The sequence below is a fragment of the Dendrobium catenatum genome, unplaced genomic scaffold, assembly GCF_001605985.2.
Source record: "Dendrobium catenatum unplaced genomic scaffold, ASM160598v2 fragScaff_scaffold_1234, whole genome shotgun sequence".
Lineage (NCBI taxonomy): Eukaryota > Viridiplantae > Streptophyta > Magnoliopsida > Asparagales > Orchidaceae > Dendrobium > Dendrobium catenatum.
In genome coordinates, this window is record NW_021319696.1 from 44,099 (window position 1) to 108,114 (window position 64,016).

Here is a 64,016-nt window from a genome sequence, read left to right on the forward strand (position 1 = left end):
ATATATATATATCCCTGCCATTCATTCCCTCCCTCACTCTTGTGCCATTTGCTTGGCTTGGAAGAAAGAAAAAGATGGAGAAGAGAAGGGATAAGAGAAGAGGGAGAGAGAGAGAAAAAGAGAGAGGGAGAGAGAGAGAGAGAGAGAAAGCGACTTTGAATCATTTTAGTCCTCTATTCCTATTACAAATTTTGTTCCATTTAAAATAAGTGACTATACTCTTACTCATATTTTTATTGTTTTTATTTCTAAAGATTTTATAACTCCTAAATCCACCAAAAATGCATTATCTCTTAATTTCATAACCTTTCACAGTGTAACTTTTGATATGTTATATATTTCATAATTTTGAATAATTTGATATGATTTTATTGCATTTTTATTAGTTACATATGCTTATAGGAATTTCTATGTCAATTGAGTTGGGATATGTTATATTGAAAATGGTTTGAAAGTGATGTGTTATCACTTGATATGATAATTATGAATATAATATATGATAAAATAATTGATATGCATATGAATTTAATACTAATGCTGGTAAGAATATGATAAGATATAATAAAATATTTTATTATATGTGCATAATATTGGGAAGCCAAAAGATTGATATGAAACATTATTAAGTATGGTGAAATAACATACTAGTTAATATTAGATATATAATACGATAAACCTATGTTATACCCTCAAGATCCATATGATTTACTTATAGGAGTTATAAGGAGATGGAGAGTGGTATAGGAGTCATAATGAGCTGGAGATTAATTCATATGATTCATTAATTAAGAGTCATAAGGAGTTAAAGAATGATACAAGAGTCATAAGTGTAAGAGCGAGATTAAGATACCCTCGTAAAAAATATCTGATAAATGATAAGAGTACTAATACATGATAAAAGCACTAAAATGAATTCTTTACTAATATAACTTACTGATTGATAAGATAGAATGAATGATGAGATTGATTGATTGATTGAAACTAGTTAAATGATAAAGAAAGTTTGATTGGTTGCTTAACTAATAAAGATTAATGTATGATTGGGATTAATAATTGATATAACAAATATTATTGGTAGACCTAGATATGATTGTCATATATTGATAAATTGATATAGGTGATCAGTATATAATATATACATTGATTTATTAATTTCCTTACATGATTTACATCATAAAACTTCTTTTTTTATGTATTGATTCTAATTACTTTTGGGCTTTTATGCTCATTATGAGATTTTTACATAATTTCATATAAAGATATAGATTGTGCATTATGAGGCTAGATATTGTTGATTGTTTAGTTTTATTGTTAGGTTTTTGTTTTATGTGATCTTTTGTAGACTACTATGGTTATTGTCTATATGGTTTTGGACTTAAATTTTGTTATATTATATAAATATTGATAATAGAAATATAATTATTTTCTCTATTATTTATATTTTCTTGAATGTAAAAAGTCAACTCTAGTTATTAATAATCTGCTTGTAAATGAATATTGGTTGTTAACTAAAAATAAGAAAAAAATGAATTATAAGATTAAACTAAATATGACTAAAAGAAAAATAGGTGAAATTATTTCACGTTAGATTCTATGACATTATAAGAGTGGTATTAGAGCAATGATTGGTGGAAGAACTAGGTTATATCCAAACCTACATTACTTATTGTATTTTGAATTTATTTAAATATGTTTGTTGAAGATTTACCTTATTTTGCATGATTTTTTTTGTATTTGAGATTTGTTAGTGATCAATTTGTTAATCAGATAAATGGACCCAAAAGGAATGGAGCTTGAACTCGATGTTAAAGTGTTTTCAATGATATTTGAGCATATGGTAATGTTTACCGACATGATCACTCAGATAGTGAGTGATAAACTAGTAAAATAGTTTGAACATAGATATAAGAAAATATGAGAAAGTAGTAAGAAAAGGGTAGGTAATATTGTCAAAGCACTTGCCACTTTATAATGCATTTGGTTTGGGAGAAAATAGGCAAGACCCTGTTATAGTGATACGATAAGTTTTAGATGTGGTGATTTTGGGCATAGAATGGCAGAATGCCCCTTGCTTGGACTTGGGCAAGATATATTCAGATTGGAAGAAGACTTTCAGGACCAATAAAAGAGGTTCTTGAGGTGACTAATGATACAACTCATATGATTTTATGTAAATTTTTATATAAGATAAGTTTTCTGATGAAATTTCATTTGGATTTATTTTGACAAGATTTAATAGGATCAATGTAAATTTTTATATATTAATTTTCAAACCAATTTAAATTGGCAGTTTTTCTTTGAGTATGCTCTCTCTCTCTCTCTCTCTCTCTCTCTCTCTCTCTCTCTCACTTAGACTGATATATAAATACTAAGGATGATATTTTTTGAAGGTGGGTAGATTATAATAACCCAAAAGTTTAAAATAAACTTATTTAAACATGTGAAAAATTTGAAGTGGTGTGTTATGATGTCATACTTTTGGGTGCTCCATGCTGTACTTTTAGACACACAACAATATAAAGAGAAGACCACAAGCACTGATTTTGGTGTAGTAGCACCATTACATTCTCTTCTATAGTAACTATAAAATCATATGTAATGTAGTAGTGCTAGGTCATGGGAACTCCATGGAACTAGGTACTTAAATGTGTTTTTATATATTTTAATATAAATATCCCTACCATTTCTTCCATCCCTCACTCTTACACAGTTTGATTGGTTACAAAGAAAGAGAGAGATTGAGAATGGAAGAAAGAGAAGAGAGAGAAAGCTATTTTAGGTCATTATCATATATTATGTTTATTACAAATTTTATTATATTTGAAGTAAGCCACTATACTCTTACACCTTTTGTGTATGATTTTGATTTCTACATATTTTATCACCCCTAAATTTTTTAAAAATATATTATCTTCAGATATGGTAAGCTTTAGCTATGTTGTTGCGAATTTGTTTTCATGGTTTATGATTTTGATGATAGAAAACACTCTTATTTCTCTACGACAGCCTTATCTACTGACATTTTAGGTCCACACGATCAGACAGTAATTTGGAACCAGCTCAAGATTGGGTAGATTAGGTCTGAGTCAGTTTATACCCTTTTTTCTTTCTTGAGTCTATTGTATTTGGTGTGGCTCCTGTTGCTTTGTAACTTGGAAGATTTCTGACTGTTCCCTAGAGTTTACTGTTTTTGGTAACATCGTCCGGGACGATTTTATATCGTCTTGTACAATCAATTCAAAAGTTGAAACTCTAATTAGGGCAACCTCATTAAAGCAGCTGTCATTATGCAAAAAAAACATCATCCTGGACGATTTTGTATCGGCCAGGATAATAGGCTCAAAATAGAAAGAATCTGCCGCCAAATCTATTTAGGAATTACTTATTTTTGGACATCATCCAGAGGATCATCCAGGACTATTAAATATCGTCCAGGACAATTTTTCCAAAATTTCTCTGGAATTTAAGGAAAGCAATTATGATTTGATTGCACGATCAAATCGTCCTGGACGATCGCAAAATCATCCAGACCGATACGCTGGACGATTGGACATCAGACAGCTATTTTTTAGGGTGATGTTCAGGATGATATTTCACGATTTGTTCTGATCGTCCAGAATGATATTTTTAGACGATATGAACAAACTTCTTTTGATCGTCTCAAATTGTCCCGACTGATTGGGCTTAAATTATATTAATCGTACAGGAAGATAAAGTCAGCAACTTGCATTAATGAGCTCATTTTGTGATCTTCTATTTAAGCTTTAACAAGGCACTTTGTAAGTGTCTTTGGCAGCCATTGTAGCTTCATTCTTTGGGGGAAACTTGAAGAGAGTGCTTGAAAGGGAGTGAGGAAAGGGTGGAGTTTGAGAGAGGGAGAAGATCCCGTGAGGGGGGACTCAAGGGAGTGTGGAGGGGGTTCCACACGGTTTCTCCGTCAAGCTCGCACCTGAATACCATTGGATTCATGGCTTGTCTTGAGGGAAGTTCACCAAAGAAGAAGATCTCTTTGGTGTCAAAGGACCCGGCGACTCCGCCGCACCGGGGAAGGTGGAAGTGATTTTCTAAGGGCTTCTCCATCTAGCTGTGAGGGATAAAAGAGAGACATTTAGTTTAGTACAATACTTGGAGGGTGCCTCCAAGGAGTGGACATAGGTCAAGGTTTGACTGAACCACTATAAATCTGTTGTGTTCTTTACTTATTATTTTCGCATTTTAATTTCCACATCTTGGTTTTTATTGTGGTGATATTAGTTTTAGTTTATGTTATGATTTAAAGATTATTCTTTTCCAATTTACCTCTCTCTTAATTAGCTTTGGGCCAGTTCATAGGGCCTAACATCCTTATCGAACTTTTAAGTGGTATCAGAGCCATTTTTAAAAAATAAGTTTTTAAAAGCTTTTGAATTTTGATCAATGGCTAATTTTTCAAATCATAATATTACGAAAGGTTATTCAATCATCAGACCACCTTTATTTGAAAATATTACATTTGATTTTTGGAAAATTTGCATGTCTATTTTTTTGCAATCAATTGATTTTTGCATGTGGCATATGATTTTAACTAGTTATTCATTACCGTCACGTATTTTAGATGGAATTAAAACTGACATTCCTTTTAGTCAATGGAATAGAGATAAACGAATTGATTCTCAATTGAATGCAAAATCTTTAAATTATTTTTTTTTTGTGCTTTAAATTCTGAAGATTTTATGTTAGTATCCACATGCACTACTGGTATGGAAATTTGAGATAAACTACACACCATATACGAAGGCACTAGTGAAATCAAGCAATCCAAGTTGAATATGTTAATGCATGATTATGAACTATTTTCCATGAAACCTTATGAGATAATCTTAGAGATATATACAAGGTTTATCCAAATTATAACATCATTGCATGCTTTAGGAAAAGAATTTTCAAATTTTGAAAAAGTTAACAAAATTCTTCGTTGTCTACTAAATAAGTTTGATGCAAAAGTAATTTCTTTTTGTGAATCAAAATATTTGAATGAATATTCTATTGATAATTTAAATGGCTCACTCATTGCCTACGAGCAAAGTTTGAGTCAAAGACTTGTGGATGCAGGTGAAACGATTGTTCTAAAAGCTAAAGATACGAAAAAAGATAGCTTAGTTGGTGACGAATGCCATAACTTTTCAAGCAAATCAAAAAGCTCACCAAAGCATAAGCATCAACAAAAGAGGAATAATGGTAAAAAAGGCAAGGATTTTAATATTTCTTTTGACGTTAATTACTTTCGATGTTGGAAGCCTGTACATATAAAAAATCACTACCCTAATTTAAGAATTCTTCCTGTGAAAGAAGAGGGTAAAACGAAGCAAATTTTAAACTGGGGAAATAATGAAAAGCAAAAAATCTCCTAGGTAGACCTAGTTTCCAAAACATCAGACCAGGAGAAAGATAATGAATAAAAGCCTTATTTGTGTGTTTGTGTTATGTTTTGTTTTTAGTTATTTTCTTTTTTTGTTTATTTTTTTATTTCGATTTTTATTTTGTATTTTTTTATTTTTTTAATTCTTTGAATTTTTTTTGTTTTGTGAAATTTTTTCTCTGATCAACACATACATTCACTTTTCTAAAAATGAAAAATCTACTTCCTGTTTTTTTCTTGAAATCTTTGGTAAGTTGTGATTAACTTCTCTAAAACAGTCAGAGGAAGGGAACTCATGATTTTGTTTCTCTTTCTCTCTTCTTAAAGATCTTACTTTACTTTTAATTCAAAATCTTCATCATATTTTAAATTAGATTTTGAAACTTTTTTTCATCTCCCTACATTTTTTCTATCACATAGGAATCTTTTGTAAGATTGTTGAATCCACCTTAAAATTTTCATAATCAAGTTGTTCATGTTGTCAATAATTTGGGTTAACTTTAGTTTTAAAAATATAAGAAATAAAGTATATTTTTTAAAAAATAATAATAAAAAATTGGCCAATGATGCCAAACCAAAAGATACCGAATGACGCCAAATTTAAAAAAAAAATAATACACAAAGTGTATTAAAAATCAAAAGATGCTCAAAGAGCCATTCAAGTGATAAAGGGCATAAAATGAGCCCACAAAAAAATATGCTTATTTTTTCTTATACTACTAAAAGCTTAAGAAAATCCTTGATATGTTCAAAACTTGTGCTTGAAAATCTTGGTTCCTGATTCAGTAATTCATGCATTGATCTTCTATTAGATATGTTTTATGAAAGGAGTTTTGAAAAATTAATGTTTCTTTTTTCCGTTTATTCCTTGATTTGGATATTGGATTAAAAAGTTTTTTGAGCCTTTAAAAGAACTTGAGTTTGGATTATCAAATTATGAATTCCTAACATTTTCTGGGCTATGCGTTATCAACATAATTCTACTAAGTTTTTGATTAAAACCAAGAGGTAACTTTCTTATTTTAAGAATATTTGTTTTTCACTAGATCAGGGAACATTTTTGTCTTTTGGTCGTTTTGCTTTTTTGTTTGTGCCTTCTCTCTTTTTGATTATGTCAAAGGGGGAGAACGTATTGTTAAATTTTTGTTGTATTGTTGTATTTATGTCTTTTGTTCAAAAATTTAAAAAATAATAAAAATATTTTTATCTCCCCTATTTTTAAAGTGTTATTTTAGTGAGGGGAGATTAGAAGAAAATGTTTCTTTTTGAAAATTTAAATTGTAGTGTTTGCCATAATAAAAAAGGGGGAGATTATTGCGGATCTATTTTCATGGTTTATGATTTTGATGATAGAAACACTCTTATTTTTCTACGACTACCTTATCTAATGACATTTCAGGTCCACACGATCAGACTGCAATTTAGAACCAGCTCAAGATTGGGTAGACTATGTCTGAGTCTGTTTGTACCCTTTTTCCTTTCTTGTGTCTATTGTATTTGGTGTGGCTCCTGATGCTTTGTAACTTGGAATATTTATGACTATTCCCTAGAGTTTATTATTTTTGGTAACATCGTCCGGGATGATTTTATATCGTCCTGGACAATCAGTTCAAAAGCAGAAACCCAAATTAGGACAACCTCATTAAAGCAGCTGTCATTATGCAAAAAATGTCATTCTGGATGATTTTGTATCGGCCAGGATGATAGGCTCAAAACAGAAAGAATCTGCCACCAGATCTATTTAGGAATTACTTATTTTTGTACATCGTCCAAAGGATCCTCCAAGACTATTAAATATCGTCCAGGAAGATCCTGGACATTTTTTCTAAAATTTATCTAGAATTTAAGGAAAGCAATTATGACTTGATTGCATGATCAAATCATCCTGGACAATCGCAAAATCGTCCAGGCCGATACGTTGGACGATTGGGCATCAGACAGCTATTTTTCAGGGCGATGTTCAGGACGATATTCCACAATTTGTTATGATCGTCCAGGACGATATATTATCATCCTGGATGATATGAAAAAATTTCTTCTGATCGTCTCAAATCGTCCCGGCTGATCGGGCTTAAATTGTACTAATCGTACAGGACGATATTTATATCTTTCCGGACGATAAAGTCAGCAACTTACATTAATGAGCTCATTTTCAGATCTTCTATTTAAGCTTTAGCAAGGCACTTTGTAAGAGTCTTTGACAGCCATTATAGCTTCGTTTTTTGGGGGGAAACTTGAAGAGAGAGCTTGAAATGGAGTGAGGAAAGGGTGGAGTTTGAGAGAGGGAGAAGATCCTGTGAGGGGGGAATCAAGGGAGTGTGGAGGGGGTTCCACAAGGTTGCTCCGGCAAGCTTGCACCTGAATACCGTCGAATTCAAGGCTTATCTCGAGGGAAGTTCACCAAAGAAGAAGATCTCTTTGGTGTCAAAGGACCCGGCGACTCCGCCGCACCGGGGAAGGTGGAAGTGATTTTGTAAGGGCTTCTCCGCCTAGCTGTGAGGGCTAAAGGAGAGACACTTAGTTTAGTCCAATACTTGGAGGGTGCCTCCAAGGAGTGGACGTGGGTCAAGGTTTGATCGAACCACTATAAATCTGGTGTGTTCTTTCCTTATTATTTCCGCATTTTAATTTGAACACTTTGGTTTTTATTGTGGTGATATTGGTTTGGTTTGTGTTATGATTTAAATATTCTTCTTTTCCAATTTACCTCTCTCTTAATTAGCTTTGGGCCAGTTCATAGGGCCTAACATCCCTAACGAACTTTCATATGTAACTTTTGATATATTATAGATTTGATGATTATGAATAATTTGATATAATTTTATTACTTTTTTATAGGTTAAATATGTGTATAAGAAATTCGATGTAAAATTATTAGGGAAAATGGTATCTGGAAAATGATTTAAAAGTAATGTCTTATAATTTGAGATGATAATACTAAAATATTGTAAATGTTGAAGTAATTTATATGATGTATATATACTAGAATTGAATATTGATATAGGAATGAATATGATACTATATAATTGAATATTTAGTATGTGTATATATAATGGGGAGCCAAAAGGCAATTATGAAAAAACATAAGGTATGGTGAAATAATATATTGATTAATATTTGATTTATGATATAATAAGCTCACATGATACCCTCAAGATCCATATAATTTCCTAATGAGAGTTATAAGGAGCAGGAGATTGATACAAAAGTTTTAAGGACCTAGAGATTAATCTACAAAATTTATTGATTGGGAGTCATAAGGAGCAAAAGCTAATATAAGAGTCATAAGTGCATGAGCAATATTAAGATGCCCGCATCTAAATTGCTAATAAATAATAAGAGTAATAATATATGATAGATAGTATTAATATATGATAAGAATATTGATATGATTGCTTTACTAATATAACTTATTGACTAATAAAATAGAATAAATGATGAGATAGATTAATTGAATAAAAATGATAGTTTGACTGACTGATTAACTAATAAAGATCAATTTATGATCAGTACTGATAATGGGCATAACTAATATAATTAATAGACTTAGATATGATATGCAGAAGACTAATAAACTGATACAATTGACTGATACATAATATATGCATTAAATTATTGATTTCCTTACATGATTTGTAGCGTAATGTTTCTCTTTTTGTGTGTTAATTTTTGTTATAAGATTTGAGTTACTTACTGGGATTTTATGCTCATTACATGATATTTATATGATTTTGGGCAAATGTAAAGACACTATATTGTGATGCTAGACAATGATTTTCTTTATTTTTATTTTCAGCTTTTTATTATAAGTGTCCTTTTATAGCCTATGGTTGCTATTATTTACATGATTTATTACTTCAGATTTTATAACATAACTTAAATATTTATTATAAACAATTTTGTTTCTCTTTTGTTTATATTATTCTGAATGCAAATAGTCAACTCTAGTTATCAATAATGTAGTTATAAATGAATATTATCTATTAACTAGAAATAAAAAAGAAATAAATAACAAGAAGAATATTAATATTACTAAAGGGTAAATAGGTGAAATTCCTTCACTTTAGATCTCAGAGCATAATAGATGTGACTTTGGTCAGTGTCACATGATGATTAAAAATGTTTTTTGTGCGGTCAGACTTGACATGGAGTGGCTGAGTGTAAACACATAGGCTTTAACAGATGATCTGAGCCCTAATTTGAAAATTATGTCATGCCAAAAGAGATATTGAGGATAGAACCCTTTCATACTCTTATAAAGAGATCTAATAGTAGAGGCAGTAACTTTGGTTCTATGGTAGGGAGATCATCTAATAGTGGCCAGAAAGAGTTTGGTAGTTCTTTTATTCATGCTCTAATTAAGGCTTATGTGTATAGTTTTACTCTGCAAGAGCAAGAGGCTTGAGATGCTCTAAACATTATTATATGTATGAACTATATTTTAGATCTGTCATGTAATGTTTAATGTTATTTTAAAATAAGTCATTCATTTATTTTGATAGTATTATTTTGATTTATTGCACTTGCTTTCAATATTACAGCTTTTTTCTTTGTTTGCTACTTTATCAACTAGAGAGGATATGGTAGCTAGTAGGGTCAACTTTTTCAAAATTGAGATATCTGATAGAAAGTGAAGGTCTAATTTGGTTTTCTTACTTATTTCTTAGTTTGGTGTCATTTTGTATATGGACTAGTTGAGCCAATATGAAGCTTGGATTGTTTGTTTGAAGAATTGAGACACTTTATTTTTTGGTAGTGAAAGTTATTTATTTCTGGGTGTTAATGGAATACTCTTTTGTTTGATCTTTGTTGTTCAAGTATATTATATAAAAAAAAGATTACATAGTATTTTTGACATTTGTATGTTATATTAGGGTGGATTATGGTTCTTTTTTTATGTTCTGGTAGTGCAGGAGTTTCTTAATATTTTTCTTAAGGCGTTAGTCAATTTGCCTCTTGATAGATATATTTAAATTTGTATTAATGTATTTCTAGATAACCGTGGATAGTTTTGGAGCCTATAAGACAACGTCAATTACATGTTCATTTCTCTAAGTGTGGGCTCTTGTTATGGAGTATTTCATTTCTAAGGCACATGGTGAGCAAACTAGGCTTTTATGAAGATCCTCAAAAAGATCAGGTATCTGCAAATTGGCTAAGGCTAACTACCATATCTGAGATAAGCAATTTCATTGGCATGGATGGTTATTATAAGAAGTTTGTGAAATAATTTTCTCAAATTTTTGTTTCTTCGATGAGATTATCTGAGAAGTCAGTGGCTTTTAAAAGCTAAATGATTGTTTAACTTTGCTCCATCTATAACACTTTCATCTAGAATGGAAGAATTTTAAGTAATCAATGATGCTTCACTAAAAGGATTGGGATGAGTCCTGATATAGCACGAGAAGCTTATAGGTTATACATTTAAGAAGTTGAAACCACATGAAAGAAATTATCTGATACATGATCTAGAACATGTCATTGTTATGTTTGCTTTGACAATATAGAGATATTATTTGTACAGTGTCAGATGTGAGGTACATACTAATCATTAGAGCCTGATGTACATATTCACTCATAAGGATTTGAATTTGAAGCAAAGAAGATGGCTTGAGATGATTAAGCAATATAATCTAACAATTAAATATTAGTATGGTAAGGCTAATGTGGTGGAAGATGTTTTAAGTATGAAATCTTCTGTACCATCATATATTCAGCTCACTTTCGATGAATTTTTTATACGGGATATGAAAAAGCTTTAGTTGGAGGTGATTTCTTCTACTAATCAAGATTATGGTATTTTAGCTCAGATGATTATCTAACCATCTATTTAGGAGAGAATTCAAGAAATTTATAAATAAAATCTAGATTATTTGAAATTGATTGAATTGATTAAGTATGGTTAGAAATATGCAGTACAAGTATCTGATTATGGTATTATTATCTACAAGAATAGATTATGTGTATTGTTTTATGGAGATCTAAGGTAGGAGATTCTATATAAGGTTCATTATAAAGGTTATACAATTCACCTTGAAAGAAACAAAATTTATTATGATTTGAAAAGAATGTTCAAGTGGCTCTAATTTAAGAAGGATATAACAATGTTTATTTCAAAATTTGAAGCTTGTTAGATAGTAAAAGTGGAACTTCATCAAACGTGAGGTTTTCTACAACTGTTATCTATCCCTGAGTGGAAATGGGAAGAAGTGATGAAATAAATAAATACTTAAGGTTAAACTTCAACAAAAAAAAAAACAAAAACAAAATAGAAAGAGGAGCCATTCAGAAGAAGGTAACCAAAATAAGAATGTTATATCTTGATTTCTTTCTATGAATTGAATTTTAAGTTTTGAAATATCAAGGACTATATTTTTTTAGGACAAGAGAGTTATGACACCTCCATATTTAACATTTAGTTCAACCTATTTCAATTTAGATAAAAGGAGGTAATTGTATGAATCTCTTTATTTTGAACCCTTTTGTATATGTTTGAGAGTGTTTTGTATGCATGTGAGAGTTTGTATATGTTCTGGTGTGGGTCCCGAGAGACATTTTATAAGTATGTGAAATCTAAAAATTCTACCCCTTGGGTGCCACGGCGATTGGTTTTCCAGTGCCCCAGCATATTCAAGAAAATTTGCATTTAATTTGACACTCGAGCTTGTGGTAGGAGTGATGACACTATAGGTTCTTGAAGGGAGCACTGTAAACATCATCATGTGGCACCACAATACTAAAGCAAATTTCAATATTTTAAATAACTAAATCAAATATTCCAACCCAATGCAAGAGAGAGATATGAGAGTGTTTTAGAGAGAGAAAGGAAGATATAAGCCACTTTAGTCATTTTTTATTTCCAGCCCAATTCTAAAAGTTGTCCACATCAAGGTAGGTCACATTGTGCCTATCTTAATTTTCAAAAATACAATGTTTCCCCAAATTTTTTTATTAAATTTTTATTTTGGTTACAGAAAAAATAAGAATAACTTCACACTAGTAAAACTTTCTTCAAGTAACTTTTTATAAATTATAGAGAGTTAGATTATGAACATTTTAAATATTTTATTAGAAGTTTTTTACCAAGATTTTGATATTTTTGCTATTTTAATTGAATAAAAAATAATTCAATCTATAAGAAATAGTGTTGTAATATAATTAATATTTCAAAATAATCTATGGTAATTTGGTTATAATCTGAAACAAAACATTTTTTGTACAGTAGTTTATTTTGCTCTTAAAATTGAGGCACCTTTTGATTTAATAGTTGGAATTTTATTTAAGAAACACTATACTTTAGAATGCTCATCCCAGAGAAATTCTAGGATGAGTGACCTTCTAGAAAGTTACTCTAACAGGACAAAATCGTGAGGCCTTTTAGCCAAAAAGAATAATATCTCAATGATTAAGAATTTTGGCTATTATAAATGGTATCAGAGTAATACATCAGTCACAATATGGAAACTAAGTGTCATACAAGAAAAAGAGCTACGCCATGGGAGCCACCACTTAAACCCTATATAGGGAACATGCTACATGGAGTGAGTCAACAATTGAATTTGTAGAGTCCAGCTCTTGAATCCTATATGAGTTGAAGATGTTTTTGGGATAAAGATACCGATGATGATATCAGTTACTTAAGTGAGGGAGATTGTGAAATCCATTAAGTAAAAAATAGCTAAACTTTTAAACATCTAAACATATTTTGGTATAATAGTTGAAATTTCATTTAAGAAACTCCACAGTTAAGTATGTTCATCCCAAAGAAATCCTTGGATGAGTGACCTCCTAGGAAGTCACACCAGTAGGACAAAATCATGAGGCCCTTAAGCTCAAGTTTACAATATCTTTATAGCTAAGAGTTTGGGCTATTACAATTGCATACCATTATAGCAAGTTATGATATTCTATAATGAGTTCATTTATGTTTTAATTACTATAATGAAAGGAAATATGCATTTAAATGGTTGAATTATGTGATATTACATAATTATGATGTGATATATTTTTATTAGAAGTTATTAGAGGCCAAAGTCTTTTAGATTATGTTTGATGCAAGAAAACTAAAAAATACTCTTTGAAATCTTTCTTTCTTTTTTAAAGAAGAAAATTGCATTAATTCAAGAAACCAAATATAACCTAGAAAGAAATATTTACCAGTTCCTCCTTTAACAAAGTAAGAAAAGGAGGAACCTTATTAGAACTAATATCATCCCAAATAAAATAACTAAAAAGAATATAGTTAGCACACAAGTCTGCTAACCTATAGTCATTCCTATCTATACATTAAAAATAACATGGTTAAATCCTTGAGAAACTCCAAGTTCTCTAGGTATTGTTCATCCTTCCTTAAAGAATTTTGAAGAAGATTAATAAAATTGTAAATATCACCTTTGATGATAATCCCCATATAAACCAACATCCACTCCATAAAAACATCTCTTAGAGATAGAATAGTTGAAAGCTCTGGCTATGATACATCCTAATGAACACATTTTTTTCCCAAAATCATATAAAAACCCTCCTTTACTATCAAGAAATACTCCACCAATACCTTCCTTATATGAAGATAATAACAAAGCATCCACAATTACCTTTATCCAATCGGGTGGAGGAGGGTGCCAATGATTCAACAACCTGTTCAACTTATTAACACCGAGTTGCCTAAGCTAATAACACATAATGAAGAAGAAATTGAGGCATAACTCACAGCTTGAACAAAAATCACCATAGAACTCTCTTTAACTCCTTCATGAATAAACTTATTCCTAGCTTTCCATGATAGATAAACTAAGCTAAATATTAGGTTGACTAATAGCCTATTGATCGTAGGTATATTTCTTAACCACTGACAGTAGCATTTAAAAGTCTAAAAAGAAGGTATCCCAAATCCCTAACTCTTTAAGTGTTGAACAACCTCCATCACCTTCACACATTTTGTAGTAACATGATCTATATCTTCAAAATCATCAGAACCTCTTGGACAAGCAACACCATCTTACAATCTCCTAAAAGAAAGGAATTGGAATGTAGGAATAACATTACTAAATAATCATCACTAGAACACCTCCACTTGTGGCATTAACTTTGCCTTTTTGATCCACTTCTAGTAAAGATTGGTAGGCTGATTATGAATTAAAACTTCAGAAGCTAATGAAGTTATTGATCTCCCATAATTCTTATTAATCAACTCCACACCATCATCACACAAGTTTGGCATAATATGAATCTGATATATCACATCCACAAGATCTTTTTTTGAAAAATTTATTAAGCTCTCCTATATCCCAGCCTCCATCTACCCAGAGGTTTTCCATCACATCAAGGAATTACCACAAACATTGGCCACTTATTAATACATTTGTCCCAAATCCAAATGTCCTTGAATACATCTATAGAGTTGCCATTAGAAATTTTCCATCTAACAATAGAATTCAGACATCTACTGCCATCAATGATGATCTTCCAAGAAGATGAGCCTCCCTTGTTGGCACCAACCACACTATAACAAGATCCATATTTCGGTTCAAGAACTTTATGTAACAAAGATTATTTATCTTGAATATACTTCCACGCCAACTTTTCCCTAAAAGGACCCACTTTACTAAAACTACAGTGTAGACCACGTCCTCCCCACTCAATTGGTTTGCACAACAATTCACAACTCACATTGTGAAGCCTAAGCCTTCCATCCTACTTATTCAAAATAAAACTTATGCACATCTTATCAAGCTCCTTAAGAACACCTTTAGGGATAAAAGAGTGCATGCAATGGAAATTAGGATAAGATAACATAACCATTTTAACTAGAGTAAATTTCCTTGCTAAGGATATAGAACTTACTCCCCCAAACATTCAACATTCTTAAAACTTTGTCAATAATGAATTGGAAATCTACCCCAACCAACCTTCTCAATGCAATTTTAACTCCAATGTAACTAAACTCTTTAACTTCCTTAAACCCCATGATACATGTTATGTCTTTGTTTCTCATCCTCTTCACAAATTTTCCAAATAGAATAACTAATTTGTTAATATTTATCCTCTGCAATGTCCAACCACAAAAATTCAAAAGAATATTCTTTATTTCCTTGACCACCTTAATGTTGGCTTCCTAAAAATTAATAGTATCATCCATATATATATATATATATATATATATATAATGAGAAATCCTTAGTCCATTTGGACATATACGAACACCAATAGAAACATCTCTCTAAATAAAACCATTGGACAAAAGTTGAGAGAAAATGATAAAAAGAAAAGGAGATAAAGGACAACAATGATGGAAGCCACTTTCTTTGAAACCTATCTGTTTAGATTTATAAGGGGTCATAATTTATGAATTCTATTTAAAAGAAGAGGAAATTTTATTTATTAGAGTCATAAGGGGTAAAAATCTTTGAATTATGTCTGTGAAATGAGAAATATGTTACTTTATATTTAGAGATATAAAGTTGATATGAGGTTCAAATAAAATTCTTTTTTATTAAATTTTCCCTATATTATTATTTGAATCATAAATAGTTATAATTATTATTCTACTTAACATAGTGGTTTATTTCATAGCTTTTAAAATATAATTTTAATAAAATGACTAAGAAATTCAGATCGATTTAAATGAATCCTAAGTTGTGTAGCTCATAGATATTTTGCTTTTTATTTTTAGGGTCTAGGAAAGGGAAAGAATGAAGTGAGTGGCTATTTTTAGGATCTGATATGAGTTTATATAGTTATTTTTTATTTTGATTTTATACAATTATGACTAGTTTTTTATATACTCTATTTTATTTATACTATATAACCATGCACTATAGTGTAATCATTGTATATGCATTTTCAAGTGAGATGAACAAAAATTTTATGGATGACCTTATTTTCAATATTGCATGATATTAGTATCTATGTGTGATGGGCGTGCTGGAGTAACTTAAAGAATTATGAAAATAATTTATGGCCATATGAATCTTTAAACAATGCTTAGGTTTACTTTGATATAAAAATATGAAATTTCTACTTAATATACACAAGTATACGTGTAAAATCAAGTAATATAATGATATAGTAGTATTAATCCCATGAGGAAGAATGTTTACTTGCAAATTCCAGTATTGTCTGCTTAACCTACAATAATTATCCTACTCAATAACAATTAGTTTTGGTGGAGATTAAATCACTTAATTTAAAATAAAAATTAATTAATTGAAATACTATTTAGATAAATTATTTTTGATTGATCGAACATAAATATAATATGTTTCCTAATGATTCTATTTTATGTTGACATTATTCAGAGCATATGCATCACCATCTACTCAGTCAAGTTTGAAGAGATAAAGGACTGATTAAACCTTTCAACCTTAATACCATACTAAACTCCCATAATATGTCACCTTATATGAATCTTATAAGAGTAAGTTAAGCTTATACTATTAAAAACCCCTCATGATAATTCATCTCTATAAATTTGATACATGACAAGAATTATGTATGTTCTTGCATCATACTAATCAAACATACCTAGTTATGCATGCTTTCCTATTCCTTTGCTTTACATTACACTAATGTTAACTAAATATATATACACTATATGCATTAAATAAAGACCTGATATATTAAAAATAACATTAAATTATTAATGAAGAGAATTCATTAGTACTCCATATTTTATTTATACCGTTAATCTAAAACTAGAGAATTTAGTCAGACATGAAGAATAAGTGAAGCAAATTTATTTTCGTTAATTGCACAAAAGAAAGAAATTAAATAAGAAAAAAATATCATCATATGGATTCATTAATCTCCTCTACACTCCACCTTGAACTTAAAAATTACTTTCATAAACATAAGCTAAGCATTATGATATAATGTATCAAGTACTTCTCTGAATTCCCATAGTCATCACTCCTAAGGAAAAATCAGAGAAGCACTATAAACGTTAATTACACAAAAGAAAGAAATTAAAGAAGAAAAAAGATATCATCATATGGATTCATTAATCTCCTCTACACTCCACCTTGAACTTAAAAATTACTTTCATAAACATAAGCTAAGCATTATGATATAATGTATCAAGTACTTCTCTGAATTCCCATAGTCATCACTCCTAAGGAAAAATCAGAGAAGCACTATAAATATTGAAATTAATTAAGTGGCTAAGCTATTTACTTACATTTTAAAAAGAACTATTTATAAAAAAATAGATAAATGGAATTTTGGCACTGCAGCACTGAAACACTTATGACAGGATGCTCATAAGATGAACTAACTCCACAGTGTTGAAGGGTTTCCTTTATTGTGATGCTTGCTAACATGGAATCACTATTTGATGAATTGACACATTGCTTGGCTGGCTGATCATGGCCTGAACAGTTATAACTTTAGCTCCACAGCACTACTAATGATTGAGTTTAGTGATGTCTATGTGGCGCTCCCCTTGACTTATCAACACTGGAATTTAGCACCGCAATATTGTATGATAAATATTGGGCTTTAAAGAACTAATTCCTCCAATGCATCGATGCTGTCAAATAAAGATTGGGTGTCTCCATGACCATATTTGGGCACTCTAACAATGTCAATGATGGCACCATGGCAGAATAGTGTCTGACACCGCGACACTATAACATATTTAAACATTTTGTCCATTTCATGTATTTTCTTATACAAATATAACTAAAAAAATTAATTTTACTAAAAAAAATTAACACATAAAATATAACATTATTTACACTTATCAAATCCTCCCCAATTAAACTCTTTCTTCACCTCAAGCAAATAAAAGTTTATAATTCTTATTAAGTGAATAACTAAAATAAAAAGTGACAATCTAAAATTACTAAAATATCGGATAATACATCTCTCTAGAATTAGTAAAAATGAATCAAACCTATACTTCTAGTTTGAAAAAATACCAATAATTAAACTTAATCAATCATTCTTATTTTTACATAGTTTGAAATTATAGGTTATAGATTTAATCATTAGCTTATGAATGTTGAAGTAAATAATGTAGTTTTAATAATTGAATATGGTTTTAGTTAAAATTGTACCTTCATTAGTTCTCCATCCCTTGTATTAGCCCTTTCATCTTATCTTTTATAGTTTGTATAAAATTGTATTTCAAATCTTAAGTTTCACTGATACAATTTTTTGAATGTACTCATATTTTTCTTTTGATATTTTTTCATTTCATTTTCATTTTAAGAACTATTTGTAGTTCTTTTTAATTTTCTTTTATGGAGTACAAAATTAATAATTTTTAATATTAGCTTTTGCTTTAGGATTCTCATATAATCTTAATTGTTTTAATGTATGGACTTGATGAGATTAATAAGTCCATCTTCATGTTAGCTATGATTTCAAATTTTAATATACTCATATGTAATTTTAATACTAAATATTAATCTTACAATTTTTTAAGTTAAATTCATAAATGTATCTTATAAATTCAAATTAGGATAATAGTTTAAATGGTTCAATGAATTAAGTATTATTTTTCAAACCTATGAAGTATTAAAAGATTTAATTCAAACTAGATTTTAGGGTTTTATTGTTATCCAAATTTTTTAGAATTTTTTTATCATTTTAATAAGTGTTAATTAAATAATCAAAAAATAAAAGCTCTTAGAGGATAATAATAATTTAAGCATGAAGAGAATTTGCTAATATGTAAATAAACATAAACAAACACTACAAACACATGCTTTCATATGAGTGATAAAAGTGAATTAAATATGAGTTGAATACAAATATAACATAAAATTCATAACATAATGAGTACTAGCATAACACATACATGGTTTTCCTCCCAAAAGAGCTAAGTTTTATAGTCTTCAACCATATTGGATAACTGACTAGACCTAAAATGGGTTGTCTCCCAAACAACGCTAAGTTTATAGTCTTTAGCCAGACTTGCCTGAACTTCTCATTTGGCTATGAGAATTATTATTTTTCTTTAATTGGATGCCATTAGTATCTATTTACTTTTCTTTAGGAATAACTTCACTATTATTAGGAAGAGACCCAATGGTCTATTACTTACAGATATTGTATTCTGATTTAGTTGAGTTTCCAATTTTTTAATTATAGAAGGTTGGTTTTATAATTGAGTTTCCAAATGCATGGCCACATCTTCTAGCAGTGTCTTTCTAGTTCCATACTGATTACTTTGATTAAATCTAGGAGGATATTCTAGTTTTGGATTTTTATTAGCATGATTTTGATTATTCCAATTTGTGCCTTTGTTATTTTGACAAGAATTCTATTGATTTCCACCATTTTTTATTGACCAACTAAAATTTGGGTGATTGCTCCAAGTTGGATAATATATATTTCAATAAGGATTATTTTATCTTTCAATCAAATTTATATTTTTAATCCCTTGGAAATCATTTTCTTCCATTGAGTTTTTATCTTCCAAATGTAAAGATGAATCAAAATTTATTCCTAAAGTGCCCAACTTCTTTGATATTATTGTAACTTATGTAGTCAAAATAAATAAAGAATTATTTTCATAGGCTATTGACATTCTATTAGGATTCACCCTATCAACAGGCCATTGAAAATTATTTATTATCATTTCTTTAATTAATTCATAAGCATCTTCAAAAATCTTTGACATCAAAGAACCTCCAGCTGTAGAATCAATTATGGTTCTAAGAGAACCTACCAATCCATTATAAAATTTTTGAATTATCAACCAATTTGGTAAGGCATGGTGATAAAACTTTCTAAGCATCTCCTTGAATCTCTCCCTACTCTCATAAATAGAATATCCTTTTAACTAAGTAAAAGAATTAATATCATTTCTAAGCTCGATAGTCTTAAAAGGTGGGAAATACATTCCTACAAATCTATGGGACAACTCATTCTATGTGGTAATAGTGTCTGAGGGTAAGGAATTTAATCACATTTTTTCCTTATCTCTTAGAGAAAATAGGAACATCTAAGCCTAATGATATCATTACTAACACAATTATACTTACAGATTGAACAAGTTTTTTAAGAAACTTATTAAATATAGGTTAGTGTCTTCAATGGGAGTTCACTAAAATGAAGAATTTTATACCATCTAAATGATTGTATCTTGTAATTAAAATTTATTTGCTTGAACAATGGGTCTTTGTATGCTTTTGTAAATTCATTCTACTAAAGGGTTTGCAAAATCCTTAAGATGTCTAGAATGATCTAAGTTTTAAATAGGATTGGGCATTTTAAAAATCATTTTTGTTGTTTCAATTTTAGAAAAAAAAACATTAAATGTAACTCCTCACTATATTTAATAGACATACAACTAGAGATATGCAATCAATAAATTAAAATAAAAGACTAAAAAAATATAGTATGAATAATTATGCAATTAATTCAACAATATAGAAAATTTGGAAATAAAATTAATTCTTCTCCAGCAATGGCGTCAAAAACTTGAAGGGGGCAGTAGAGTAACCTAAAGAATTTTAAAAAAGATTTAGGGCTCTATCAATCCTTAAATAATGCTAAATTTTTCTTTAATATAAAAATTATAAAAACCCCACTTAATATATACAAGTATACATGTCGAATCAAGTAATATAATGATAATGTAGAATATTGATCCCATGAGAAAGAATTTTTACTTACAAATACTAGTATTGTCTACTTTAACTAAAATAATTATCCTACTGAATAAAAATAAGTTTTTGTTAGATATTCAATCACTTAATTTAAAATCAAAACATATTAAATGAAATGCTATTTGGATAAATTATTTTGGATTGATGGAATATAAATATAATATGTTTTACAATAATTCTTCTTTTTATTGATGTTATTCAGAGCATATGCATCACCGACTACTTTGCCAAGAGTGAAAAGATAAATGATAGATTAAACCTTTTAACCTCAATACCACTTTAAACTCCAGCATTTTGTCACCCTATAAGAATCTTAAAAGTGTAAGTAAAAAATATAACCCCCTCATGACAATTCATCTTTATAAATTTGATACTATTGACTCTTGATTAGGTTGTTAAGCCTAAGTTATTGTCCCAAGGTTAATCATGAGAGGGGGTAAATTGGTAATTTAAAAAACTCTTGGTGAATTTTAAAAAATCGATTTATAATTTTATCACAAAATATTTTTCAACCATAAAATATTAAAGTGCGTAAAATAAAAATGCAGAAAATAAAAGAAAATAGAAGAACACCAAGTTTTATAGTGGTTCAGTCAAACATGACCTACATCCACTCCTTGAAGACTCCCTCTTTAGGTATTATACTATTATCAAAGTGACTCTCCTTTTGCCCCCACAACAAGGCAGAGAAGCCTTCACAATTTTCCTCTTTTCCACTAATCTCCGGTGCTGCAAAGAATCATCATCTTTTCATACCCTCAAAGTGTAAGTAGAGAATCATCATCCTTTCATACCCTCCAAGTGTTAGTAGAGAACCGTCGTTCTTTCACACCGTTCAAGTGTCGGCAGAGAACCATCGTTCTTTCACACCCTCGAAGTGTCGACAGAGAACCAGCATCCTTTTTCACCCTCCTTGTGAAGATAGAGAATCCATGACCGATGTTGAAGAACTTCACTTAAGAGCTTCCAGAGGAGATGGGCAGATACTTGAAGGAGTCAAAGAGATCCTCGCTTTGGGCAACCTTGTGAATCCCTCATAACCCCCCTCACTTGATCTCTCACACTTCACTCTCACAATCTGTCCCAAACACTCACACTCAATGATCACAATCAAGAGAAATTCACAACATAAGCATTTTGTGACAATTTTTAGGACTCATAGAAAGGATATGAAAAAATTGTCTAAAAATTAAAAAATTGTAAGAAAATTGTCATACGATTGTACTATACAATCGCATATCATCCCATATGAATGAATAGTGTCTCTTATGAATTGCCCATATAAATGCATAGTGTTCCCGTACAAACACATAATGTCCCGTATGAATCGCTCATATAGATGCATAGTGTCCCCATATGAACATGTAGTGTCACGTACGAATCGATCATACGAATGCATACTGTCCCTTACGAATCGTCCGTATGAACCAAGTTCATCCAGGATGAACATAATGAAAATTTTCAAATTTAGTCTATATGAAACGTCGGGATGAAATGAGCGAAAACGGACCCAAGATGTTCATCTTTGTACAAATATGGGATCATCCCATACAATCCATACTTAGAAAAAAAAATTCATGCGAGAACAGGCCCGAGACATTCATCCTTGTACGAAATTGGGATCATCCTATACGATCCATACTTACAAAAAAAAAATTGTGCGAGAATAAACCCGAGATGTTCATCCTTGTACAAAATTGGGATCATCCCGTACGAAATGAATTCATATAGTACAATCAGTTTAAAAATTTTGCAAATTTTAAAAACTCCCTAGTGTATGTGTGCACAATTACTCAATTACAGTCACACTCTCTCAGACTCAACAAAATAAAAAATACATACTCTATTCATAATGAACCATAATCTATTTTGATCTAAAGTCTTCAATAATATAGAGTATGATTTTCCTAAAATATTATTATACACACAAAATAAGTATATAATGAAAAATACTATTAGACATAAAGATGAGAGTCATAGTATTTGTTATCATCAAAAATATAAATTTGTGAGTAATGAGTCGCAACAATCTCCCCCTTTTTTATTATGGCAAACATTACTGGTTGAATTTGCAAATTAAGTTTTATTTCTCTCATAATCTCCCCCTCATTAAGATAATTATTTTAAAAATAGGAAAAACTAAAATAATTTTTTTTAATAAAAAGAATTCTAAAATAAAAAATACTGGTACGAAGAAAATAATAGTACATTCTCCCTTTTTGACATTATCAAAAAGAAGAGGAGCACACAAAAAACAAAAAAAGACTAAAAATTAAACAAACTCTGACCAGGTGAAGGTGATGTTATATAAGAATCAGTTTGAAATTTTTGCAAATTTTCTTAGAATGAGAAAGTTACTTCTTGATTTTATTCAAAAATTTAGTAAGACATGAATTAATAATACATAATCCAGAAAGGTTAGATATTCAAAATTTTTTAATCCGAGCTCAGGTTCCTTCAAAGGCTCAAAAAGTTTTTAAGTCAATATCTAAATCAGGGAACAAATTAGAGAAAGAAACATTATTCTTTTCAAAACTCCTTCTATGAAATATATCTAATAGAAGATTCATGTAAAAATTATTGAATCTAGAATCATGATTTTCAAACTCAAGTATCAAAAATATCAATAGATATAAGTGTTTTCTTAATATTTAAGAAATACAGGAAAGGTAAGTAAACTTATTGTGGGCACATTTTGTGCCTCTTTATTAGTTTTTGGCACACTTTGCGCAACATTTAATTTTTGATACAATTTGTGTATCTTTTCAAATTTGACGTCATTTCGCATCTTTTTAGCTTTGGGCTCATTTTGTGTCTCTTTTATTTATAATATATATGATTCCTTTATGTAATTTTATAAACAAATGAAAACTCATTCTAATTATAAAAATGAACTGCTTAATTAAGAAAATAATAAGATGGATTCAACAACTTACAAAAGATAACAATGTGATACAAAAAATATTAGGAGATGAAAAATGTTTAATTTTAAATTTTAATTTATAATTTGATGAAGATTTTGAATTAAAAGTAAAATACCCTTATTAAAAAATGAGATAGAGAGACAAATCATGAGTTTCTTTTCTTTCACTATTTTTAGAGAAGTCAACCACAACTTATATAGCAATTCAAAAAAATATGAGGTAAAATTTTCATTTTTAGAAAAAGTGATTTGATTCTCTAAAGTGTATAAAAAATAAAATGTGAAATATGTGTGTGTTAATCAGAGTGACTTTACAAATGATAGAAAGAACTTAAATAAAATATCTAAAAAAATAACATAGAAAATTAAACACATTCATAAAAAATATCAAAATTCAAAAACATAAAACACAAACACACAAAAATAAAAACAAACACAAAAAAAAAACATACACAAACAAAATTTTAACCATCATCTTCTTTATGGTCTGATGATTCAAAAGCTAAGTCTACCTAGGATATTTTTTGCTTTTTATTGTTTGCCCTTATTACAATTTGCTTATTTTTACCTTTTTTCATTGCAGCAAAAATTTTTATGTTCGGGCTCTCATTTTTCATATGAACGTATTTTCTACACCCAGAGCAAATTTTTTTAGAGGAATTCTTAATATCCTTCCCATTTTTACCTCTTATTTCTCTTTTGTTAATGTCGATGCTTGTGCTTTAGTGGCTTTTCAAATTTTCTCATTATCGATGTTATCTTCTTACTTTCATCATCTACTAAGTTGCTTTTCTCTATGTCATCGGTTTTTAGCATTATCACTTCACTTGCATCTAAAAGCCTTTAACTCATAGTTTGCTCGTGAGCAATCAGTGAGCCAATCAAATTATCAATAGTATAATCATTCAAATCTTTTGATTTAATTATAGCAGTGAATTTAGCATTAAATTTTTTTTAGGTAGACATCATAAAATTTTATATACTTTTTCAAAGTTTGAAACTTCTCTACCTATAGCTTGCAATGATGTTACTGTTTATGAAAACCCTAGTAAACATGTCTAAGATGGTCTCATAAGATTTCATGCTAAAGAGTTCATAATCATGCATAAAAAATATTCAACTTAAATTGCTTGACTTCACTAGTACCTTGATATGTAGTACATAAACTATCCCAAATTTCCTTTCCGGTTGTACATATAGAGATTCTCATATAATCTTCAGAATTTAAAGCATCGAACAAACAATTCATTCAGAAAATTGGATATCAGTTTTGATTCCATCTATAATACGTGAAGATGCAAAATAACTAGTTTGAATTATATGCCACATTCGATAATATATTGATTGCAAGAAAGTAGACATTCAAATTTTCCAAAAGTTAAAAGAATAATTTCAAATAAAGGTAGTCTAGTGATCGAATATCCTTCTAATATATTATGGTTTCCAAAACAAGTCATGATCATTTTCAAAAAGTTGTCTAAAATTATAATTTTGAAATAAAGCTCTGATATCACTTATTGACTCTTGATTAGGTTGTTAAGTCTAAGCTATTGTCCCAAGGCTAACCAAGAGGGGAGTGAATTTGTAATTTAAAAAACTCTTGATGAATTTTAGAAAATCGATTTATAATTTTATCATAAAAGATTTTTCAACAATAAATATTAAAGTGCGTGAAATAAAAATGTAGAAAAGAAAAGAGAATAGAAGAACACCAATTTTTATAGTGATTTATTCAAACACGACCTACATCCACTCCTAGAAGACTCCCTCTTTAGGTATTGCACTATTACCAAAGTGACACACCTTTTGCCTCCACAGCAAGGCAGAGAAGCCTTCACAATTTTCCTCTCTTCCACCAATCCCTAGTGATGCAGAGAATCATCATTCTTTCACACCCTCCAAGTGTCGGAAGAGAACCGTCGTCTTTTCACACCTTCCAAGTGTCGGCAGAGAACCGGCGTCCTTTCACACCCGTCAAGTGTCGGCAGAGAACTGTCGTCCTTTCACACCCTTCAAGTGTCATCAGAGAACTGACATCTTTTATCACCCTCCTTGTGAAGGAAGAAAACCCATGATCGATGTTAAAGAACTTCACTTAAGAGCTTCCAAAGGAGATGGGCAGAAACTTAAAGGAGTCAAAGAGATCATTGCTTTGAGCAACCTTGTGAATCCCTCACAACCCCCTCACTTGATCTCTCACACTTCACTCTCGTAATCTCTCCCAAACACTCACACTCAATCACCTCTCTCAAGAGAAATTCACAAAAAAGGGATTTTGTGATAGTTTTTAGGACTCCTTATATAGAAAGGACATAAAAAATAATCTAAAATTTAAAAATTATAAGAAAATTGTCCTACGATAGTACTGAATGATCGCATATCATCCCGTATAAATGAGTAGTGTCCCGTACGAATGCATAGTGTTCCTGTATGAACATATAGTGTCTTGTACAAATCACTCATATGAATGCATAGTGTCCCCGTATGAATACGTAGTATCTCGTATGAATTGCTCGTATGAATGCAAAGTGTCTTGTATGAACCATGTTCATTCGGGATGAATAGTTTGAAAATTTTCAAATTTTGTTTGTACAAAATGTCAGGACGAAATGAGCTAGAATGGACCTGAGACTTTCATCCTTATACAAAATTGGTATCGTTCTGTTTGATCCATGCTTAGAAAAAAATTTTCATGCGAGAATAGACCCGAGACATTCGTCCTTATACGAAATTGGGATCGTCCTGTACAATCCATACTTTGAAAAAAAAATTCATGCGAGAACTGACATGAGATGTTTATCCTTGTACAAAATTGGGATCATCCAGTACAAAATGAATTCATATAGTACGATCAGTTTAAAATTTTTGCAAATTTTAAACACTCCTCTAGTGTGTGTGTTGACAATTACTCAATTACAATCACACTCTCTCAGACTCAATAATGAAAAATACATACTCCATTTACAATAAACCCTAATTTATTCTGATTTGAAGTCTTCAACAACCTGGAGTGATTTTTCTGAAATATTAGCATTCACATAAAACAAGTTTATAATGAAAAATACTATTAAACAAAAAGATGTGAGCCATAGTATTTATTATCATCAAAAATATATATAAACTCATGAGTAATGAGTCGCAATAGATACATGACAATCACTATGACTATGGTTGCATTATTACTAATCTAATATACATTGTTCTATCTACTTTCCCATTCTTAGGCTCCATATTGCACCTGTTATTAACTATATATATATATATATATACTAAAATCAAACACACCATAAAAAATGATATACCACTTTAAGTGGTAGAAATAAGATTTCTTAATGAGGTTTATATTTAAAATTATAAATTTCATCATGAATATTATGGTCAAATTTATAGTTGAACTACATATGAATATCATAGTCAAATTCATTATTTATTTTTATGTGTTTATATATTTTTGTGTTTTAAAAAATAAAAAAATAACAAATAAAATGAAAATTTTAATTACAAAATTGTACTCTTCATGGAAATTTCCTATATTCAAAATTGTTCATTCATTTAAGGGGAGCTAAAGAGAAATTTAGGATATAAAGATTAACTCAAATAATAATTCTTTTGCCATCATAAAAAATGGAGAGATTGTTGAGATTATTGTCATTTAGTTCTTTGATTATTGAGTTTCTTACAACATATATATTGTTTATGATTCCAAATATTATTATTTTAATTACAGTTTCTCAGTTTCTACTAACATAATTTGGATATATTATTTTTATTATTTGTGTGTACTAATATTTCAGGAAAATCTTACTCCATATTATTGAAGACTTCAAATTAGATTTGATTAGGTTTCATTATAAATAGAGTTTATACATTTTCTTTGTATTGAGTCTGAGAGAGTGTGATTTTAATTGAGTAACCGTGCACACACACACGCACTAGGGGAGTGTTTAAAATTTGTAAAAATTTTAAACTAATCATACTATATGAATTCAGTTTGTACGAGACAATTTATTCAGTTATTTCTTCCAGTGAGCAGTTAATCAAAACTTGGGCAAAATATTTTTCTAAGTACTATTTCTTCTGTACTATACGAAGTTGGCTTCGTCCAAACAACATCCAGAGTACAAAAAATTTGGGGAACATTTTCATCGAGACAAACATATAAAATTTTTGAACTATTCATCTGGGACGATATGATATTCATACAAACGACGTCAAGAGTACAAAAAAGTGGGGAACATTCATACAGATGAATATGTAAAATTTTTAAACTATTCATCCAAGATGATCTAGACTTCGTACAGACGATGACCAGAGTAAAAAATTATTGGGAACATTTTTATCCAAATGAATGAGGATTTTTTGATAACTATTCATATGGTACGATAGGCATATCATATTGTACGCTATCCTTATATAAAAATAATTCATATAGGATTATACCATATAATTTTGAACTGTTCGTCCGGGACAAACATCAATCGTATTGTATGATCATGGATGGTCAAAATTGAAAATTTTAGCTTTCTGAATGGTTTTTCATGTCTTTCATATAAAAGGTCCATAGAAACTGACATGAAAAGAGTTGTTCTTCGTGATTTTTCAAGAAGTGAAAAGAGTGTTTATGGGAGAGTGATTGAGATAGATTTCTTGCAGGTGGAGTGTGAAGGAATCACAAGGTTACTCAAAGGTAAGAATCTCTTTTAATTTTTAGTTATTACTCTTCCTTTCCTCTTTCTAGTTACTCGAGAGAAGATCTTTGAAGAAGATCTGATACTCTGCCAATACTTGGAGGGTATGAATAGATGATGGTACTCTGGCGACACTTGGAGGGCATGAATAGATGATGCTACTCTGTCGACACTTGAAAGGTGTGAACAAACAATGATACTCTACCGACACTTTGAGAGTATGAAAGGATAATGGTACTCTGTCGACACTTGGAGGGTGTGAACAGATGATGGTACTTTGCCAACACTTGGAGAGTTTGAAAAGAAGATAGTACTTTGCCGCTCCAGGGATAGGTGAAAGAGAGAAAAATTGTAAAGGCTTCTCTGCCTTACTGTGGGAGCTAAAGAAGAGTAAGTTTTGATAATAGTGCAATACCTGAAGAGGGAGTCTTCAGAGAGTAGACGTAAGTCTTGTTGGACCGAACCACTATAAATCTGCTTGTCCATTTTATTTTTTCTGCACTTTTATTTTGTGCAATTTTATTATTGTGGTTGAAAAATTGTTTTTACAAAAATATTTAAAAAATTGGTTTTCATTTAAAAATCCAATAAGTTTAAAATTATAAATTCACCCATCTCTTGGTTAGCCTTGGGACATTAGCATAGGTTTAACAACCTATCCGGACTTTACAATTATGAAATATGATATCATTCGATATAAGTGGAGAGCTAATGATGGATAAGTATTATATTTTATAAGATCTTTCATCCTAATATGATGAAGCTCATTATTTGGCCAAATAGTTATAGTTGAATTTGTGAGCTGAAAGGCGAAAGAGCATATTACTCGCTACATTAAATAATTTCTACTAATGAAACCATGTAAATCTATCAAAAAATATGCATGTCCGCTGAAATGGTTGTTGCTATCTGCTCCAATAACGAATCATTGGTTTCATTGAATAACTAAAGAAGATAGATAGACCTTTCTCTTCGTCTCAGGTCGATGGATCTCCTCAATTGGAAGATCTCCCATATGGATAATACACATTCCATTAAGATTTTGAATGCAATAGGACGAACCTACCTCTGTGGAATTCTTTGCTTCGGAATAAAGAAATTAGAACCTAAATTTAATAATCATTGAAATCTTAGGCTTCGTTTGGGACTGCTTTCTTAATGCTTCTTGAAGCAGTTTTAAGTTCAATAATTAAAAATTTTGTACTAGCTAGAAAGCTGCTTTAAGAAGCAATAAAAAAGTCGTCTCAAACGAAGCCTTAGTGCAATAATTGAGATTAAAAAAATAAGAAAGTAAGGATGAAGATAGAGTGAAATAAAGGGCCATGCAAATATTTGATCAATAAGCAACAATGTATTGTAATATGGATTTGGACTCATTGATCTATCTTTAGTATAAAGTGAAGCCATCAAGAAATTCATCAAAATTCTTAACTCTGAGAATTTTGAATTTTCAAATTGGATAATTATCAATAATGAATTGTACATAGATAGATGACAATTTGGACATTGACAAATTATTAAAAAAAATGTACACCTAATAGGAGTTAATATATTTTATAAATTAAAATAATAATATTTTATCTTTCAAAAAAATAAAAATAGACAAAAAGGAAGTGCCGTGCAGCTAAGAAATTTCGATCTCTCCCATCTTAACCGGTAGTTCCGGTAAGCCAACAGGTGGGTCCCACACATTAACACGTGACCTTTTGCAGGCCTTTAAAACGGCCTGCGGGTTCTGCCACTCGAGATAGCCGCTGTAAAGCGTGTCTAGGCGCCGCGTGCGGTTTCCTTCCAGTCTTTAAAATCTCCTGTAAACGGATTTCCCGGGCGCAGAGCTATAGAAAGAAAGAGAGAACATAGCCTGATCTTATTCTTTAGGGTTTACGATGGCTTCGAGAACCAGCAGCGGAACTCTTCTCTTGCCGCCGTCGCCATTCCGGGCTTGGCTTTCCTACTTTGCAATTGAGAGCGTTATTTTTGATCCTCTTTAGATCTGCTCTAGCGTTTCCAGTGGGAAAGAGAAATTAATGTGTTGACAGAGGCGAGTGTGTTTGCTCTGAAACAATAGGAGGTGGTGATTGCTTGGTGTTTATTAGGGTTTCAGCTGAATTTGGTGGAAGGAAGTGCTAGCAGAGTGGGGAGGATGAACTCGAGCGGGAAAATTAAGGTGGGGAGGTACGAATTGGGGAGAATGTTGGGGGAGGGGTCTTTCGCAAAGGTCAAGTTCGCGAAGAACGTGGAGACGGGTGAGAATGTGGCTATAAAGATTCTTGATAAGGAAAATGTCCTACGGCACAAAATGATCGGCCAGGTCTTTATAGTTGTTTAAATTTTAAATATCTCTGCTTTTGAAAACCCTTGCCTCTATTTCTTGATTAATGATGGATTTTAGTTGATAAAGATGAATGATTTATGGAATCTATTAAATACTTGTCGTGCAGATGGAAAGCATATTCATTTTACTTTATAACTTTATATTAGTTGTTAAGTTTTTTTGTAATTTCTAGGCAATTAGATTTGCCTTAGATGTGAACAAATGCATTTTTGTCTTTCACTTATAATTTCCTAGCCCACCAAGTGAAAGTCGGGAAAAAAAAATGTCACACTAATGCTGCGACGTGTTCCAGCACATGAAACAAAAGTTTAATTTTTCGTCAACCAAACAAAGAATGTTTATCGCCAAATTTCTCAATCAAATAACCTAAGAAAATAAGTTTCAATTCAATTTTCTATCATTTTCATGTCATTTCTTTTGTGTAATTCCTTCAGACCAAACAGAACTTTCATTTTTCTGCTCTTAGAAGTTTATGTTGTTGGAAGGATTCTCTTGGTATCTAACTGTTTTCTTTTGTTTATATGGAGCCTGTTGATTTATGTGACATATTGAAGTTAGGTATTCAATGACTCTGATTTGTATATTGTAATATTGGCCTCTCCTTTTAAACGATGGGGATGTTGATCATTGGCTCTTTGAAATTCATATTTGTACTTGATGTTTTATGACAAGTGCCACTTGTGGGGGAAAATTTTTGGGTCAGCATATTTTAATCAAAATTTAGTCATGATGGGATTTATACCCATTAAGTTTATTTTAAGATAGGCGCAATATATGAGAAATCAATGAATGTTTATATTATACTTATTTCAAAATTTAATCATGATATCCTCACCAAATTTTTTCCTTTGTGAAGTTTCTTTATCACTGAAGAATTCAATTATTTGTGTAGATACTTACTCATCACCAACCAACAAATATAATATAATTTATCACTTACTGAAATTTTCATGTGCACTCTTCTCAAGAAATTTAACTCCATGCATATGAGTCTAGTTAGAACATAATATAAAATACATCTGATTCTTTCTTTTGGAGACTGCTTTTTGTTTCTATGCTGAACGTACTCTTAAACTATCTGGTGTGCATGTATGAAATCATTTGGTTTTTTATGGTTAATCTATGGTCTGATCTCCTATTATGTTTATAACTTGTAGATCAAACGCGAGATTTCAACAATGAAGCTGATTAAGCACCCAAATGTTATACGCATGTTTGAGGTACCACATGAATTTTCATTTATGCTTTGTTTCCTTATGCTTTCTGGCCCATTTTTAAAGTTATGCAGAGTTAGCTGGTCTTGTAAGAGAGAGAGACGATCCATTCATTTTTCTTGTTTTAAAAGATTTCAATTCTGATAGTCTTAGTGTATGAACCTGCTATTAATTCTTTGTTTTTTTTTTCTGTTTTTTGTGACCACTGGCTTGTTGCTCTCAGAGCTTCAAAAACACAAACTAGGTTGTCTGACTGATATGAATCTTTTTCTCTTATACTAATTTCTGAAGTAATGTCATGTATAGGTGATGGCAAGCAAGACAAAGATATATATTGTATTGGAGTTTGTGACGGGTGGTGAACTTTTTGATAAAATTGTATGATGTCACCTTACATTTGATGATTCAATTTTTATTAAGTTTCACTATATTAATGAAGGCTTTAAATGTACCATTCTAACACATCTTATTATCTGGTTTTTCTGAACTCCACTAGGCAACCTGGGGAAGGATGAAGGAGGATGAAGCAAGGAAGTATTTTCAACAGCTAATCAATGCTGTGGATTATTGTCATAGCAGGGGTGTCTATCATAGAGACCTGAAGGTGACCTAATTATTTTAATGTTTAACAAATTTAGCTTATCTATCATCTATGTCCATTAATGTAATTATCAAATTTTAAATAAAATAAATATTTATGTAAACCTGTTTACTGTGGCAGCCAGAGAATCTGTTGTTGGATTCTAATGGGGTCCTCAAAGTCTCAGACTTTGGACTAAGTGCCCTACCTCAGCAAGTTCGAGTAAGCTGATCTAGTTTTGTAGAATATAAGAATGAGCCTTTTTGTTCATAACACGATATTGATAGCCTTGATTTTTATTTCAAATGATATATTGGGCTTTTGTAAGCTTATGTTGCCTGAGATACTGTTATCTTCTTTTTTGCCATTAGGATGATGGCCTGTTGCACACAACATGCGGAACACCAAACTATGTCGCTCCAGAGGTATCTTCTGCTCTAGATTTTATCCTTTTTGGTGTTGAATCATTTGGTTTTGTTCTACCCATACCCAATATTGGTTTTTTGAAATTTTAGGTGATTAACAACAAGGGTTATGATGGAGCCAAGGCAGATCTTTGGTCGTGTGGTGTGATTCTTTTTGTCCTCATGGCGGGTTATTTACCTTTTGAAGATTCCAACCTTATGTCCCTATACAAAAAGGTTTTTCTTTTTTTTTTGTTCATAAAAGCGATGTTTCAACTTTTGAATGTTGTGTAGCTTTTGTTATAATCTTATTAGTTTTCCAGTAGATGGATTGAAAGTGTAAACATCTCTAACTTCAAGCATTTTTTGCAGATCTTCAAAGCGGATTTCAGTTGTCCTTCTTGGTTCTCCACCAGTGCAAAGAAACTTATCAAAAGAATTTTGGATCCCAATCCTCAAACTGTAGGTCTTCTTAGAATTATCATTGGCCATGATTTCGTGTTAAACAAAAATTTGAAGTAGAAGATATTTATTTGCCTCTATTTTGTTATTTTACAGAGAATAACAATTGCAGAAGTCATAGAAAATGAATGGTTTAAGAAAGGATATCAAGCCCCAAGTTTTGAAACGGCAGATATTAGCCTCGATGATGTGAATGCCATTTTCAATGAATCAGGGGTTAGAGCAATCTTATTTTCTTCTTCTAGATTTTTGACATATGTTAGGTTGTACTTCTGATCCATTTTTCTTCAATGTGCAGGAGCCACAAAATCTTGTTGTTGAGCATAGGGAAGAAAGACCTGCTCTGATGAATGCATTTGAGCTTATTTCTACATCCCAGGGTTTGAATCTTGGCACCTTGTTTGAGAAGCAGATGGCAAGTTTATTTCTTGAATTTGCCGAATTTTCCTTAACTTGCTTTTGGTGTTTTGCATTTCTTCAAATGGCATATCTTTAGTTTTTGTTCTTCCATCTTATCTTTACACTACACGAAATTGCAATACTTAAAATTTTTCTTCAATGCGTTGAAGAAATATTGAAAATTTGAGTATGTCTATCATATTAGTTTTTAGGAGCTAAGTTTTACTGAATTAGTATTTTTTTACTAAAGCTGAATCCAAGACCACTTTGCTAACTTTGACAAGTTTTGAATCCTCGGTCTGTTTAGGGCACCGCTACTTAAGTCTGAATCCCCACAACAAGAAAAAAAATGTTTTCACTCAAAAATAATATGTAATTCCCTTGAAGAGATTTTGCATGCAAATATGGTGCTCCAACAGCATGAAGTATAGTGTAATACTTTTTTTTTTATTGAGTAAGCTTTTATTCTTTGGACAATATATCTTATTATTAGGGAAAGTTATTGTTTTGGTAAAATAATTTATTTATAAATGAGGGTTTATTTCGAATATATGGACGTAGAGGAATTTGAAGGGCTATACAATGAATTAGAGGTATTAATATATAGCTAATTTGAAAGGTATGATAAGTAGCGCATGTAGCATTTATTTAGATGTTGTTATACTCGGGAACTACAGCATTACCCCACATAAAATTCAAATTTTATGGAAATTTTATTTTAGTAATTCCATTATCTTTATCAGGGATTTGTTAAAAAGGAGACAAGATTTGCATCAAAAGCACCTGCGGCAGAAATACTTTCAAAAATTGAGGAAGCAGCCAAACCATTGGGATTTAACATTGAGAAGCGAAAATATAAGGTATGGTGCAAGCTGTTCTTTTGGTTATTTTGATTTTGAAACCTCACAATTAATGAAAGTTCTACGTTTTGCCATCAAATAAAGATAAGGAAAATATTTTTAATTTTTTTTTTTTTCACACTTCACATATTATTCCTCAATACAACTAAAATATTACACAATACATCTAAATCTAAAGGAACATATAACTAAATTATTAAATATTCACAATTATTATCATGGCAGAAAAAACTACAAGTTGAAATCTTTGTAGGAATTTTTTTTTTAATGCTTACAAGACTATTGCTTTCCTTATTGAATATGTACCAAGTTATGCTGTAATCCTGCTCCAATTTCTCTCATCTATGCGAATTCATTCTCAAAATTTTATCATGATTTCGTTTTTGTTATCACTTCAGTTGAAGTTGCAAGGTGAAAAATGTGGAAGAAAAGGTCCTTTAGCCATTGCAACAGAGGTATATCTTTCTACTTACAGGAAGATGTAAATGCGAATTTCAGGGATACTAAAGTCTTCTTTCATGATTTTAAAGGTTTTTGAAGTTGCACCATCTTTGAACATGGTGGAGCTCCGCAAGGCAAATGGTGACACTCTCGAATTTCACAAGGTTTGGAATCAATTGATTTGCATCATGATGCAATTGAATTCATTTCAGTAAATAATTAATTTTTGTGTCTTATATATTACTCTTGATTTCTTTCTTTCCAGTTCTACAATAACATTTCAGTAGGCCTCAAAGATATAGTCTGGCATACAGCGAGAGAAGAGGAGCAGGCTAAAGTCCATTAGATTAATGGATAAATTATGCAAATGCTTGAACATCTCTTGATTCAAATCTGGCACATATGTCAAGAAATAAAAAATATAGTTATGCAATAGCTATGTAGAAATCTTGATTTTCTCCACCACTTGGGAATTTTGTAGAATTTTCTTTCATGTAATGAGTTGTCTTCCCAATGTTATTCTCATTTCACGCCAAAGTGTTGTAATCATACTGTTGTGAGCTCAAAAAATTTACGCCCCGGCCTCCCTGTCCTATTATTTTCTCTTCTTTTTTTTTTTTGGCTTTTGGGGGGAGTTTTAGTCATGGATGTTCTCACTAGACATTTGCAAGATGATGTACCTTGGTGTATGCTTTTTGCTGATGATATTCTTCTTGTTGATAAGACTAGAGAGCAAGGGAAATTTTAGGAAGATAGACTGGGATTGAAAATAAGATACTACCCAAAGATTTCATCCTCATTTTGCAAGGACTTTACAATATGAGTTTTGGTTTCCTATAGGCGCAAGCCCTTATAGTTAATTACCCCTACCAATCATAAGAGAGAACTTTCTATTAATGTTAGTCGTCGAGTGAATACATCATATCCATAGATATGTGGTATAAGACATAATAGTATCATGGGTTTGGGAGTTTGAAAGTTTGATATTTAAAAAGTTGAAATTTCACTATATTGCACTTAAAGCGGATGGTGGGGGTGAGTGATGATGAGCTCAATCAAGATTCCATGGTTATGTCGTCTTGTGCCATCGTGTTCCTTGGTCTACTTAGTTAGAGGAGGTAGTTAACCCAACATAGCAAGAGGATTCTTATCAACAATCATGAGTTGCTTCGTTCAAGGGTATTTTGTAGATATGGGGTAGATGTTTATATAAGGGAACAAATTTGATTCCACCTTACCTGACAGAGAGTTGTGTGTCTTATCAATTATATTCTATTAGTTCATATCTCAATGATTTATCTCAATTGGGAGCATATGGGCGTTGACAATGAGTGTAATATAATCGTATCATTTCGAGGCGAACCACCCTGTTTAGAGGGTCATAATCATTTACCAGCGATGATATTTAGCAGCAAAATTCTAGGTGTGGTGCCATTTGATAGTGAAACCATCGGTTATAGGACACGTGTCACGTCCTTACTAGCAAAAGACATTGAAAATCAGTCCTAGTGATATTCTCGATTAGACATTAACTCTTTGTGACACGGAGTAATTTTTCAAATTTGTCTACCTTGGCAAACCTTTGCAAAGGGTGGATGGGTATTTACTTTTAAGTTTTTGATGATTTAATTTTAATTTTAAATATCTTATTTTTTGGATTTTAGATTTTATGAATGTTTGGTGGTTTTTGGCCATCATAGAGGTGTCTTTGAAATCATTTGAAAATAATTATATTTTAAGAAAGTTTGATGGTATTTGAAGAGAAATAATCACCTATGGTTGAGTTTATATCAAAACGATCAATATCGGGGAATTCATGGGTTGTTCCATTTTGTTGATTGGATATTGTTAACTCTATCTACTTACTGATAGAAGATCAATTTCAAATCTAAATTTATTTCTTAACCCACGCGGCATTCTATGGCATTACGTGTGTACCTACAACATGTTCGCCATGTCTTACGTGGGTGTATGCCATTGGATGTATTTCATACGATGCATTCATGTGTTTGTATGATATGATTTTTGAAATATAATTATAGTGTCGAATGACACACTAGAGTAAAACCCTCTACTTATGCAGGAGGATGATTTTGAAGTACAATTACAGTGTCAAATGACATACTAGAATAATACTCTATTTATTACAGATGCATGCGGGAAATATTCTTGAAATGCATGTGTAGAGGTTGTTAGATATAAACATATGATGCATCTTTAAGTTAATGTAGGATGATATGCTTATATAACCTATCATGTCTATTGCAATGCATGTATGTGAGGACATTTTAAGATGTTTGCATGTAATGCAAAGGAGTGTCCGTCTGCATAGGTGACTATTGTTGCTGAATGTGCAGGGCTTTATTTTTGACTTTGTTTACGACTTGAATTTGCTCGTATGAGGGTTGTAGATCCGGTGGCATGGTGTCGCGCTTTAGTAGCCATTGGTTCTTACTATCAATTCTCTGTTTTTGCTCACAGGTGAATCGCAGTGTTGTCACCTGACTGCCACGAGATACCTCATTGTTCTGATGTAGACTCCCTTTTCTCATTCATTAGGAGATTGAATTTATGAATCAATTGACCCTTATTTTGATTGGTTAAAGATATCTAAACGACATGAGGTTGTTTTGTGATTGATGATGTATCACAAGTTGATGAAAACATACACTCGATTAGTGCATTGTTATACTGCTTTGTTTCCAATTTGTCATGAGCATGCAACACTTAATTGACCGCCTACTAGCAAATATCTCTACACTACTAAGGTTGCACTTCATGATATTATAGGACTCCCCCATGAATTTAATTAGGTTGTGCTAATTTGAGAACATTGGAGAATTCCTTTACATGATTTTAAATTAGTGTTCCTAAAAGTGCTATCTTCTCAGGTATCTTAATTCTTAAAAGTGAATGCATAATAGTAGTGTTGTTATTTCTTTGATTATGACATTCATCTAGAATTAGAAGGCTTTGAACCATTAGTATTATTTCCCAACATAAAACATCAATCTTTTCACATATTGGTGAACTGTTTATGACTTAAAATAAAATGCCATCCCAATATAGCTTTGACTCTTCGATCAATTAGAAGGATTTCATGGATTAGAACTACTGAAACTTGTCGAGTCAAATATGCTTTTATACTTCTTGTAATCCCTATCGAAGGGTTGAGAAATGAGGGTTCCGTTACTATGGCCTTTCTTATAGATTTTGTGGACTATAACTACTATAGCAATTTCACCAGTGTCTTCTTCAAGGCTTCCACCAAGCCATTTACTCTAGGATTGTATATTGACGAATATCACAATTCAATTTTATGCCGGCCGACGAACTTAAAGATTTTAGTACTTTTAAAGGCTGTGCCATTATACAAGATTATGCGGCATATTATACCAAATCTATACATAATATTATGGGAAAATAAATTATTGCATGATCATATGTGACTTTCTTGAATGGGGTCGCTTCTGTCCACTTAGAGAATTAGTCAGTTGCTGTCAAAATAATTTGATGTCCTACTGATGATGACGGATCTATCAGCAATATTACATCAGTTCCCCAATATTAGAATGGCCAGGATGCTATTGTAGGGTGTAGTGAATTGGGTTGTTGATGTATAAAATCATCATGAATCTGCCACTCGTGGCACCTCTTAGCGTGATCGATACAGTCTTTTGCCATTCTTGGATAATAGTACCTCATTCTCTTGATTTTAACTATTATATTGGGACTTAATTGGTGTGCTCCACAAAGTCCTTTATGAACTTCTACCACTATCATATTAGCTTCTTTGGTCCCTAGGCACCTTGGCCATTATTTATTTAAAGCTCGTTGATGCAACATACTGTTGGCAAACATGTATCACAATGCTCTCTTTCTAATTTAAATGATTAATGACTTGTATATCGATAGTTTACTTTCTTTAAAATGGTCAATGAATGATTGCCTCCATTCATCTTCTTTTTCGACTTCTAAATAATTCCATCATGATTCTAAAACTTGGCTAGACTTGCGTCTTCACTTAAGAATTTGGTGTTCTTTAAGTTAATCTTTAAGATCTACTGGTTGAGGAGGTTGAGGATCAACCGGAGTTGTATCCTGCTCACTTGAGCTTGGTATTTCCTCTTCTTGTGAGAGTTGTAATAGTGCTGGTTGTAGGACCCTATGAGTGTAGACTACAATTAGTATAGGCCACTCGTCATCTATATTTACCATTTTTTGGTTAATTTGTCCAAACAAATGAATTAACTATTTTTGGCTCGGGGAACTTGAGCAAATTTGATGATTAGAAATAGCTTCAAAAGCTCATGTATTCACCGATGATAATAAACCAACTCGAACTTTATATTTTTGTAAACTTATAGTACTTGATTTATAACAAGTTGAGAATTACTGAATAAATTAAGATTTTAGATTCTGACATCGATTGCAATCTTCTGTCCTGCTATTAGAGCTTCGTATTCGACTTCATTATTAGTTTGTAGTTTAGTCAAGCTTAATAAGAATCTCATTATATCTTGATAATAAAACTAGGTGTTATAGACATTCATTCTTAATTCAAGGTAAATAAAAAAAAATTTAAATCATTCATTCACATGTGTTACTTTTTATGTATTTTTTATTGTTCATGTTTATGTGTTATTGCTTGTTATTTGTGTTAAAAAAATTTTGTTTTAAGATGTTTTCTTATCATCACACACACACACACACACCTCATTGAATCATATAATTTTTCAAAATTCTATTATTATCATGTTGTACGATACACGTTCATACTGTATAATATGCACAGATGTACATATCCTAATCCTTAGTTTAAGCAACCGCCTAGATTAGAATAATGATATGAGCATAGTACTATATAAACCTTTACTCGTACTGTATGATCCATAAGTCACAAACTATTGAGTAATTCAATTTGTTTGGTAAGAAATTATTGCTATTCGTATGGTATGATACCTTTCTTCGTACTGTGCAATACATATATTAAACTGGATTGCGATGAATTTAATTCAACTGGTAGAATAATAATTACATTTCATACCATACGAACACCTATTCATACAATATGATACTTTTTATCAAACGCCATATCAATGACCCGTTAGGATGAACATAATTCCTTATGATCGTCTAGTATAATACATGATCTTACTGTATGATTTGACCACTTTTTCTGAAAAGTCGTCCAGATGAATTAACCTTTATGATCGTACTATATGAATCTTGATCGTATTGTACAATCAGTCTAAAATCTATAAATTTGAAGGCTTTGAATAGTTTAATTCACTCAACTTACTACTTCCTCAAACTCATACCCTCTAAACCTTCCTTTCTAATGGTCAGTCGAAGTAAATATAGAAGAGTAACTCAGGAGAGCTCCTCCTCCTCTCATTATTTTGACGATCCTTTCCTCTCCATAAGAGATGGAGACTCCTACCTTAAGTACAAAGAGGCAAAAATCACTCCTCTTAAACTAACCCTCCCTTAACTTCAAGATGATGAACCTCTTCGCCTCCACTAAACTTCAATTTCTCCTTATACTAGCTTTTCCCTACAACTCTAAACTTCTTTATGAATTCTTAGCCAACCTTAGGCTAAATCAAGAAACCTCTACCATGACTTCTTTTCTTTGCCATCAAAATGTTGAAATCACCAAAGCTAATTTAGCATGATATATATGCATGACTTTTTACCTAAGGACCTCATCCATAATCAATTCTCTCAAATGAATTTGACTGGAGTTCTGTCAACTTAATCCTTAGAAATGTGCCCCTAAACCAAAACCAACAACTAGTCCAACTTTAACTCAAAATACCTGGGTCATCCAGCATGTCCTTAGATCTTTGATTATACCCAAAGTGAGGGATTCGGTTAACATAGCCCCACTCCTTTCTATAGTCACCTAACTCATAATATCGAATACCCAATTTGATTAAGCCTAAATGATTACTGATTACATCCAAAATATGACTAATATTTGACATCCCAGCCCGTAGAAAATAAAATGTTTTCTTAAGACACATCATATGACATATCCTACACAATAAATACCAACTCCCAATTCCTTTTCCACCTGATAATGTTCCTATTTTACATATGGATGCCTTCTTCCATATACTTTTCCATCATGGGCAAGAGCACGCTGAGCCAGAATTTGTGTTTGTGTTACATTATTTTCTATGTTTTATTTATTATTATCTTTTTTCAAAAAAATAAAAAAAAATAAAAATTAAAAGTTTGAAATTTATAACCCTTAATTGTTTAAATCCATAACCTAGTAAGGGGGAACTTAAGAAAAAAGAATATTATTCTTTTCTATCAGCCAATATTAATTGACATCATCAAAAAGTGGGAGATTATTTAAATCTAGGAGCCCTAATAAGTGATTTTGATGACGATAAATACTATTGATTGAATTATTACTTTTCTCATTAAATATTTTAGACATTTCTTTTGTCGATGAGCATTAACATTTTATGTAGGATATATACCACTTAGTACTGCTAAAGACTCAAGATTGGGTAGAAGAGGATGTAAGAGTCTGTAATTTTATTTTCTACTTCTTGAGTCTAGCCACATAAGAGTGTATGCAAATTGGGTGACCATGTATACTTACACATAAGGGGAGAGAAAAATATATTTAAACTTCAAAAAAAAATTCAACTAATCGTACTATATGATTTTTAATCATACTGTATGATTTGTTATCTAAAAATAGGCTTAAAAACTAATTAGAAAATTAGTTTATGTGAATTAATTGTACTGTATGATCTTGATCATAATGTACGATTCATTAGGATCTAAAAATGTAAGCAACCAGATTAACTTAAGTAAGATTTTAAAATTTCATTATTGAACTAATTGTACTATACGATGTGAATCTTACTATACAAATATTTGAAATCTTACTAAACTTAATCACTATAATTAGTTAATCAAATCATGATTTAATTAATAATAGTTGATCATACTATACGATACAGATTGTACCAAATAATTAGCAGAGTTGAAATTTTGTCATCCCAAAGATCGTACCAAATGAAATCATAATTTTTGAACTAATCGTACTGTACGATATTCATATCGTAATGGAAAACCAACTTGAAATTAACTAATCGTATTGTATGAAGAGAGCAATATGGTATGATGATTTTTAATCATCCCACGAATCATCCTGTATGAATATAAGAAATAAAATAGAATATACTAGATGATATATTGATTGTACTGTATGATGTTCTCATAAAATTTAAATAGTTCATCTTAATGATTGTTTACATCATACTGGATGGGACTAGTTTTGAACTAATCGTATTGTACAAACCATGTTTGTACTATACAAATAATGATGGTTAACTTGAATATTTAGGTTTTCATATAGCCTAATACTTAAGCTATGTTTTAAGGTTTTCTTGAAAAGAAAGAGAGGAAAGTTTGACTGAAGGAGGAAGTATTAGAGAAGATCTTGAGAACAAAATAAGGGTTTAAGAGAGGAAGGAGAAGGTGAGCTTGAGGGTGAGAGAGAAGTAGTGTGAGGGGATTACACAGTTACTTCAGGCTAGCTACACCTTTACTTCTGTTGTGGCCTTAGTGAGTCTTTTGGAAGCTCTCTAGGGAAAGGGGCTTCCTAGTCTAGTCCTTGAGGTTCTTTTCCTTCTATAGGAGGGAGAAAAAGTATATGAGATTCTCTACCTTCTCCAAGAGGGAGAAAAACAAGTCAAGGACTATCACCATCACCGAGAGGGTAACATAGAATCCGACACTCTACCGCATCAAATGTTTAGTGAAAGTAAGTATGTAAAGGTTTCTCCAACATACTGTAGGAGTAAAAGGAGAGTCACTTTTATTTAGTACAAATTTTAGGAGTGGAGTACTCTAGGGAGTGGACGTAGGTCAAGGTTGATCGGACCACTATAAAAATCTATGATGTATTTTTTTCTTTTTGTTCACTTTTATAATTTCTCCATTTCATTTCTGTTAATAACTACTTGGCAAAAACATTTATTATTGTTCTATCACGTAGATCAAAATTTCATCATAGTAAAACTTAATATTTTTGATAAAATCTCTCGCTTCCAAAATTAATTAGGATTTTATATTTTCAATTTCTGAAAAGTTTTTTTCAAAAATATTTATATTATTATTTTGAAATTAAGAAAACTTTTTAAAGCTCCAATTCACCACCCTCCCCCTTGGAGAGCCTCGGGCTAGTTCCATTATATTTAACAACCTTCATGAACTTTCATATATATCGTCTGGCTCAATTAGAGATTGCGACATATATGAATTATATTTTAACTACACCTTATCATGTTTTATTTTAATTCAATTCCAGATATTATTTATTTATGAGAGATACTTTCATCAGTTGCATTTACCTTTTGTATTGTTATTTCATGCCCTATCATTTCTTCTACGAATTAGAGATACAATAATTGCTAATAAATTTTATCTTTGTGAGTTACAATTTTTTGATTGGAAGTGCAAGTCTAGCTTACTAGTTTTACCAATTTCGATGTTTAATATCAATTTGGGCATGAATTTTGAATAATCCTAGCATTTATACTTTTTCTATTTAGAGTTTGTTTGTCGCTAGGGACTATTATAGCAAGAATATGTAATGTATACTTTTATGGATAAATAGAAAGAAAGGAAATTTTATGGATGAGTAAATTTAAGTATAGAGAAAAATAATTAGAGGCATTGTTATCTATTATATAAAAACAAATCTAATATTTGTCCAAATAAAAGATATTGGTATATTTAGTTTCACTTATGTTCTGTCACCATCAAATACGATGCGACCTTTATTTGTTAGTTGTATCTGGTTAGGTTGTGATAGCTTCATCCATCTCAGTTGAGCTCAATCAAACATTATAAAGTTGATATTAAGTTAAAGTAGAATGTGAAATAACCAAATTACTCTATTCATTTTTGAGGTAAGTGTAAAGTTTGTAATACACATGATCAAAATAGGAACATATATATGAGTGTGTACAGTGTCATACAAGAACTTTGTCTATGAGCATTCCATACTAAATCAAATCAAAATTTGATTTGAAAATTTTACGTTTAGATTTACATTGTAATGAAATTTTAAGAGATCAAGCTTAAATGGGAGGTTGAAGTTAAAGATAAAGTCAAATCTTATTTCCTTAATTATAAAAGTAATAAAGGAAACAAATAAAATAACTAGAAAACTTTAGAATTGTTGCTTCTAGGAATATTCATGTCAATAGAGAAATATATAGTTTAACATCTTAGATTTATACGAATATTCAGCATATAATCAGATATGAGAGAAAATGTAGTATTCATAAGAGACACTAAGATTTTTACATGGAAAACCTTAAAAAGGGGAAAAACCATGAGGCCTGCCCAGTTTGAATGAATCTACTATTATCTGTAGTTGATTACAATTAAAGGCCTTCATTGGGGGAAGGCCTTGGCTCGATATAATAAATATACATTACATAAAGTGCATTACATTATGGGACTTGAAAGAATCACTATTGATATGTTTGTTTGGTAGGCATAAACATAGTCAGGGGGCAACGAAGGTTGAAAAGATCATTGTCTGGTGATGATGGTCAGAAGGATCATAGTCAGTGGGCTATAATGGTAAGAAAAAAACCATTGTCTAGCAACGGAGGTTAGAAGGACCATAATCTAGCTATGGAGATCAAAAGGATAATAATAAGTGGGTGACATTGGCTATCTGGTGACGGATGTCATAAGAACAGTAGTTGATTGTTGAAAGTGGCTAGAAAGATAGTTATCTAACGATAGAGATTGGAAGGACCATAGTCACTGGGCGATAGTGGTCAGAAAGACTATTTTCTGGTGAAGGATATTGGAAGGACTGTAGTTGGTTAGCACCAGAGATCGAAAGTCTATCGATGGATAGAAGTCTAGTGTTAGGTAGAAGTTCAATGATGGACAGAAGTCTGGCATCAGAAAGAAGTCTGACGAAAGTCCAACGACTGGTAGAATTATAACGAAGGGTGGAAGTCTGGCAATAGAAATAAATCCGAAGGCACGCAAAAGTTTGGCATTGGGTAGAAGTCCGATGAAAGTTCAGTGTTGAGTAGAAATCTAACGATTGGAAGAAGTTTGGTGTCGGGTAGAAGTCTGATAAAAGTCCGACAGTGGGCAGAAGTCCAGCGACAGGTAGAAGTTCGGTGTCGGGTAGATGACTGAAGAAAGTCTGGCAACGGGTGAAAGTTTGACGTGGGTAAAAATCTGGGGATGGGCTGAAGTCCGGGGTCAGTAGGTGGTCGGGAGGTGGTCGAGGAAGAGTTTGGTGGCATGCCCTCTCCTCTCATCTTTCCCTCCATACTTGGGCTATTACAGTATATGACCCCTAGCCTGAGATTTTGATAATGAAAAATAATTTTAATTAAATTATATCATTCTTTATTGAATATTACTCTTATCTATGAGTACTAACATTTCAGGGAAATCACATATTGTTTAAGAAAACAGAAGACTCGAGACTGGGTAGAACAGGATGCGAAGTCTGTAACTTTATATTTTTTTCTTCTTTTATTTTTCTTTTTTTATTTCTTTAGTCTGGCCACAAAAAGTGTATGCAAAATAGCAATCATGTACACACATAGGGGGAGAGTATTTTTTAAGTGAATATTTTTATTCTCTTTAGATTGTACTGTACGATTTTAAATCGTAATCTACGAACTACTGTGGCTCAAAGGCTATTCTTTTGTGAACTAATCATACTATACAATACAAATCGTGCTATACAATTTATTTTTAATTTGAAACCCTAGCCACCAGAATAATTTAAGTATGTTTTTAAATCTTAAGTTTTGAACTGATCGTACTGTATGAATATTTAAATACTTACTTAAAATAACCCCTATAAATAGTTAATTAAATCAAAGCTTAATTACTGATTGGTGATCGTACTATACAACATGGTTCGTATCGTTTGATTAATCAAGGATATTTTTGGTCGTCCCGAATATCATACCGGATGATTTTGAACTAATCGTACTATAAGATACATACATCATACCAGATAACCTGGAGCTTTTCTCATATCGTATCATACAAATTAGATCGTACCAGACGATTAAGAGAGATAAATTTTGGTCATCCTAGCATTCATCTTGTACAAATAGAAGAAATATATCATATCATACTGGATGATATTTGTATCATACTGTACGATATAATTAAAAAATGTTGCATGTTCGTACTCCTTTGTCCCAGGACAAAGGCTATTTTGTACTGATTGTACTGTATGATCTTGGATCATACTGTACAAACAAAAACGGGTAAATAAAAAATTTAGGGTTTCTTAAAGCCTATTTTTTTAAGTATTGTTTTTAACTTTTTGAGAAGAGAGGGGGAAAACGGAAGGGAGATCTCTTGAGAGGGAGCCACTTGATGAGATTTTTTGGTTTGTGAGAGGAAGGAGAAGGTGAGTTTGTGAGGGAGAAGGAGTGTGAGGGGATCACATGGTTGCTCTAAGCCTGCTGCACTCTTGCTCGTCCTGTGGCCCGAGAAAATCTTGTGGGAGCTCTCTAAGGGGGAGAACTTTCAAGGTTCGTGTCCTCTAAGGTGATCTACCTTCTGTAGAAGGGAAAAAAATGAGAGGTTCGCTACCGTCACCGGCAGGGTGAAATAGCATTTGGTACTCCGCCACATTGGGGAAGGTGAAAGTGAGGTTTCGTAAAGGTTTATCTGCCTTGCTGTGAGGGCAAAAGGAGAATTACTTTTGATTAGTGAAATTCCTAGAGTGGTGGACTCCGGGGAGTGGACGTAGGTCAAGTGATCGAACCACTATAACTATTATGGTGTGCTCTTTCCATTTACTGCACTTAACTTATGTTTAACATCTTACATTTTCTAAAACTGCTTGGTAAAAATTCTATTCTAGATATTTGTTCTATGACTTAAAATTTCACCGCTTATGTTGTAATCATGATTTAATCATTCTCTTCCGCATCAAGTTAAGTTTTATTTAAAAATTAAAAAAAAAATTAGAACTCCTGATTAGAATTGTTTCTTTATTTCAAAATTTTTTAATTCACCCCCCACTTGGCGCCACTCATACTTTCATGGGCCCCTTCTTCCTCCTTGCTTCACCCCCTTCTCAAGAGAAATGTGAGGTATATTTATAGTTTTATGTGAGTGGCATGGCCAGTAAATAGGAGGAAGATCAAGGGTAAATTGGGAGTAATTTGAAAAGTTGGCCGATATTGAATCCCTTGATTGGGGATCATTTACTGAGCATTTAAATTTCTTAACAATATTAGAATTTGGCGATCTTTAGGTCGATGGATTCATCTTGTCGAGCCGCTCGATTTGACTATTAACATGCCATGTTTGAAAATCGTTTGATAATCCAAATTATTATTTGAATTTTCCAAATACGCTTCATGTCATTGATTTGGACCTATTTGACATCGGATTGGGTCAAATTTGGTGTCATTGGGTTTGCATTTTTGAGACAATCTGTTCAGCTATAAGTTTTATGTAATCAAGATTAATGGCTAATCCATGTAATCAAGATTGATGGTCCTAATTTTAATATAATTTTGAAAGTTTCCAACTTGATTTTGCCTCAAGATTCATGCCCGATTAAGATTTTTTTTTTTATGATATATCAAGATTAATGGCTAATCCATGTTTAAAAATATGCTAACTTAAATTTCAAACATCTCTAATTATTATGAAATGCATTATCAAATATTAAAGATATTTTTAGGAATTAATTAATATTTTCATAACTATCACATAAATAGTGAAAATTATCAAAAAATATCTAATAATTTTAAGGGATATGAAACAACCGCCCTCTGACACAGTCAAATTTTAATTAATCATCAATTTATTTAAATTAATAAATTTATGTATGTTTCGTAATTTAAAATGTGGGATCTTAAGTAATGAAAATACATAACATTCTATGTGTAAATCCTATGCAAATAAAATTTTGGTCAAAGAGATTATGCATATGAAATTAATATTCTCAAATATTTTCATATTTTTAGAAAATTATTTGTTATATTATATAGTTATGATAAAACTATTAAATAAATAAATTATTTAAATAATTTGGAATATGTTCAAACATACTGAAACTGGTGCTTGAGCTTGAAAAGTACATTGATTGAGTAAAAAAATGTTTAAGATATAATTTTCCCTTCATTTGTTAACATTCAAAAACTAAAAAAGTAAGATTTCTTAATTTGAAAATTTGATTTTGGCGTCAATGCTTTGAGAAATTTATATGAATCCATTCAAAGATTACAAATGACATATTGAAGCAACTACTAACCTCTTTAAAGCATTTAATATATTTTTCATATTTATATAATTACAAATAATATTTTCACCTATTTAAAACAAAAAGAAAACACCTTAAATAAATCCTATAAAACTAGAATACATAACAATGGGACACAAGGGGCGAACTTGTACTTTTATGAATTCTGATTTCTCCCTTAAAAATATAAATATCAAACAAATGACTAAACAAATTCTTGTAGAAATTTAAGAATATGTATTTTGATTTTAAGAACATCCCCAAATGTATTGGCAATTTTTGAAATTATTTAAATATGAATGAAAAATAAAATGGTAATTTCAATTTTTTTTATTAATCTTAAGTAAGGATTGTCTCAAAAAATCTCAGAAAATGTTAGAGGGTTATAATTATGCATGGAACAGTCCTTAAATATTCTATAACTTTCTTATCAACACCAAATTACTATATATTTTTTGATATAAAATAACTCTTTGAAAATCGTAACATGCATGAAATGATTCATCTAACCATGTAAAAATTATGAGGGGCCGTATTATCCAACTTGCTATATGAGTTAGAAAAATTTTCAAATTCATTTAATACATTAAGTTCTAAAAGTAGGGAATAAATGCTTTTTTACAATTAGAAATTAATAGAATTTTCATAGGTCAATATTCTTTCTAAAACCTACACTGCCAAATGCACTTATGCCTAAAATTTTGTTTCATTTGGCTAAGAAACTAAATCATAGAAAAAAAAAATATTTTGTTTCAACATAAATTAACTACTACTTAGAATATATGATTCATAGGGTCAGGGCTTACGATTCTCTTTTATAATGGATACGATGTCTTTTAGGGATATGCTAATCTTCTTATTCAGATGTGGTGAGGTGGAAGCTGAAATGATGCAATAAGGGTGCTTAAAATTGTGGGAGTTAGATTAGGGCCCTCATGTAATATAAATGTCATGTTCATTCTCTATTTAAAATGTTCAAATAGTTGGGATGTAAATTTTCATAAATATTTTCACTGTAGAAATTTTATATTATAGAGATTAAATTTTGTGTCATATTTTGCATAACTATCTCATATGCATAGATATAAAGAAAGAATAATAAATATATGAGCAAAGGTTTTTAGTTAAATCCTGAAAGAAAAGTTTATGGGGCCTAAACTTGCTAAAATAGCATCTTTAATATGTTTGAGTGATTATAATATTTTTTCCTCATCATGATTAGAGAAGGTGAGTTATATTAATAATATTTTTATTGAAAAGGGATATCTTCAATAGTGATAGTTGATGAACAAAGTCATTCTCTCATTTTAGAGAGTGACCCATTGATATAAGGTTTGAGAATGACCACATATAATATAAATGGTATGTTCGTTCTCTATTTAAAATGTTCAAATAGTTGGGATGTAAATTTTCATAAATATTTTCACTGTAGAAATTTATATTATAGATATTAAATTTTGTGTCATATTTTGCATAAATATCTCATATGCATAGATATAAAGAAAGAATAATAAATATATGAGCAAAGGTTTTTAGTTAAATCCTAAAAGAAAAGTTTATGGGGCCTAAACTTGCTAAAATAGCATCTTTAATATGTTTCAGTGATTATAATATTTTTTCCTCATCATGATTAGAGAAGGTGAGTTATATTAATAATATTTTTTTATTGAAAAGGGATATCTTCAATAGTGATAGTTGGTGATCAATGACATTTTTCCATGATGAACAAAGTCATTCTCTCATTTTAGAAAGTGACCCAATGATATAAGGTTTGAGAATGACCACATATGAAGATTTTGCCAATTACCAAAGGGAGCTGACAATTTTGATGCTATTTACTCAATTAGCCTTATGGAGTTTATGGATAAAAATTGAATGGTTAGATCATCTAAAATAATTTTATGAGGATATGATTTTATTTTATGTTATCCAAAAATTTAAACATTGGCATGGCTTTTGTTTTTGATGAGATAAATTCAATGCCGCGGACATATCACAAATTTGGAACATACAGTGGTTGCGTTAATGCCTAAAAGTTTCTAACACAAGAAACAATACGCTCGAAATCAATCAGATAATTTCACCATTTTCTTTCGTGAAATGCTATCCTTTTATAAATAAATCTAATAATACAACTGGCTTAGAATTTCATCTTAGGTAGAGGTCACAATAAGTTAGACTAATTTTTTTCCTTCAAAATTTAGTAAACATGCTACAAGCAATATGAAGCACCTTACTAAGATCCGAAGGTGGATCTTAACTCCCTTGATTAGAAGATTTCATAGAGGTCATGGTCAACCTATAAGCCAATTAGCAAGAGTGTTTTTGACACGTTTGACTATGTAGGTTATCCCAAGAAAGGATAGAGATCAATCAACACCCATAGACATTTCCAAATAAATTTATTCTGTGTTTGAGCATGCTCAAAATAAATTGACTTCTATGATTTTAAAATTGGAGTCCATATCATTTCTAACATATTTTTTTGAAATTTTTAATTCAAATTTATATAACTTTTTAGCCTTAAAAAATACACGGAAATTAATTCATGATCAAATTCATATCAAATTCATGTCAAGTTACATATTAAAATACTCAACTCAATTGACCAAATCATCAAATTATTACCCATTATAACTGAGTTAAGGGTGATAACTGAATTGATTATTTTTTAAAGTGTATTAGTATAGTCCCAACAAATTTAATAAAAAATATATATTTGGAATTCAATTTCATAAATATGACCCGTATGAGCGTATCACTTAATCAAAGGATGAAACGATAGTGTAAATTTTTCTCTTAAAATATAATATATCTTTTGGTTCATTCCATATATCATGCGAGTTTATTATTTATTTATTTATATGCCAGTCTTTTATTGGTCAGTGAACAACCACAATATAAAAAATATTAATTAGTTCAAGCCTACCATATATCCATTTAATAAAAAAGATTTGGCGACCATGTTGAATTTAAGGAGAATAATATATACAGCTCACTTTCTAAAATATCAAGGTGGGATGTTGCCAAATTTTATTTGAATTATGTGTATGATTAAGCAGGAGGTAGACCACTATGGGGTATAATCAAATCCTCATCATTCTCTCCTTGATAACTTTCCAACTAAATACTCTTGATCTTGTTAGAGAAATTGTGCTCTTCTTTAACAAAGAGAAATACTTGTGCTATACCAAATGGATAAGCTATGAAAAAAGAAAATAAAAGACCAAAAACATAAACATCGATGACATTGCTCAGAAAGTCAGATCAAAAGAGCTTAAAAATGGATTGGTAACCATGAATTGCATTATGTTGCTTGGAATGAGCTTTGCAAACCATTAAGTGCTTGAGGGAGGTCGAGGAATTCATTCTATTGTTTCTATTGGCGGACCATTGAGAACTAAGTTTATTTGGAATTTTTTGAATAAACCTGACTCTTTACTTAACAAGTCTTTAATTGCTAAATATGGATATGAGATTTCGCAAACAAGTTCCAATAGGAATTATTCTATCACTTGGACCGTTCAATGTAATGGTGCTTTATATCTTCGGCCAATAATTAGGAGGAACATTGTTTCAGGTTCATCTATTAACACCTTAAGTGATATTTGGGTGTTTGATAAGTCAGTTGATTAATGGCCTACTTTTATTGCTAGTTTGGACGACGAATTTCCATTTTTGGATAATTTTATTGAGAACGGCAATTGGAACATATTTGAGCTTATTAAGGATTTTGGAAAGGCTTTGATCGATAATATTATTCAAATTAAAATTTCTCCAGAGTTATTGAATGACCGATTGGAGCTTCTTAAGTAGTTTTCTGGTAAGTCTATTGCAGCCATGTCACTGGATTCCGTTGTAGAGGAGCTTCCGGAGGCTGATTATTGGAATTGGATGAAAAGTTTGAAATTGTCACCTTTTTTGGAGCTTTTTGGTGGAGGCTACGAAAAAATACAATTCCTACTACGGATTTTCTAAATGTCAGAAGGATTTTGGATCATAACTTTTGTCAAAGAGGGTGCTTATGTTCAAGAGAATATTTTGAACATGTCGTGGTTATCTGTTCTAAACTGATTCTAGCTATTTATTTGGTAAATAAATGGGGATTCGCTGTTCCTATTTTCTCTTCAATTTTAGATTGTAAGAATAAGTTAAAGGTGCTTTCTACGGATAATACATTTATTTCTTATCTCTATTGTTCTTTGGTATTTTTCTCTTGGAAAAGTAGGAACAATGTTGTTCATAGTGGTAAGGAAAGTGGATTGTTCTTTATAGACTCTAATGCAATTTGTTTTGAATCTATTTCTTCTAAACTTAATCATTATTCAAACCACTTGGGTGTTAACCAACGTTCAGTTGTCTTCCAATTATTGGCACCCTCCTCCACCTGAATGGATTAAGGTCAATATTGATGCCTCTGTTTTGTGTTAAAATTTTGCTACATTGGGAGGAATTTTTAGAGATCACAAGGGAAGAACTCCTTCTAGCTTTAGATTTTAAACTCATTTATTGAGATAGTGGCTATTTGGAACTATTGGCATTTCGTTCCTTGAAGATGGTAATCCAAAAATGGATGTTTGAAGCAAGAAGCTTAATTATTAAAGGAGATAACTTCAATATCAACAAGTATCTGCAAGGCTCGTGTGGAAAGATGGTTTCGAATGCACATTGTGATGAGAGAGAAGACCTGACTTTTCTTGAGTCTGATAATCTTTTTTTTTTTTTAATTTTTTCAATAGAAATTGTAATAAGTTAGCTAATTTTTTTGCTTACTATGCTTGAGATGGTGATTTTTTTGTGATGATTTAAATTGTAAGAAGGTATCTCCTTTATTTCTTTCCTTGTTAAAGGAGGAGTGTGATAGATTTTCTATCACTTAGTAGATTGTATTAGGGTTCTTTTTATTTTAATGTCAAATGCAGTTTATCTATATAGAAACTGAAGAATGTTCCCAATTGTTAGAACGATCTCTTAAAATTGAATTGAAGAATTGTGAACAAATTATTAGTTAAATTTTTGTTTTTTTAACTAAATCATTTACAAAAGTACTTATGCAAGAACCTTCTTGGGAGAGAGATGAAAATAATATAGGTAAATCATAATCATTCGTCATTTTTACCTTGAAATTCATAATTACATGACTTAGATTTTAAACTTCTTAGGAGAGAAATAAATTTCCAACCACATCAACATATCAAACATAAACAACTTCAAGCATATGCTTAATATTGTTTTACCAAGTTTTTGTTTTCATTCAAATATCAAAAATATATGTTGCATACATACTCAAATCAAACCTTAATAATACAAAAAACTTCAACCAACTAAATTAATTTGAGAAAGGTGGCAGTCCAACCTTAGCTAACTTCTTCAAGACTATCTTCAACTCTCAAATCTCCCCCTCCAACCATTCTCCACTTATCTCCTTCATCCTATTCATCTTTCCGAGCACCCCCTCCAGCTCCTCCCTCGCCCTCTCATTCTCCCCCCTGGCCTGCCTCAACCTCATCCTCACATTGTATACTGATCCAAAGCCTTCAAAGGTTTCTCTGAGAACTCCATATTCTTCTCCTTTAGTTCCTCTACCTCCATTCCACCACCAGTCCCCCCAACTTTGCACCATTCATATACTTTCTCAAACAACTTATTATTATCAGCTCTCAAGTCATTCACAAGCTCCTCCATGTAAACTCAGTAGTAATTGGACTTTATGAGCCAACTCAGTAGTAATCATCTCATTCTCATGCCCAAGACTAGATAACATCTTTTCAAGGCTTATGTTGGTGGTTACTAGCTAGAGCTCGTGGAGGAGCTTTTGGTTTACTTCATAAAGATGTGATTTTGGACTGGGGGAGCGAGGATGTCATCAAGGAAGTTGAGAATGCTAGAGAGGCGGTTGGTTGTATAACTGATATCCTCTTGTTTTGAATCTTTAAGCTCTTGGAGGAGTTTGAGAATTTGCTTCATGTTCCTAATAATGACTGAAAAATTTAATTTTATATTAGGATTGAGTTAATTTTATTACATGTGTATTTAATTTCATATGATGTTATATGCTATTTCTAAAGATAATAAATTTGAAAATTTAAAAATAAATTTATTACAATTTTTAAAAGCATATTCATGTCAAAAACAATTTATTTTTAACAAAAACACAATTTTATTCAATAGATAAAATGAGTACAATATCGAAAGGCCAACTGCCATCGGGATAAAATAATAAAATCCAATAAAAACAAATAGAGCAAGATAAGCATTGAAAACAGACTCAGGAATGGAGGCCCCCTGCACCAACCCCACAGTTAGGCACAGACCATCCGTAGGTGACAGCTATACTAACACAACCTTGAATCCACCAAGCAAAAAACTGAAACACCCAGGTTGCCAGCCAGCCGAGCCAACAAGGGGAAGATGGGGGCCTCCTCATCGTCATCCACAAAAACATCAAATACCACCGTCGAAATAGCAAAAGAAAATACTTACTTTTCTACCTTTTTCCACCAGCATTGAGCAAACCTTTATCAACAGAACCTCCTACCATTTACTCCTTAAACTCATCAAAATCCACTTCCTCCCACCCAGAAGGAGAAGAAAGGGAGTCCTCCAAAACTAGCCAATCAGTTTGAACCAAAATATAATTTTTCACAGACTGAGCCACAAGAGCTTTCAATTCCACGTTAGACATAACTGAAATAGTAATATTAACAAAAGTGACATTTCCATCGAAGGCATCATTAGGAGATAAATTCGATTGAACATTTCTAGGCACATTCAAAACCAAGTTAACAGAAGAAGAAGCAATATCCCGTTTCACATAATCTAGCAGGGAGGATCACCACAACCAACCAAATCCCGAATAGGAGAAACAGGGAGGCTAGAAGGCACAACATCCATAGACAAATCTCTCGGAACAATCACAGTATCCGCACAAGACAAACCAGCTTTAAGATTAATACCACAGTTCAATTCACCTTCATTGGCACATAACTGTGATACTGGGGCACCAGGTTCCACCCCGGCCATAACAAAATCCACATAAACTAAATTAGAATTAATAATAATAGGATTATCCCCCAATAAAACATCAGCATTTCCTGCCAATTTCTCAGCAGAGCCCAACTCTAAAGGGACATCAACAGAAACAATCACATTCAAGACATGTTTAATATAAACCTTATTAGTATTAGGCAGATCAGCCACAGGATGAAGAAGAAAATTTCCAACCACATGACCAATACATTTACATGAAGTACAAAATGGTGGAAACTCTTCCATAACCAATTGCTGCACATAGCCCAACTTCTCAGGACCTAACCAAACCTTGTCCAGGTAGATTTTAGTGATATTAAGCTCCACCAACAAGGAGCTCAGTGAGTTGGGAATTGCTAAAGAATTATTTATAACCGGCAAATAAATAACCCTAACAATGACTCAAAAATTATAAATAAACAACCACGTTCAAATAGATATTATCATCATGATTAGCTTTATTGTAGTAGTTTATGATCATTACTAAGAAACTTCATTTTTTTATGGAATATTTTAAAATTATTTTCAACCACTTATATTAAAATTATTAAGCCATTTGGCCAATTATAATTATTTAAATCGCATGTAAATAAAAAAATCATCTTCAAGTCTATTAGAATCGTCGCTCCAAACCAATTCCTGCCTTGAATTACGAGTTAACAACACAAGCAAAGAAATAGCGCGAGGCTATTCTTTTTTCTCTCTCCTTTATGCTCATTCGGAGGGCAAGATTGAGGCATTACCGAGGAAGAAGAAGAAGAAAATTGATTGCTCTGACATGGAGTTTTGTTTAGTTGGAATGGCTTAATGGAAGACATAATTGTAGAGTTAGAGAGAGCAGAGATTAAAGGATGTAAAAGCATAAGAGGAAGAATAGGGAGAGGAGGGATCTCTCCTCCTCTCTTTTCTCTTCTCTTTCGTTCAATGTACCTCTCTTCTCAATATATAACGAAATCAAATTGTATGGATGCCCAAATATTTTGGCCTAAAATTAACAAAAAAACTCTTCACTTCAAACTCATCGAGTTTCAATTGATACAATTTTTTTTTCCTTTTCTTTTCTTTATTATTTATTTATTTTTAAAATAAAAAAGCTCTTATTTAAGTTGGCTATGCTCAAATAAGACTTGGTTTGGGACGGCTTTGATACATCTTCTTAAAGCTGCTTTTTAATACAAAAAATAATTTTTTTTTCTACTAAAAAGTTGCTTTAAGAAGCAATAAGAAAATCATCCCTAAGTTTTTTTGGCACAAATTGTGAACCCTAAATCAAAAATAAACGGTGAACTAATATGTATAAAGCCCAATTATTTGTATAATTAAATTCATAGTTTGTCAGATCTAATTAGCAATTGAAGAGGCCTACAGTTAATTAGGGATGTACATTCAGTTAGTTTCCATGAATTAGCTAACACGTTAGTTTTAAATTTTATGAATATTAAAAATTTCAACATTTTATTCATAAAAATTGTTAAACTCTCAATTGAAAAGAGAATTATATTTTTCTTAATTGAAGTTAGAATTTTAATATAGGTTCATATTTCTATTTCATTATAGAAATAAATAAATATGATTTATTTTAAAAAAATTTAAGATAAAAAATAATATTTTTTTTGTTTTATGCATTTATATCATTTTATTAGAAATAACAATTTAATTTGGATGGATACATAATATCACTACTAAAAATAGGCTCTTTCACAGCATTTGCTAACGACCATTTGAAAATCATTGTTATAGAACTTTTTAACAAACAGTTTAAAGTGCCACTATTATAGTTTAAGCGGTATTTCTTAGTAGCGGTTTAAACTATCTCTATATTATCTTTTATTTTTCTTTTCTTACAAAATGAGTAAGAAGTTTAAAATTTGATGGTTATTAGTATTAGCCATGAGTGGGATCCAATTCTTCTTATACCTAAAATGATTATTTTGAGTTTGTAAGAAATTGTTTTTAGTGATTATCTTATTTATTTTTTATTTGCTATTTTTTTAATGAAATTAAATTCACTACTTATATAGACTAAATAGACTTTGTTCACACATCATACTATATGACAAATCGTATATTAGTTTAAGCTGATGAGAATTACATTTTGTTCACACACAAATTCATTGAATGAAAGATGTCAAATACCATATTATCTTTAATATTTTTTTACAAGATAAAATATTTGTAATCGACATGGGCAAGATCATCATGTTGTCTTTGGAACTGCAAGAAATGAAGCTACTGGTAGTGCCTCTGATTTTATATCATAGATTATTCAAAATTAACAACCAAATATAAATGCATTGAAGAATTATTGAGAGGGATATTTGCTCCAACCAGTGACTTGATTAACTTAGTTGATCAGTAGTAAAATATTACTCTTGATTAAATTAATGATGGTAAAAAAACTCTCAATGTTATTAGAAGGTGCAATAGTAGAATTATGTTATAGATGTAAGGCATTTTTAGGGCTATCATTCATATTACGCCTATTTTATTTTACATGTCATAATACTTGGTGAGAGCAGTCCTGAAAATGATATTAACTATTATCTTCATTCGCTTATTCATGAACTACAATAATTATAACAAAGTGTTCTTTGTTAAGATGCTAGAGCCGAAAATGATTTCATGATGCTTGGTATAATTAAACTATTATATATTTATAAATCTAATTATATGAGAATTAATAAGAATATAAAAAATTTTATTAAACTATTAGATAATACAATTAAACTATTAGATATTCACAAACATAATTAAGCATTATAGAATAACATATGCGATCAACGAGGCTGCAAAAAATTAGGGAAACAATGCATACATGTTTGAAATTATATGATTTTAGTTGATAGATAAATTCAAAAATAATGAAGTTATTTGATGAAAAAATATATATATAAAAAAACAAAATTTTAGATTTTCATATGCAATCGACAGAACAAAAATCATAGAAAAATTAATGTGTCAATATTTTGAAATTAACTTGATGAAAATTTAGTCATAATATTCTCACCCCATTCATTTGGCCCAGCAAATATAACCCCTTAGGCCTTTTTTTTTTTAAATATTATTATTAATTTTTGATATTGGAATTAATACATCTTTGAAAATTGCCTTGATTGGGTATGAATCTCGAGGTATATCCAAATTGGAAACTTCCAAAATTAAATTATGGACAATACAAACTCTAATTTTAGCAAACTTATAGTCAAACTAAATGTCTCAAAGAGACAAACCATACAATACGAAAGTCGGTCCAATCTGAGCCAAAATGGGTCCAAATCGGGGGCCTGGAACACATTTGGAAGGTTCAAAACATAAATTTGATGACCAATTTTTTTAATTCAAATATCAGAAGTATATGTTGCATATATACATAAATCAAACCTTAACGATGCAAAAACCATCAACCAAATAAATTAATTTGAGATAGGGCTTAGCTAACTTCTCCAAGACTATCTTCAACTCCCCCATCTTCCCCTCCACCCCTTCTACTTTTCTCTCCCTCATCTTCTTCAACCTCTCGACCACCCCCTCGAGCTCCTCCCTCACCCTCTCATTCTCCTCCTTGGCCTCCCTCAACCTCATCTTTGACATCTTATACCGATTCAAAGCCTTTAAAACTTCTCTGATAACTCCATATTCTTCTCCTTCAGTTCCTCTAACTCCATTGCACCACCATTCCTCTGAACTTTGCACCACTCCTTCACATTCTCAGACTACTTATTGTTATTAGAGCTCAAGTCATTCACAAGCTCCTCCGTGTAAATCAACTATTGGACTTTACGAGCCAACTCAGTAGCAATCATCTCCTTTTCATGCCCAAGGCTACAAAACGTTTTTTCATGGCTTTTGCGGGTAGTTAAGCTCAACGAGAGCTCATGACGGAGCTTCTATTTTTATTCGTAAAGAAGTGATTTTGTACTGCGGGGAGAGAGGATGTCTTCGAGGAAGTTGAAAATACTGGAGAGGCGGTTGGTTGTATAACTGATGCCCCTCTTGTTCTGAATCATTGAGTTGTTGGATGAGTTTGAGGATTTGCTTGACATTTTTGGAAATGCCTAAAAGTTAATTTTATATTTGGATTGAGTTAATTTTAATATATGTGTATTTAATTGCATATGACATTATATGTTATTTTGAATGATAATAAATTTGAAAATATTGTAAATAAATTTGTTACATATTTTTAAAAGCATATTCATGATAAAAACAAAACAATTCTGCATTACTGATATAATTAAATTATTAGACAATATAATAAAGCAATTAGATATTTATAATTATAATTTAAGAGAGTTAATAAGAATATAAAAAAATATATAATTAAATTATTAGACTATACAATTAAACTATTAAAAATTCACAAATATAAGCATGACAGAATAACATACGTGAATCAAAAAGGCTACAAAAGAAATCAAGGAAACAACCTGCGAATGTAATGAAATTATGTTATTTTAATGGATAGATAAATTCAAAAATAATTAAGATATTGTTGAGATAGTTGCTATGCATGTTTGATATTCTTGTAACCTGTACATTTTTTATGATTCCAAATATTATTGATTTGATTATTATTTCTCCTAACATATTTTGGAAGAATTGTTTTTGCTCTTGTGTGTACTAACATTTCAAGAAAATCATTCTCCGGATTGTTGAAAACTTCAAATCGAGAATAGTGTAGAGTTTATTGTAATCGAAGTCTGTATTTTTTCATTTTTTTAGTCTGAGAAAGTGTGTGATTGTAATTGAGTAACTGAGCACATACACACTGGGGTAGAGTTTTAAAATTCATATTTTTTAAATTGATCATACTGAACGATATCCTTTCGTACGGGATGATCTGGTCAGTTATTTTTCCCAACGAGCAATGGAACGAACAGAAATGGCAAAATGTTTTCTAAGTATAGATCATACGGGCCATATTTTTTTATCATACTGGGACAAACAGCTCTATTTTGTCCTAATACAAAAATCGTATGGATGATATTTTTGATCGTATCGGGATTAACGGCTCTGTTTTATCCTAATACGAAGATCGTACGGATGATAATTTTTTATCATGTCGGGACGAACAGCTTTGTTTTGTCCTAATACGAAGATGATACGGATAATATTTTTTGATCGTACCAAGACGAACGACTCTGTTTTGTCCAAATACAAAGATCGTATGGATGATAATTAATTTTGTACAGGGACGATGTCCTCTATTTTGTTCACATAAAAAGATCGTACGGACGAATTTAATTTCGTCCCAGGATGAACACCTCTGTTCTGTCCTCGTAAGAAGATCATACGGATGATATTTAATTTTGTCCAAGGATAAATGCCTCTGTTTCTATTCTCATTCAGTTTGTCCTGACTTTTCATACAGATGAAGTTTGAAATGTTTCTGTTCGTACCGGATGAACTTGGTTCGTAGCAGATGATGATCGTGTACAAAATGAGTTTGTACCGATTCACAATGGGTTTGTATGAAATAATATTTGAACTATTCGCACGTACAAATACATGATCGTATAGACGATCGTGGATGTTCAAAATTTAAAAATATTAGTTTTCTAGATGGTTTTTTATGTTTTTTATATAAAAGGTCAACTAAAAACTGTCACTTAATCTTTTTGTCATTTGGTCTTGGTAATTTGTAAAGGGCAAAATAAGGAGAGAGTGTTTGAGAGAGATTTCTTCCTAGTGGAGCTTGAATGGTTCACAAGATTACTCAAGGGTAAGGATCTCTGTGTGTGATTTATGTTTCTTCACTCCTCTTATCTATCTAGATTGCACGTGTGAAGATCTTTCAAGAAGATTCGGTTCTCTGCGACACTCAGAGAGTGTGAACAACTGAAGGTTCTCTGCCTACACTTGGAGATTGTGAACAGTCAAAGGTTCTCTGCCTACACTTGAAGGGTATGAGAGGATGAAGGTTCTCTTCCTATACTTGGAGGGTGTGAACGGAAGATGCTTCTCTACCGCACAGGGGATTGGTGGAAGAGAGTTTTGTAAAGGCTTCTCCACCTTGCTATAAGAGAAAAAGGAGTGTCACTTTTGTAATAGTGCAATACCTAAAGTGGGAGGCTTCAGGGAGTGGATGTATGTCCTGTTTGACTGAGCCACTATAAATCTTTATGTCTTTTTTATTTCTACTGCATATTTACTTACTGCAAGTAATTTTTTATGGTTGATTTTTTTTTTAAAACTTGCTACAAATCATTAACTGGTTTTACTTTTAAAAATCTAAGAAGGTTAACTTTTTAAAGTACCAATTCACCCCCCTCTTGGTTAGCCTTAGGACATTAACTTAGATTTAACAACCTAATTAAGATTCAACAAGAATCAACAAGTGGTATCAAGGCTTTGTTTCAAAACCATAAGTTTACACTATTTTTTGATTAACAAGCATGGCTACTTTTGGAAACCGGAACACACCTGAAGGGTATTCGATCACTATACCTCCTTTGTTTGATAACATTCCTTTTAATTTTTGGAAAACACATAGGTCTATATTTTTACAGTCTTTAAATTATCGTATGTGGATCTTATTTCAAGAAGGTATATAAAACCAACTAGATTAGTTGATGGTGTTAGAGTTGAAATTCCCTTTGTAGATTGGACGGTAGAACAATGTGAGTTAGCTCAACTAAATGCAAAGTGTTTAAACAGTTTCTTTCGTGCGCTTAGGTCAGAAGACTACAAGCGGGTTTCCACTTGCAAAAGTGGAAATGTCATATGGGATAGGCTTTATATAACATATAAAGGGACTAATGAAGTTAAGTAGTCTAGATTAAATATTTTGTTACATAACTATAAATTATTTCGCATGAAACTCAATTAATGTATTTCTGATATGTACACAATATTCACTCAGATAGTCACTTCTTTGCATGTATTAGGTAGGGAACTAACAAATGCTGAAATGATTAATAAGATTCTTCGTTGTTTATCTACTATATATAATGCTAAACTAATTGCAATTAGTGAGTCTAAAGACTTAAATGTTTACTCTATTGATAATCTTCTTGGATCACTAATTGCTTACGAGCAAGGAGTGAGTAAAAGATAGATTGATGTAGGAGAGTCATAAAAGGATAAGAACATTACACTGAAAGTGGAGGAGTCGGTGATTGATCTATCATAACTTGAGAATGAGGATGACATTGCCTTAGTGACTAGGCAATTTAGGAGCTTTCTAAAGAGGAAGCATAAGAGATGCCAATAGTGAAATAGAGATAAAATTTATAAGAATGTCAAGGTTTTAAATGATTTGATTTGCTATGAATGCAGGAAGCTCAGACATATAAAATCAAACTGCCCAAAACTTAAAGCCACTCCTAGCAAGGAGAAGATAGAAGCGAAACCAAATGTGAAAAAGGGAAAGAAGAAATTCTAAAGAGTTTTTTGGCGGACTCAACTTCAGACTCGTTAGAAACTAAAAAGGAGTAAGTCATCAACTTGTGCTTAATGACCGATAATCTTAATCAATCAGATCAAGAAGAGGTATGTGACTTAACCTATGCTAAACTTTTAGAAGTTTCTAAAAGAATGCATGATGCATATAGGAAGTTAAAAAAATGCGTGCTAGTCTTAATATAGAATTACAAGAATTACATAGAGAACACAAAATCCTTAGAAAAGATCATGCATTGATAGATAACAATCATATGAGCTTACTTGATGAGTTTAATAACTTGAATAAGGAGAATGAGATTTTGAAAACATCCTATACTCAATTAGAAGAATACTTTAAAGATTTTTAGGATGAATCAGAGAGTGAAAAATATCATTTGAACTATAATAAGAATATTCCAAAAGATAAGAATACATTTTTTAAATTGAAAGTGCAAGCTCTAGAGGAAAATAAGAAACCCCAACACTTGAAGATTTTACAAATCCTATTTTGAAGCCAAATTTTTTAAAAACCGGGAATAGACAAAGAAATTATAGAAGATTGAGAAATCCATTTCCTGAAATTAAATGTTATAGTTGTGGCATGACTGGTCATATTTCACACACTTATATCTTACATAGAAAAACTTATTTTGTGTGGAGACCTATGATGCATAAACTTAGACATATCATACATGCATCTGTTTTAATTTTCCAAAAGGTAAACCTAAACTTGTTCGTGTTCCTAGGTTTAACATTTAATGATTTTTCAAGAACGCTCTCATATAAGACCTCATGAGAGCATTTGAGACTTGGACAGCAGTTGTTCAAAGCATATGACTGGAGACACTATACAATTTATAACGTTAGAAGCCAGAAATGGATGCAGGGTTACACTGAGAGATAACACCGCTATGAGAGTGGTTACTATAGGTTGTTAAGATAGTAGCTATTTGCATGTTTTACATTTTTGCAACTTGTATAGT

General features: G+C 31.2%; 1 protein-coding gene across 1 annotated transcript; it reads left to right on the forward strand.

The window, feature by feature from the left end:
* Positions 1–30,388: 30,388 nt before the first annotated feature.
* Positions 30,389–35,914, forward strand: LOC110104148 (CBL-interacting protein kinase 23). The gene is made up of 14 exons (XM_020833133.2): positions 30,389–30,937; positions 32,119–32,181; positions 32,482–32,553; positions 32,672–32,779; positions 32,897–32,977; positions 33,127–33,180; positions 33,271–33,396; positions 33,532–33,621; positions 33,718–33,837; positions 33,920–34,036; positions 34,764–34,880; positions 35,279–35,335; positions 35,411–35,485; positions 35,587–35,914. Exons 1-14 carry the CDS (start codon positions 30,770–30,772, stop codon positions 35,665–35,667), a joined length of 1,329 nt encoding a protein of 442 aa, XP_020688792.1. The 5' UTR covers positions 30,389–30,769; the 3' UTR covers positions 35,668–35,914.
* The last annotated feature ends 28,102 nt before the right edge of the window (positions 35,915–64,016 follow it).

Coding starts and splice junctions, on each gene's coding strand:
- LOC110104148 (XM_020833133.2), top strand. CDS start 30,770: ATGAACTCGAGCGGGAAAATTAAGGTGGGGAGGTACGAATTGGGGAGA. Junction 33,397..33,531: donor TTATGTCCCTATACAAAAAG/GTTTTTCTTTTT, acceptor CATTTTTTGCAG/ATCTTCAAAGCGGATTTCAG. Junction 35,336..35,410: donor CTTTAGCCATTGCAACAGAG/GTATATCTTTCT, acceptor ATGATTTTAAAG/GTTTTTGAAGTTGCACCATC.